The sequence below is a fragment of the Rhinoraja longicauda genome, chromosome 15, assembly GCF_053455715.1.
Source record: "Rhinoraja longicauda isolate Sanriku21f chromosome 15, sRhiLon1.1, whole genome shotgun sequence".
Taxonomy (NCBI): domain Eukaryota; kingdom Metazoa; phylum Chordata; class Chondrichthyes; order Rajiformes; family Arhynchobatidae; genus Rhinoraja; species Rhinoraja longicauda.
Window position 1 is genome coordinate 4,985,277 of NC_135967.1, and position 72,089 is coordinate 5,057,365.

General features: G+C 44.4%; 1 protein-coding gene across 1 annotated transcript; it reads right to left on the minus strand.

Annotated features, from left to right (window-relative positions):
• Positions 1-7,133: 7,133 nt before the first annotated feature.
• Positions 7,134-50,167, minus strand: LOC144600322 (retinal guanylyl cyclase 2-like). The gene is made up of 19 exons (XM_078411889.1): positions 49,546-50,167; positions 46,310-46,611; positions 44,741-45,095; positions 42,122-42,206; positions 38,341-38,437; positions 38,040-38,183; positions 36,643-36,723; positions 34,073-34,249; positions 33,225-33,381; positions 28,323-28,472; positions 27,396-27,544; positions 26,731-26,894; positions 25,122-25,314; positions 22,049-22,223; positions 15,282-15,380; positions 14,351-14,445; positions 14,162-14,247; positions 12,010-12,094; positions 7,134-7,338 (listed from the first exon to the last, which is right to left on the minus strand). Exons 1-19 carry the CDS (start codon positions 50,165-50,167, stop codon positions 7,333-7,335), a joined length of 3,222 nt encoding a protein of 1,073 aa, XP_078268015.1. The 3' UTR covers positions 7,134-7,332.
• Between the last annotated feature and the right edge of the window lie 21,922 nt (positions 50,168-72,089).

Here is a 72,089-nt window from a genome sequence, read left to right on the forward strand (position 1 = left end):
GGTATCAAAACAATCCTAAAATTAAATATTTCCAATTCTTAATCCTAGTTTTAAAGTGAATGGGTTCCAAAGTTTCAAAAAGAAATCATATTTATTTCTCAGATTATAAGTAGCTTTTTCTAATGGGATACAACTACGCATTTCTGCATACCATCTTGCAATTCTTATTTCATTGTGATCTTTCCAAGTGACCGCCACACATTTTTTTGCTATTGCTATTGCTATTTTGAGACATCTTTCCTGATATTTATCTAAAATTAATCTTGGTAATATTCCTTTAGTATCTCCCAATAAAAACAACCTTGAATCCAGTGGTATGGTCTTATTCATCAATTGTTCCAAAAAGTTTTTTAGGTCTTTCCAAAAAGGAGTTACCTTAGGACATGCCCATGTGGAGTGTAAAAAAGTACTCACATCCTGGTTGCATCTAAAACAAATTTCAGGTAAATTTGGATTTAAATTGTTTAATTTTTTCGGAGTTAAATATAGTTGATGTAAAAAATTGTATTGTACTAAACTATATCTCACATTAATAGTATTTTTCATACTTTCTAAACACAAAGGATGACAGAAGCAAAATATATAGTTGGAAATACGGAGACATGGCTCCAGGGTGACCAAGGCTGGGAGCTAAACATGCAGGGGTATTCGATATTCAGGAAGGATAGACAGAAAGGAAGAGGAGGTGGGGTGGCATTGCTGGTTAAAGAGGAGATTAATGCAATAGCAAGGAGAGACATTAGCTTGAATGCTGTAGAATCGGTATGGGTAGAACTGCGAAAGAGCCAAGTGCAGAAAACGCTTGTTGGAGTGGTATACAGACCACCAAACAGCAGTAGGGAGGATGGGGATAGCATCAAGCAGGAAATTAGGGATGCGTGTAGCAAAAGTACAGCAGTTATCATGGGTGACTTTAATCTACGTATAGATTGGACCAACCAACTCGGTAACAGTGCTGAGGAGGAGGATTTCCTGGAATGTATATGGGATGGGTTTTTAAACCAATATGTAGAGGAACTGACTAGAGGGCAGGCCATCCTAGACTGGATATTGTGTAATGAGGAAGGATTGGTAAGCGATCTTGTTGTGCAAGGCCCCTTGGGCAACAGTGACCATTATATGGTAGAATTCTGCATTAGGATGGAGAGTGACACGGTTAATTCAGAGACTAGGGTCCTGAACTTGAATAAAGGAGACTTTGAAGGTATGAGACGGGAATTGGCTAGGATAGACTGGCAAATTATACTTAAAGGGTTGACAGTGGAGATGCAATGGTGAAGATTTAAAGACCGCATGGATGAACTCCAGAAATTGTTCATCCCTGTCTGGCGAAAAGATAAAACTGGGAAGGCGACTCAACTGTGGCTGACGAGGGAAGTCAAGGACAGTGTTAAAGCCAAGGAAGAGGCATATAAATTGGCCAGAAGAAGCGGCAAACCAGAGGACTGGGAGAAATTTAGAACTCAACAGAGGAGGACAAAGGGGTTAATTAAGAGGGGGAAAAAAGAGCATGAAAGAAAGCTTGTGGGAAATATAAAAACTGACTGTAAAAGTTTCTTTAGGTATGTGAAAAGGAAAAGTTTAGTGAAGACGAATGTAGGTCCCTTACAGTCAGAGACAGGTGAATTTATAATGGGAAAGAAGGAAAAATCCCCGGGATGGCGGGACTATCATATGAGGAAAGATTGGAAAAACTGGCCTTGTATTCACTGGAATTTAGAAGGATGAGAGGGGATCTTATAGAAACATATAAAATTATAAAAGGACTGGACAAATGTTCCCAATGTTGGGGGAGTCCAGAACCAGGGGCCACAGTTTAAGAATAAAGGGGAGGCCATTTAAAACTTAGATGAGAAAAAACTTTTTCACCCGGAGGGTTGTGAATTTGTGGAATTCTCTGCCTCAGAAGGCAGTAGAGACCATTCACTGGATGAATTTAAAAGAGAGTTAGATAGAGCTCTAGGGGCTAGCGGAATCAAGGGATACGGGGAGAAGGCAGGCATGGGTTACTGATTGTGGTGATCAGCCATGATCACAATGAAAAGCGGTGCTGGCTTGAAGGGCCAAATTGCCTCCTCCTGCACCTATTTTCTATGTTTCTATGAAATAGATTTGATTAAATTAGATTAGTTTATTGTCATATGCACCAGGATACAATAAAATGCCTTGTCCACATGAAGTTTACAGTAAACAGTATACATACTGTAATGAAAAATATAACAATATACACGATGAGTGATGTACTTTCTTTGTAAGTGGCATCACAGGTAGATAGATTGGTTAAGAAGGTTTTCAGCACTTGGCCTTCATCAGTCAGAGTAGTTGTCAGAGCAGATAGAGTAGGTATAGATGTTGGGATGTGTTGCACTCATGGAGTCACTGTACAAAATAGCAGAATAGTACAGTAACATAATAACCTAATGAGACAGAGTGAAGAGTAAATGGCGGCACGGTGGTGCAGCGGTAAAGTTGCTGCCTTACGGTGCCAGATACCCGGGTTCGATCCTATGAGTGCTTGTCTCTACGGGATTTTTCCGTTTTCCCCTTGACCTGCGTGGCTTTTCTCCAGGAGCTTGTTTCCTCCCGCACTCCAAAGACATACAGGTTTGTAGGCTAATTGGCTTGGTGTAATTGTAAATTGTCCCCAGTGTGTTTAAGATAGTGTTAGTGTACAGGAATTGCTGGTCGGCGCGGACTTGGTGGGCCGAAGGGCCTGTTTCCGTGCTGTATCTCTAATCTAAACTAAAAAATCTTATTTAGATTGAGATACAGCGCGGAAACATTGCAGATCCAGGCATCTCTGGAGAGAAGGAATGGGTGACGTTTCGGGTCGAGACCCTTCTTCAGACTGAGAGTACTATACATGAGTACAATGAAGCCACGCACAAGTGCAACAGGTAGTGCAAAGAGAAAAATACCAGTGGGTGGAATATACACTGATGAGCCAAAACATTATGACCTGACGAGCCAAAACATTATGACCACCTGCCTAATATGCTGTTGGTCCTCCATGTGCAGCTCCATACACAGCAGGGTGCGATGCACTGTGTATTGTGACACATTCCTCCCCTGACCACCATTAAAATTTTCTGTGACTTGTGACCTTCTGTAGGTTTGCACCAGATGGGATAGCCTTCGTTGCCCTCACGCATCGATGAGCCTTGGGCGCCCGACACCCTGTCACCGGTTTGTGGTTTGTCCCTCCTCGGACCACTGTCGGTAGGTACTCACCACTGCTGACCGGGAGCACCCCACAAGCCTTGCCGTTTCAGAGATGCTCTGACCCAGTCGTCTGGCCATAACAAGTTGGCCCTTGTCAAAGTCGCTCAGGTCTTTACTCCTGCCCATTTCTCCTACATCCAACATGTCAACTTCAAGAACTGACTGTTCACTGGCTGCCTAATATATCCCACCCCTTGACAGGTGCCATTGTAACAAGATAATCAATGTTATTCACTTCGCCTGTCAGTGGCCATAATGTTTTGGCTGATCCGTGTAGTGTTACAGTGTAATAGGAGTATATTTTCAGAGAAAGTGCAGTTTAAAAAAAGTGCAAGGGTTGGAAGTTGAGATGTGATCAGTCCAGTCAGGTACTGGAATCACCTGAAAGGCCTTTAAGGTGAGCATGGGCGAGTGAGAGAACAGCCCTGCCAAGGAGTGAGAGCGCAGAGGCTGCTTTAATGATGACCATCTCATGGTCGTTGAACCGTAACTATGGCAACATGAGCAGTAGACTGAAACATGGCCTTAATGGAATTGAGAAGAAAATCCTGAGGCAGCACCATCTGTGTTTCTATCATGAGATTGTCTTTACTTTAGGTAGCTAGGCTTTGCCTCAAGCAACAAAGCTCTTGTGTTATGATGCACTGCATTTTGGCAGAGGTAGTGAGCACATGGCCTCTACAGCTCTGTGACTTCTCCACAGCACCTCATATCAACAAGGCACACAGCAGAGCTGACGGCCATTAGACAAAATGTGTAGGAAGGAACTGCAGATGCTGGTTTAAAACGAACTGACTCCCCTGACTCTCAGTCTGAAGGTCTCGACCCAAAACATCACCTATTCCTTTTTCTCCAGAGATGCTGTCTGACCCGCTGAGATACTCCAGCTTTTTGTGTCTATCTGATGGATATTAGAAGTTGGGATCAGCAATGGTGAACCAACGGCAATTAGTGCTGTATTACATAGAAACATAGAAAACAGGTGCAGGGGTAGGCCATTCGGCCCTTCGAGCCAGCACTGCCATTCAACATGATCACGGCTGATCAGTATTCAATCTGCCTCAGAGTGGCCTTATTCTGCAGTGAAGTAATGTGCAGAATATTAAGTGGATAAAAGGTGTGTCTGGTTTATTTTGGTTTGCTACACAGATTGTGCACATGTGCACAACTGTTACACGTGATCAGATGAGTGTTGCCACAGCTATTCACATATTTGACTGGAGCAATACTGTCAGTGTTAACAACAACCATTACTACAACTACCCTTTAAAAGAAATTCTGGAGAATAACCATTGTTGTTCATGATAGAGAAGATAAAATGACATCTATTTCTTAAATAAAATTATTGCCTTTTAGTTGTATTAATTCATTGTATCCCTGAGAGGCAATTATTTGAAGAATTGGAGTTTGTACGTTTTCCCCGTGACCTGTTTGGGCTTTCTCCGAGATTTTTTTAAGATTTTTTAGATTTAGAGATGCAGCGCAGAAACAGGCCCTTCGGCCCACCGGGTCCGCGCCGCCCAGCGATCCCCACACATTAACACTATCCTACACACACTAGGGACAATTTTTACATTTGCCCAGTCAATTGACCTACATACCTGTACGTCTTTGGAGTGTGGGAGGAAACCGAAGATCTCGGAGAAAACCCATGCAGGTCACGGGGAGAACGTACAAACTCCGTACAGACGGCGCCCGTAGTCAGGATCGAACCTGAGTCTCCGGCGCTGCATTCGCTATAAGGCAGCAACTCTACCGCTGCGCCACCGAGATCTGCGGTTTCCTCCCACACTTCAAAGACGTACAGGTTTGTAGGTTAATTGGCTTGGTATAATTGTAAATTGCCCCTAGAGTGTGTAGATAGTGTTAGTGTGAGGGGATCACTGGTCAGTGCGAACTCAGTGGGCCAAAGGGCCTCTCGCTACGCTGCATCTCAAAACTAAACTGAACTTCTCACACAAACTTTTATGAAGAACATCAAGATTATGGTTTGAGACAAAGACTCAGTTGTTCAGAGACATAGTCTGCCTTAAACCTCACTGGACCACTCTTGCTTAAAAGACCTGGTGACATGATGTGTAAGAGGTTCATGTATTGTTTCACAATACTACTATTCATGTTATTTTACTAACTTTTCCAGTGCAGACGCAAAAACACATTGTAATACTTTATTGAGTATACATTCAACAAGAACAGCATTCAGAAAGGAGAATAAAACTGGTTTCCACACTAAAACATAGCATTAGAAATGGTGTGATGAATAGCAAACCAAGTACTGTATTTGCATTGAATGGATTGAGATACAACCCCGAAAACAAATCTTCTCCCCACCATCATTGATATTCTTAATTCCCCCCTTTTAAACTCCTACTTTCCACCCATATTATACTTTGCATCCTTAAATGGTGCCTCTGCCAAGTCTATTGCTTTTTTGCTTAAGTCAGGCTGGATTTCCCTGCAAGATTCTTAATGATTAAAACAAGCGGAGTTCACTGTTAAGGTGTATTTTTATTCTTTAATATTATTTAATATTTCTGTGGAATAAATATAATTTGTGGAAATTCTCTGTATTTTGTATCCATGTGTGTTATAAGGTGGGATAGTTTTAGGAACTACCTTTGCTGCTTGTTTTGATTCTGTTCCCAAAATATATTGTGTTGGATAAAGCAGGGTAGAGCTGTTGAACACTACATCGTAGCCATCTGAGCACCTACTCTGCTACTGTGCCATTATCTGGCTATAGATGCCTGAGAATACACTTCACAATGTTTAATATCAGGTCATATTAAGTATAAAAATAACCTGAATCGCTAACTATAACTCTTCTCCAATGTACTGTATACTAAAGGAGGTTTCCTTCTATATACTCCCTGCAATAAAATAGTAAATGCTGGTCTTAACACTAAAGGCAATGGAAGGAAGTTGGACACCATTTTAAATAGGATTGCAGGGAAATCTGACAACTTGCCATTGCATTTGTGTAATTTGGTGTATTGTTAGAGATTGCTGCTCCAACATGGATTATAATTTGGAGACACAAGAGCCTGCAGATGCTGGGATCTAAAGGGAAAACTGACGCTGGAGGATATTAACAGGTCAGGCAGCAGCTGTGGAGGCAAAGAGATGATCAACGTTTATAGAATCTGATAAGAAAGGAAGGTAGTGAGTGGAATGAGGTAAGGGAGAGATGCTGGACAAAGGGGAACCTGTGAGGGGGGGGGGAGGGAGGGGAAGGAGGGGAAGGATGACCAATTGGGTAGAATGTGGGTGAAAGACAGAGAGAACCAGGTGGAGAACAGGAGAGAACCTGGAAAACAGGGGGTTGGAATGGGTTGAAAAGGAAGGCGAATGGAGAGGATCTGGATCGAGCAGGAGGAGGGAGCAAGGGGCAGAGGAGGTGCAGATTACCTGAAATCAGAGGGTTATAATTTTATTTGTCAGTGTTGCTGCCATTCCTGTATACAATGCAAAGACCTGAAGGAAACAACATGCCACTTTTGTCTGAAGATAGACACAAAAAGCTGGAGTAAATCAGCAGGTCAGACAGCATCTCTGGAGAGAAGGAATAGGTGACGTTTCGGGTCGAGACCCTCAGAAACGTCACCTATTCCTTTTCTCCTGAGATGCTGCCTGTCCCGCTGAGTTACTCCAGCTTTTTATGTCTATCTTCGGTTTAAAACAGCATCTGCAGTTCCTTCCTGCCATTTTTGTTTGGGAAAACTTTCCAATAGGTAGAACTTGGTCTTGTGGACCATTGGACGCTTTGAATCTTTTGAAGACTAGATATTCAGACTCGAGATGTCAGTGTCACATATTGGATGCCTTTTGTTAACTGGCGAGATCACACTTTTTATTCTAGCAATAATTAGCAGCATATTTTGTTATATTTTGTTATTTCTATGGAAGATGTGTTTTAAACTTTCCTCCAAGATTACTTCAGAGATCTAGCCCCTGGTTTATCAATGACTCTAATGCCATTAAGAATAACCTTTTGCAATGCCCTTCTTAATCAGCTGATAAGCTCACAATAAGACGATGAAGATTAAGGTTGCCATCTGTAAAGCTTTCACTGTTCTGTGGGAGCATGGGTTGTGTTTGTCCTTCAGAATCTCACAACTGCAAGAAAGGACAAAAAGAGTTAAACCTGTTGTCCACCACTTTAGTATTTAACTGTCGCACAAAATTTTTATTGTCGTCCAATGTGCTATTATTCACATAACAAATAGATACGGGAGCAATTAGCTGATGGTTTGTATAACTACAGCATTCACTGTTGTCACACACCAAACACAGCAACTCGATTTTGTGTGCAGTAAGATTCTATAAACAGCAGTAACATAAATAATCAGAGGATCTGCTCAAGGTTTTTGGCTAGAGGTTAAATATTAGGCAAAACACAGAGAGAACATCCTTTCTATTCTTTGAATTATGTTGTGGGATCACTTCGAGTCGTCGAGTCAGTGGTCTTCATTGTAAGAAGGAACTGCAGATGCTGGTTTAAACCGAAGATAGACACAAAAAGCTGGAGTAACTCAGCGGGTCAGGCAGCATCTCTGGAGAAAAGGAATGGGTGACGGCCTCGACCCGAAATATCACCCATTCTTTCTCTCCAGAGATGCTGCCGATCCCGCTGAGTTACTCCAGCATTCTGTGTCTACCTTCGATCTTACTTGTAAGTCGACCTCACCATACTTGTGCATTTGACAATTAACTGAACCTGACTTGACATGGGATGGAAACAGGCCCTTCAACTCAACTCATCAGGATACTGACCTGAGCTCATCCCACTTGCCTACATTTGGCCCATATCCCTCTAAACCCTTGCTATCCACACACATGTCTATATGTGTTTTAAACACTGCAGTTGTGCCTGGCTCTGGCAGCTTGCTCTGGCAGCTTGTTTTGTACACCCACTGCCCTTATATCCACCTGGTTGTGATTTTTCAAGAATCACTAGAGTTCCAGATGATTGGAGAATTTCAAATATTACTTCACTGTTCAAAAAGGGAGCGAGCCAGAAGAGTTGAAACTATAGGCCGGTTAGCTTGGTAAGATTTTAGAGTCCAGTATAAAAGGTTTCTGAGTACGTAGAAGCACACGATAAAATAGGTCGAAGTTAACATGGTTTTGTGAAAGGGAGATCATGCCTGATGAACCTGTTGGAATTCTTTAAGGAAGTAAATAGCAGGATAGACAAAGTATAGACAAAGGAGAGATGTGGTTTACCTGAATTTTCAGAAGGCCTTTGATAAGGTGCTAAAGATGATGATAGCCCATGCCTTCAAAGAGCAGATACTAGCACGTAGAGCAGGTTGGCTGGATGGCAGAAGGCAGAGAGTGGCAATAAAGGGGGCTTTTTATGGTTGGGTGCCAGTGACTAGCGGAGTTCCACAGGGGTCGGTGCTGGGGCCGCTGCTCCTCACGTTGTATATTAATGATTTGGACGAGGGAATTGAAAGCTTTGTGGCCAAGTTTGCAGATGATACGAAGATAGGTGGAGGGGCAGGTAGTGTGGAGAAAGCAGGGACTCTGCAGAAGGTCTTGGACAGGTTGGGAGAGTGGGCAAAGAAGTGGCAGATGGAATACAGCGTAGCAAAGTGTGGACTCCTGCATTTTGGTAGTAGGACCAAAGATGTAGACTATTTTTCTAAATGGGAATTCAGAAATCAGAAGTGCAAAGGGATTTGGGAGTGCTGGTGCAGGATTCCCAAAAAGTTAATTTGCAAGTCAAATCAGTGGTAAGGAAGGCGAATATTTCAAGGTGGCCAGAATACAAAAACAGGGATGTAAGTAATGCTGAGGCTTTATAAGGCACTCGTCAGACGGCATTTGGAGTACGATGAGCGGTGTTCAGTGCCATATCTGAGGAAGGATGTGCTGGCATTGGAGAGAGTCTAGAAAAGGTTTATGAGAATGATCCCAGGAATGAGTGGGTTAACGTATGATGAGTGTTTGAAGGCATTGGGCCTGCACACGCTGGGGTTCAGAAGAATGAGGAGAAACCTCCTTGAAACTTACCGAATAGTGAATTAGCCTGGATAGAGTGAATGTGGAGAGGATGTTTCCACTAGTGGGAGAATCTAGGACCAGAGGCGATAGCCTCAGAATAAAAGGACGTACCTTTAGAAAGGAGACGAGAAGGAATTTATTTAGTCAGAGGGTGGTGAATTTGTGGAATTCATTGCCCCAGACGGCTGTGGAGGCCAAGTCAATGGATATTTTTAAGGTGGAGATTGACAGATTCTTGATTAGTAAGGGTGTCAGGGGTTATGGGGAGAAGGCAGGAGAATGGGGTTGAGAGGGAAAAAAGATCAGCCATGATTGAATGGCGGAGTAGACTTGATGGGCCAAATGGCCTAATGCTACTCCTAGAAATTATGAACTTATGAATTAATGAAGTTAAGCGAGAAGCAAAGGCATTTATTCGAACATCTGTCTGTAAGACTGAGCAATGCTGTCACTACTCCAAGGTATCAGCTGGGATTTTGTTCATACGTGGGTTTTTTAATATTCCTAACCAAAGACAAAAGTTCCACCAGAAAGCTAAACTTGATGGAACTAAAGAACAACCCTTTGGATTTAAAATGGACCTTCTGTCTCCTGTTCTTCTCATGTATTCCAAATATGATGAGGGTTGGTTTAGAGGAAAAGACGTCACACACCCAATAAACTCATCTGATTCAGGTCATCCTAGATAGACACAAATGCTGGAGTAACTCAGCAGGACAGGCAGCATCTTTGGAAAGAAGGAATGGGTGACGTTTCGGGTCGAGACCCTTTCCCCTGACTAGCCTGAGGAAGGGTCTCGACCCGAAACATCACCCATTCCTGCTCTCCAGAGATGCTGCCTGTCCTGCTGACTTACTCCAGCATTTTGTGTCTATTCACACGTTCACAAGTTATAGCAGTAGAGTTAGGCCATTTGGCCCATTGAGTCCACTCCGCCATTCAATCATGGCTGATCTCTGCCTTCTAATCCCATTTTCCTGCCTTCTCCCCTTAACCCTTGACACCCATTCTAATCAAGAATCTGTCTATCTCTGCCCTAAAAATATCCACTGACTTGGCCTCCACAGCCCTCTGTGGCAATGAGTTCCACAGATTAACTATCTTCGGTGTAAACCAGCATCTGCAGTTCCTTCCTGCACATTCAGGTCAACCTGCTTCTCCCTGGGCCCCTTACACATATTAAAAACGGAAAAATCTGACAAATCTGCCTGAGCAGCTCAGGCAGCATTGAGAAAAGAGATACAGAGTTAGCATTTAAGGTTAAAGACCATTCAGCAGAATCAGCCAAGAAAAAGAGTTTAAAGCTGCAGAGAGGGTGGGGGAGGAATAGATTGGGGAAAGTAATATCTCTGATAGAATGAGGCAGGGTTGCCATAGGGACAAGCTGCAATTGTGATTGTCTGGTTGACAAGTTTTTTGAGGCTCATCAACCTGGTAAGTTAACTCAGTTTCTCCTTCCACAGTTGCTGCCCGACCTGCTTAATGTTTCCAATCTTTTCTGTTTGTATTTCAGGTTTCCAGCAGCTGCATTAAAAAAAATATATCCCTTACACACAATGCCTCCTTAGTACTCCGTCATTAGGGTTGCCAACCGCCCTTGTCCCGTATTAGGCACGGGAGGGGCGCTGTAGGCCCGAACACTGTAGGCCCAGACACTGTATGCCCGGACACTGTATGCCCGGACACTGGATGCCCGGACACTGGATGCCCGGACACTGTAGGCCCGGACACTGTAGGCCCGGACACTGTAGGCCCGGACACTGTAGGCCCGGACACTGTAGGCCCGGACACTGTAGGCCCGGACACTGTATGCCCGGACACTGTAGGCCCGGACACTGTAGCCCGGGGACCGCTGTAAGCCCAGACAGTGTAGGCCTGGAGGCCAGGGCGCCGCCTAACGGAGGTTGCGTAGCAACCCACCTCCAGGCCCAAGTGGCCGCCATTGGTGGAGAGGAAGCACGTGGCCATTGGCTGGGTGAGGTCACAAGGGGCGCGGGGCGGTGATGTCACCCTTTGTCCCTTATTTGGGAGTGAGGAAATTGGCAACCCTATCCGTCATACAGAAATGATTATTACAGAGGGAAAGCTAGGTCTCTCTGGTCAGGATTCTTAAATTGATCCTTACAAAGCACAAACAGGGATGGACAATAAATGTATTACTTGGCACGGATGTCAATGTCTCTGGCCTGCCCACTGGCCCTGGCTACTCCCTCTTGTCCCCACTCCCATCGGGCAAATGGTCCAGAAGTGTGAAAACGCACAGCTCCAGATTCAGGGACAGTTTCTTCCCAGCTGTTATCAGGAAACTGAACCATCCAAACAAAACTTGAGAGCAGTCCTGAGCTACTATCTAACTCATTGGAGATGCTCTGACTATCTTTGATTGGACTGTACTGGCTTTATCTTGCACTAAACATTATTCACATTATTCCCTTTATTGTGCATCTGTACACTGTGAATGGCTTGATTGTAAACATGTATTGTCTTTCCTCTGACTGGTTAGCACACAACAAAAGCTTTTCACTGTACACATCACAATAAGCTAAACTCAAACTCAAAATCGCATCTAGAGAAATTTTTAAATAAACCCAGGACACAAATTACTGATGGAGGAATCGGAACTCTTAAGACCTGTAACCATTTCCCAGTTCAAGACTCCCTATTCTCCATAATAATTTCAACCAAATCCAAACAATTGAAATGGATGGGATAGCTCTTTTGTTATGTACCAAAATATACACAAAGTATTGAAGCTCTTACATTTGTAGAAAAAATTACCTGGACTTGGTCCTTTTGCCGTTTTAATGCTTTCATCTTTTTGTATCGGGCCATTTCTTCCATCTGCAAACCGTGTGTATTTTGCCTAAATAAAACCATTTTTAGTTGAGATGAGTTGTTGCAGGTCTGAGAGTTGTGAAATGATAGCAATTTGTAGCCCAGAAATTAACAGCAGGGAAGGAGGCCAATGACCCATCATGTTCATTTAGAACACAGGAGTCTTTCCTTCTTCACTGTAAACCACTCAGTCAATTTTATATCATCTGCAAATAGCTAAATAATGTTTTCATATTGAAATTCCAGTCTTTGATAACTTCGGACTTATCATCGGCGGAGCCGGCCGTCTTCGGAGGCTGCGGGAGCGGCTGCGACGCGACGCGCCTTGGGCTTGGCCCGATGTGGACCGTCCGGTGCGGCCTGCAACCACAACAACCTGACTGCGGGCGAGGACAGCAGGAGAAGGGAAAGACATTGTGGCCTTCCATCACAGTGAGGAGAGAGAGGACTGGAGGAGACTCACTGTGATGGATGTTTCTTTGATGGATGTTTCTTTTTTGTGTGTTTTTGGGGTTGGGTGGTTTGAGTGCCTATTTAATGCTTTTATTGTTGGACTGTGTTTTTGGGGGTTTTGGGGTGTGTGATTTGAATGCCTATTTAATGCTTTTATTGTTGGACTGTGTTTTGGGGGGTTTTTGGGGTTGGGTAATTTGGGTGCCTGTTTAGTGCTTTTATTGTTGGACTGTGGGTGATTGAATTAACATTTTGTTCAAGATGGCCGCGCCGTTGTGTTTGGCTGCCTGCCACTGTATGTTTCCTTTTTTTTCCTAGTCAGATGTGCAGCACTTTGGTCAACGTGGGTTGTTTTTAAATGTGCTATACAAATAAATTGACTTGACTTGACAACAAAAAGCAAGCAAATCAGCACTGAGCTCTGAGGAATCCCATTGAGCAGCTAAAAGCCAACAGAACACCATCACAAAACCAATTTTAGATTCAACTCATTACTCTCCTTTGCTTTGCATTCCAGAAGATGTTTTTTCCTAATTAGTCTGCCGTGATGACTTTGTCAAGCTGTCCTTGCTGAAATATCTGCAAAGTGCATCAAACACCTTTGTTCAGTCTGCCTGGGCCTACCTGAACTCCCAGCTTCCAAACACTTTAATTCCCCTTCCCATTCCCACTCTGACCTTTCTGTCCTGGGCCTCCTCCATTGTCAGAGTGAGGCTAAATGCAAATTGGAGGAACAGCACCTCATATTTCACTTGGGCAGCTTACAGCACAGCGGTATGAGTAATGATTTCTCTAAATTCAAGTAGCTCTTGCAACCCTCGCTCTCTGTCCCTCCCCCACCCAAGTCATTGTACGAGCTTCAAAGTCATTGAGTCTCATTGTCTGTATTTCGTATTCACCTAGCCCACAGCTAACAATGGCCTGTTTCCTTTCTCATCGTTAATTTTTTGCATATCTTTCATTCATTTGTTCTATATCACTCCATATCACCATCTATATCTCTCATTTCCCTTTCCCCTGACTCTCAGACTGAAGAAAGGTCTCGATCTGAAACGTCTCCTATTCCTTTCCTGCAGACATGCTGTCTGACCCGCTGAGTTACTCCAACTTTTTGTGTCTATCTTCAGTTAACACCACTAACTGCAGTTCCTTCCTACAAATAAAACACCCTCATCAACTCTCCTTGTTATCTCCTTCAAAATCTAAATCCAGTTAGGCAGACATTACCTCTCAGACAAGTCCATGCTGACTGTCGGTAGCCATGTCTCTTTAAACAATGACTTGTAGGATCCTTCAGGTATTTTCCCCAATTATTTCCCCAACCAACTACGACTAGATCTTTAATTCATCAGTCTATTTCTTTCTCACTTTTTAAATAGCAAGATCACAACAGCTATTTTCCTGTCCTTTGGCAACATGATGGTAGTTAAAGAGGATTGTGAAACGATGATCAGAACCTCGTCTCGACCCAAAACATCACCCATTCTTTCCCTCCAGAGACGCTGCCTGTCCCGCTGAATTACTCCAGCATTTTGTGTCTATCTTCGGTGTAAACCAGCGCCTGCCATTCCTTCCTATACATCAGAACTTTCACTATTGCTCACGACATTTTAGCTGTGAAGGTGCTCTAAAAATGACTTACCCGGGCTTCAGTTCTGGAGGCTTTGGTAAAGGCTTGGTAAAGCCAACTTTTCCCACCAGCCAGTAGGTGTCGTCAAACCCCGTGCCCTTTCGGGAAAGGAGAATGAAACTCTCTGTTATATTTTCAGTCCCAATGACTCCAAAGTGAGGGAAACGTACTGGGAGGTAGAGGTGGGAACTTAGTGCGTACCTTCAGATCCGTCTTCTTCCTCGCTTCCACCATATAACCCTCATTCAGACTTAAAAGAATTTTAACGGTCGTATGGTTGACATGAATGCGATAAGCTGTGGGAAAAAAAAGAAAGTCATGCAACAACATTTTTTGAATGCATTGTATTCAGCTGTGGTTTCCTTACACCGAGCATACTTCACCACACCCCTGTCCTTCACACATTCTCTTTGTTGGAACTACATTCAATCACGAGAGGGAAAGCAAGGCCATGTTGGGGTCAAGGACGGGCCACGTGGGTGCCGGAGACGGACGCGCCACCGAGAACAAAGGAGGACCCAGCGTGGAGGAACCGCCGTGTGGGAGAGGGTTGAACAAAGGAGGACATGGCGTGGGATAAATTGTGACTTTGTCGGCACCCTTTATGTGGTGACTGTTTGCATACCTTGGCTGTGCAAAACAAAGAATCTCACTGTGACTCGGCACTTGTGACAATAAAGTATCATCATCATCTTCATCTCTACCCAGTCTCTGAATAACAGTTTGTATGGGAACACAGTGATTACTCCCATTCCCAGCTGATTAAGACAGAATCAATGACAGAATCTTTCGGCTGACAGCAGAAACAAAGTGTATTAGTGTGTGAAGCTCAAGCTTCTTACAGACTCGTCATTTATTCGCTATCCAATGTGTCAAAGATCACTGCATGCAATTAAAACAAGTTCACATCGGGCAATAATTATGCAGCCCAGGCAGCAAGATGGAATCCTCTGATAACCTTCTTTCATCTGCACTTTTCCTCCCTGAAACTTGAAATGTTAATACAAACCTGAATGTCAAAGCAAGTTCTATATCCACCATTCTGGAACAGTCCTAACATATGTTGTAAATCAGCACATGAAACCAGCAATTTCTTGCTCTGTTAATCAGTCATTCAAATGTGGCCACTCACGTTGCCCTGTAGATTCCATTTGTGAGGCTGTTGTGACGGTATCTCCAAAAAGACAATAGCGGGGCATGGTGAGACCAACGACGCCTGCAACTGATGAACCTGCAACAGTGAACATCTGATCATATCTCCAGTAGATGCAATGGAGGTGAAGTTCACATTTTGAAGGTTGTTTCATATAAATGGTCAGGACAATAAACAGGATCTTGAGGATACAATGCCTCATCCGTCTCCCAATGTTCTTCCTCTGATTCTTACTCTGGAATAATACCAACATGCTAGCACCCCTCCGCCTCCCTATGCAAGTGGGCTATCTGCAGAAATGAAAATGGCAGCTAGTCAATCATGCAACGTTTCACAGTGGATCTGAATCCCTGACCAAGAATTCATGCACATGCATTTTTCAGCTGATCAGCAGGGTAGCAGAGTGGTGCAGTGGGAGAACTGCTGCCTTACAGCGCCAGAGACCCGGGTTCGATCCTGACTACGGGTGCAGTCTGTGTGGAGTTTGTACGTTCTCTCCATGACCGCGTGGGCTTTCTCCGAGATCTCCAGTTTCCTCCCACACTCCAAAGACATGCAGAGTATGGGTTAATTGGCCTCTGTAAATTGTCCATAGTGTGTAGGGTACTGTCAGTGTAGAGAGTGATCGCAGGTCGGTGCGGCCCGGTGGACCGAAAGGCATGTTTCCGCGCTCTATCTCTAAACTAAACAAAGATTACTGCTGACAATCAAAGGTGGGAACTCTGGCTAAATCCCTTTACTCACCTTGCTCCTACCTTTCATCTCCTTCAGATCCCCAAATATAATTGTCTCCACTCTGAAGAAGGGTCTCGACCTGAAACGTCACCTGTCTATTTTCCCCAGAGATGCTGCCTGCCCTGCTGAGTTACTCCAGCATTTTGTGTATATCATTGGTATATGCCAGCATCTGCAGTCCCTTTTAATACATGAAACCATTACTTGAAGGTGCTTTTACCAACACGAACTGTAGAATTTCAAGCTTGTAAACTTTATGGAATTCATAAAAACACAGTTTTGAAAAAGCATTTTTATGAAGAAGGGTTTGCACTGTTTTATTATAGTTATATCCTGGGCTTTTACAAGATCATATCAAGGATGCCACATCAAAATATCACAACACTATTCCAAGTATCATGCTGACAAAAATGTTAAGGTCAATGTACTATATTACAGTCCAGGTCTATTTCTACTATTGCAGGGGGCTCCAAACTTTTCAGCATGAGGGCCACTTTATATATTTGGCTCATTTTTGCTGGCCGTAGGAAAAAATAAAGAAATGTCAGTTTTATAAATTTAATGAGGTTTATATGGCAACAAATAAATAATATTCAATTTTTAAAAAGAGCTTGAAATACTGCAATATGTATATATATACCGTAGGTATACAATTATTTATAAAAAAGAAAAAATACAGAGACCACCAGTGGGCATGCAGACAGTATGGAAATATCATTTCCATGGCAGTGCTGGCTCGAAGGGCCGAATGGCCTCCTCCTGTACCAATTGTCTATTGTCTATCACATATAACGGCGGAGTGACCACATGTGTGTGACCGTCGCAGTGACTCACGGATGGGCACTCCGCTAATCTATATTCTAAAACTCTCGTTTGTTATCTTGTTTGTGACTGAACTTCAACCAAAACGGTACACGATAGCGCGACAATTTTAGGCCCACCTTACTCACCATTGTTACTTTAGTGATAATGCAAGTAGTTTTATTGAAATCAGTGTTATATTTTTAAAGTTATTCACATTTTAATGTTTAAAAGGAGGGGAGAGGAAGGGGAGGAGGGAGGGAGGGGGAAGGAGGGAGTGGAGGAGAAGGGAGAGGGGAGCGGGGGGTTGAGGAGAGAGGGGAGGGGGGGAGGACAGGGTGCTGCACCAATGCACGACCAATGCAGGAGACGTTTGGGCCTAGTAAACATTAAAATTTTTAATTATTATTAAGTCGGCAGCTGCATACAAGCCCTCAACTTCATCGCCTACCTGACGTGTAAGTTTGGAAACTGCCGCCGAGATCGTCCCTGAAGACGGGAGAACCGAGGAGGAGGGAGCCGCTGGCGATGACGGGCACGGTGAGTGGGCCAGTAGGTGAGGGGTAATGCCTCCAGCGCCTGCAATGTCGGCTGTCGAAGGCGTTTCCCCCGGGACACACAGGCAGACGGTCGGGCGAGGAGAGGGACGTCGATCGATGGGCCGAGCCAGTCAAGGGCGACGGAGGAGGCCCTGCAGCAGCCTGGGGATCGCCTGGATCAGGAGCCGTTCCAGTACATCCAGCGCGCGGACCTGACTTTGGACTTCTGTAAACGGTGCCAAAATATGGTGGTGACTCGTGCACGTGTGATCTGCGCTAAAATAATTCCACTGTGCAGTGCACACGTGACAATAAACCACCATTCATATTGGCCGCTAAAAAAAAGTTCCCATGCTACCACAGAACCCGCAGCACGGAACGTGCTTCCTGCGGCCCGGATAAAATCTCGTGGCGGGCGGGATGTGGCCCGCGGGCCACAGTTTGGAGACCGCTGTACTATTGCCTTACAAGGCACAGGGGCAGCACGGTGGTGCAACGGTAGAGTTGCTGCCTTACAGCACCAGAGACTCGGCTTCGATCCTGACTATGGGTACTGTCAATACGGAGTTTGAATGTTCTTCCTGTGACTTGGGTGGGTTTTCCCCAGCTGCTTCAGTTTCCTCCCACGCTCCAAACATTGTACAGGTTTGTAGGTTAATTGACTTCAGTAAAAAATGTAAATGATCTCTGGTGTATAGGATTGTGTTAGTGTACGGGGATCGCTGGTCGGCGCAGACATGGTGGGCCAAGGAGCTTGTTTCCATGCTGTGTCTCAAAACTAAACTAAATTAAACAGACTATAAACAATGTCTGTTTTTGTGCTGTCGTGAAACAGCATGGATTTGAGGAAGTGCAGCAAATGGAAAGCCTGTTATATGAAAAATGGTAAAAAATGAATTAACTTCCTCATTTACTTTGCAGTAATGGGAGGCATCTAAACTGCACGGACCAATTAGCTGGAGTTTTGCCGATATCTTCAACCTCTCATTACTGAAGTCTGAGGTACCCACCTGCTTTAAAAGGGCTTCAATAATACAATACCCAAGAAGAGTTTGGTGCCTCAAAGGCTACTGACCGGTGGTGTGAATGTCCCTGGTGATGAAATGCTTTGAAAGGTTGGTTATGGCGTATATCAACTCCCACCTCAGCAAGAACCTGGACACGGCAATATGAGCTGGCCACTGCCACAATAGACCAACAGGGAATGCGATCTCGCTGGCTCTCCATTCTGCTCTGGACCACTTAGATAATAAAAATACATCGGGCTTGGGTTCATATACAACAGCTCAGCGTTTAACACCATCATCTCCTCCAAACTTGTTACCAAGCTCAGGAACAGAGTCTGTACATCTCTCTGCAACTGGATCCTCGACTTCCTCATCAACAGAACACAATCGGCACAAATTGGCAACAATTCCTTCTCTGTGACCATCAGCACAGCGGCATCTCAAGGCTGTAATCTCAGACCCATGCTCTACTCACTCTATACTCCTGACTGTGCAGCAGGACACAGTTCCAACTTCATTTGTAAATTTGCTGACGACACCGCTGTTGTTGGATGGATTATGGATAATTATGAGTCAGGATGCAGGAGGGAGATAGATCGTCTGAATGAATGGTGCCAGAACAACAACCTTGCTCGCAACAACAGTATAACCAAGGAACTGATTGTTGGCTTTAGAAGAGGAAGGGCGACGATCCACAAATCAGTCATCATCAACGGATCGCGATGGAGAGAGTCAACAACGTTGGGCTCCTGGCGTGCATATCACTGTAAATCTCTCCTGGACCCAGCACATTGATGCAATCATCAAGAAAGCATATCAACACCTCCCTGAGAAGATTGAGGAGATTCAGTAGTCGACAATAGACAATAGACAATAGACAATAGGTGCAGGAGGAGGCCATTCAGCCCTTCGAGCCAGCACCGCCATTCAATGTGATCATGGCTGATCATTCTCAATCAGTATCCCGTTCCTGCCTTCTCCCCATACCCCCTGACTCCGCTATCCTTAAAAGCTCTATCTAGCTCTCTCTTGAGTGCATTCAGAGAATTGGCCTCCACTACCTTCTGAGGCAGAGAATTCCACAGATTCACAATTCTCTGACTGAAAAAGTTTTTCCTCATCTCAGTTCTAAATGGCCTACCCCTTATTCTTAAACTGTGGCTCCTTGTTCTGGACTCCCCCAACATTGGGAACAAATACTTTCTTGAACTTCCACATCGAAGAGCTTAATGACCGGTTACATCGCGGTCTGGTTTGGCAACTCGAATGCCCAGGAATGAAGGAGATTACAAAAAGTGGCGGACACTGCCCGGTCCATCACGGCTACAGACCCTCCCACCATCAAAGGGATCTACAGGAGGCGTTGTCTCAAAAAGGCAGCCAACATCATCAAGGTCCACACCACACTGATCACATACACATTTCACTCCTGCCATCAGGAAGAAGTTTTAGGAGTCTGAAAACTCTAATGTCCAGGCTCATGAACAGCTTCTTCCCAAAGACCCTCTGTTTTTCTGTTTTTGTTTTGTACATATTTTTCATTCCGAATGTAGTTTCCATTCTTGAAATAAAATCAATGTCTTTTAAATGCCACAATTGCACCCGCTTTTCCACTTCCTCTGGCACCTCGTTCGATAGACCCACCACCCTCTATTTTCAAAAGGTTGCCCCACAGATCCATTTTAAATCATTCCCCTCACACCTTAAACCTATGCCCTCATGTTAGACTCCCCCATCCCCAGGAAAATACCTTATTTATGTTCCTCGTGGTTCTACAAACCTAGATAAAGTAACATTTAGCCTCCCATGCTCTACGGAAAAGCCCCTAGCCTACCCAGCCTCTCCTGACAACTTAACCTCTCCAGTCCCAGTAAGATCCTCGAAAATCGTTTTTACACTCTTTCCAGTTTAATGGCATTCTTCCCGTAGCAGGACAACCAGAACTGTGGGCATGACTCCAAAGGTGGTCTCCCCAACGTCTTGTACAGCAGTAAAATGATGTCCCAACTCCTTATGAATATGCCGATCTATGAAGGTAAGCCTGTCAAATGCCTTCTTCACCACACCTATCATCATTTTCATGAAAATATGTACCATGTTCCCTACATCTCTCTGTTCTCTACCAATTATCAGGGCCCGACCATTAACTAGTCAAATCCTGCTCTGCTTAGTCCTACCAAATTGCAACGTCTCATGTTTATTTGATTTGAACTCCATCTGCTATTCCTAGCCCTCTGGCCCAGTTAACCAGGATCCCATTATAATCTTAGATAACCTCCTCATTGTCCACTATAGCTGCAAACTTACTGAAACATGCTGCCTCTATCCTCATCCAAATTAGTAAAACAAATGAGGTACGAGAGTGGGCCTAGCACCAATCCCAGCGACACACCACATGTCACTGGCCTCCACCTACTGCAACCCTCTACCACCACCTCTATCTTCTGCTGTTGGCAATGTTGTATCCAATTGACAAGCTCGCCCAAGATCCCATGTAATCTAACCTTCCAACGTATCATGTGGTACCTTGTCAAAGGCCTTGCTAACGTCCATGTTGACAACGTCTACTGTACTACCTTCATTTGTCTTCTTTGGACACCTCTTCAAGATTGTTTGTTTATTTTCAATTTTGTGTTATCACTTTTGATTATTCTGCATCGTAGGGACAATTTAGCAAGGATTAAAATCTCACTAAGAGTGTACATAGTGCAGAACATTGGAGCAATTACAGAATGGTTCTACATTCATCTATATGTTTAGAGAGAATAAAGTAGGTGGCGCAGCGGTAGAGTTGCTGCCTTACAGCCCTTGCAGCGCCGGAGACCCAGGTTCGATCCCGACTATGGGTGCTGTCTGTATGGAGTTTGTACGTTCTCCCCGTGACCTGCGTGAGTTTTCTCCAAAATCTTCGGTTTCCACCCACACTCCAAAGACGCACAGGTTTGTAGTTTAATTGGCTTGGGTTTGTATACTTGGTATAAGTGTAAAATTGTCCCTCGTGGGTGTAGGCTTGTGTTAATGTGTGGGGATCGCTGGTTGGTGCGGACTCGGTGGGCCGAAGGGTACTGTTTCTGCGCTGTATCTCTAAAAAAACTAAAAGTTAATGAAATGAGAACCAGGCAGGAAGTGGAGCTTGCAAAGTTTTCCCCGGCATTTCATCCTCAAATGCTAATCGTTACTCTATACCAGTCATTCTTGTCATATTTTTACAATATCTTTTGCTATTGCTATCTTCCAAACTTCCAAATTCCATATTAGGGCAGCACAGTGGCGCGACGGTTGAGTTGCTGCCTCACAGCGACAGAGACCCGGGTTCGATCCTGACTACAGGTGCTGTCTGTACGGAGATTGTACGTTCTCCCCGTGACCTGCATGGGTTTTCTCCAAGTACTTCGGTTTCCTCCCACACTCCAAAGATGTACAGGTTTGTAGGTTAATTAGCTTGGCATAAATGTCCCTCGTGTAGGATAGTGCCAATGTGCGGGGTCGCTGGTCGGTGCAGACCTGTTGGGCCAAAGGGCCTGTTTCCGCGCTGTATATCTAAACTAAACTAAACCTAAACTGCTGCTTGCAAAAGTGGATTTGCAACATGCACACGGACATCGTGGAGTGTTTATTTCAGGTCTTTCCCAATCATAATATGCCCCAGCAGTGGATGGCTTACCTGAATGCAGTCCTATCCTTATTCTGACTGGCACGTCTGGCATGTGCCTCATTTTAAAGGTGCCGACTGCACTGAGGATATCCAGAGACATATTTGCAATTTCAGCTGCATGCCTGTTACCATTCTGCTTTGGAATGCCAGAGACAACCATGTATGCATCCCCAATCGTTTCCACCTGCCGGCCAGATGCAAAGATGTCAGCATTTTAATATTGATCCCTGAAATCATTCTATCCTGGCCTTCATAATACTGTAAGTAATAACCAAGTTGAACAGATATTTGACCAATCTATTAATAATCCAATCCAACTTTTTAAAATTTCCCATGTTTACTGATCCTGATTTTGCAGCAAAGAGCCGACGGTAGAAGCAGAGGTGATTTTCTTCACCTTTGCAATGTTTTGGCTGATGTCCTGGCTAATATGTAATTAACTGGAGATCACATTGCAAGCACACTCTGCCACTTCCTGCTCTTTCAATCTAACAGTACTATAACAACATTTAAAAGACATTTGGACAGGTACATAGATAGAAAAGGGTTAGGCAGATATGGGCCAAATATGGGCAGGTGGGACTAGTGTAGATGGGGCATTTTGGTTGTCATAGACAAGTTGGGCCGAAGGGCCTGTGTCCATATCAGTCTCAGGTAGAAAATTAATCTGCTTCTATGGATCTCGTAACCTATCCAACTCCACAATGGTTCTATTATTTATCAATCAGGTACACCATCTGAAAGATTGGAAAATAACATTACTGGGGAGAGATGTTCATCCATAAGTTAATGCTCTCTGTCCCTGCATGCTCTCCATTATTGCACCATTCTTTAAATTGCTCATGTCATTCGGTCTGTTTTTTCATCTCATGCAACTTCCAGCGATTGGAAAAGATGGGTTCAGGGAAATAAAGGATTTTGTTTCTATTGCACTGTACATTAATCTGAAGTTTGGTCATGCTGTTTCTCCCTATTAACTGGCTCTTTTGTAATTGTGCAGAGTTCCATTATTGTCATTGTTTTCTGTTCCATTAGAAACACGGGAATGGGAATAGGATTTCTGATCACTCAATCCCGAGTTATTAGATCAAAGATTATGTCCCATCCTTGCTTTGCTTTACTCAAGATTGAGGGTGAGCAGTCACAGTGGTGCACCTCCACAACTGCTACTTCACAACTCTAATGAGCTGGATTCAATGCTGACCTCAGTGCTGCCTGCGTGGAGTTTGCATGTTCTCTCTGTGACTGCATGGGTTTCCCTTGGCGTTCCGGTTTCCTCTCAAATCACAAAGACATGAGGATTGGTAGGTTACTTGGCATCTGTAAATTGCCCCTAGTGTGGGGTTAGAATCTGAGGAGGGTTGATGGGAATGTGGGACAAATAAAACTGTATGAATGAAGAATTAATGGACATGGGTGTTTCAAAGTTGTCTTGGGCTTAGTGGGCTGAAGGGCCTGCTTCTGTGCTCCATGAATCTGTATCAATAGACAATAGACAATAGACAATAGGTGCAGGAGTAGGCCATTCAGCCCTTCGAGCCAGCACCGCCATTCAATGCGATCATGGCTGATCACTCTCAATCAGTACCCCGTTCCTGCCTTCTCTCCATACCCCCTCACTCCGCTATCCTTAAGAGCTCTATCCAGCTCTCTCTTGAAAGCATCCAACGAACTGGCCTCCACTGCCTTCTGAGGCAGAGAATTCCACACCTTCACCACTCTCTGACTGAAAAAGTTCTTCCTCATCTCCGTTCTAAATGGCCTACCCCTTATTCTTACACTGTGGCCCCTTGTTCTGGACTCCCCCAACATTGGGAACATGTTTCCTGCCTCTAATGTGTCCAATCCCCTAATTATCTTATATGTTTCAATAAGACCCCCCCTCATCCTTCTAAATTCCAGTGTATACAAGCCCAATCGCTCCAGCCTTTCAACATACGACAGTCCCGCCATTCCGGGAATTAACCTAGTGTTATATTACTACCGCAGCAAAATGTCAGTCTCAAAAATTTTGATTAGCTTAGCAAACATGGCCTATTTGGAGCACAAGGAACTGTGGGGTGAAGAAGGGAAGGAACCCAGTTGAATAGTTCAGACTTCTCAATAGTTTCTTTATTGTGGGGGGGCACAAGAGGATGCAGATGCTGGAATCTGGAGTGAAAACAAACTGCTGGAGGAGCTCATGGGCTCAGGCAGAATCTGTGGAGGCAAATAGACAGACGACGTATCAGATTGGGACCCACAGTGCCTTTCAATACGAGACGGAAGCTCATCGAAGGTGGAGAACTACTGCCTCACAGCGCCAGAGACCTGGGTTTGATCCTGACTACGGGTGCTTGTCTGTACGGAGTTTGTACGTTCTCCCCGTGACCTGCATGGGTTTTCTCCGAAATCTTCGGTTTCCTCCCACACTCCAAAGACCTACAGGTTTGTTGGTTAATAGGCCTGGTATAAAATGTAAAAAATTGTCCCAAGTGTGTGTAGGATAGTGGTAATGTGCCGGGATCGCCGGTCAGTACAGACTCGTGGGCTGAAGGGCCTGTTTCCGTGCTGTATCTCTAAACTAAACTAAGCTAGATCTCTTTCAGATGAACACTGATTCTGGCAATGAGTCCACCATTGTTATGATGTCATGATGTGTCGTGTAGCAACCAGACGTGAGCTACATTCTTGTTTTTAAGTGTTTCCTCATTGATGGTTGCTCAACACATTTACACTTGCCTGACCTCCTTACAAAAGACAGGGTTTTTGCAATAGGGTTTGAGAAAGGTCAATTTTAAGATCCTTATCTCCCAGTGGTTCGCAACAAATCAACATTAGGTGGAGTCTTCACTTCTGGTGAACCAACACAAATCAGAATGTGTAGATCTTGCTCGAGATTGTGCAGATTCATGTAAAACCACATCTTCTCAACAATTTCTATGCTCACAATCTGACTATTCCTGGCACACTTGGTACAAAACCGCATGACAAATGGAATGGCAATGATAGCTGGAGACAGATCGACAGTACCACTGGAGAGGTGGTTAATCGATAGCTAAACCACACTCTTAATTGATAACTGCTGCTCCCATTTACTTGCCTTATAGACGTCATGATTTTCCAGAACTGCGTCAAAAAGCGTGTAGAGGTCATTCAGTAGGTCGACCACTTCGATGGGCTCACTCATTGCTGATATTGTCGTAAAACCTACAATGTCACTGAAATACAGGGTCGCCTCGTCGAAGTATTCAGGCTCCACAGTACAGCCTGTCTTCAGGGACTCTGAAACGGACCTAACATTGAAGTGCCATCTTGTTACAAAGCTTCTTTCCAGAGATGCAAAACTGACAATGTTTGAACACAGGTAGTTGGCATGTTGACTTACAACGTAGGGAGTCTGGATCTACTGGACTTTATCATGCTGTGAAACTTTCAAAGAAAAAAACAACTTTAATCATGTAAGATAGACCATTTAAAAAATATTGGTGGCTTCCTCTGATAAAATTGATAAGATCACATAAGCAATTATAAGTAAACACCAAGGCCACATTGGGGAAATAAAACAAACATTTCTCAGCTCACTACAATACTGTAAATAACGTTGTGCCATCAGAGTTAGACAGGTACATGGACAGTGCAGGATGTAGGGATATGGAGCAAACGCGAGCAGTTAGGGCTAGTGTAACTGTTACATGTTGGTCCATGTGGGCCAGTTGGGGCAAAGGCCTGTTTCCACACTGTATCACTCTATGACTCGCTGAGAGACGACATTATATAGATGAGCATGTGAGAGCACGTGCAGGCAAGGGAAATATATATGCAGCATGTCTAAGGAGTGCATGCTCTGATTTATGCGTTACTTGGATGTATTTTAATGTTCACCAATGCAAAATAATCCAAATGTTAGACACTGAATATGAGTGTCAACCTTCCCGAGGACAGAGTGACCAGATGCAGGGTGACTCTGCCTATGTTCTCCTCCACCAGTGTGCATCAGGCATCCTGTGCACAGTGGTGCAGCGGTGAGCTGCTGCCTTACAGCACCAGAGTCCCGGGTTTGATCCTGACCACGGGTGCTGTCTGTACGGAGTTGTTTGTATGTTCTCCCTGTGACTGTGTCGGTTTTCCCCGGGTGCTCCAGTTTCCTTCAACACTCCAAGGGCGTGCAGGTTTGTAGGTTTAATTGCTGTTTTATAAAATTTCCCCTAGTGTGTGGGATAGAACTAGTGCATGGGTGGTCGCTGGCTGGCGTGGACTTGGTGGGCCGAAGAGCCTGTTTCCACACTGTATCTCTAAAGTCCAAAATAAAGTCCACAGTGAAACCTTTTATTTTTCACACACTGCTCAGTTCATGGGTGTCACTGGTGTGGAAGCTGACCAATTAATCAAGCAGGAGGAAGACAAGGCTGTTCTCGGCCTTTGGCAGCATGCTATAGATCCAGCCTCCACCAGGATTGAATGAAGTGAGAACCTTACCTAATTGTCTCTCCTCCCTGTATGGATTACACTAAAAACAATTATGGTTCCCATACACAAATAGGACTGGTTAACGAAGAGCAGGCCAGGGATCAAGATCATGAAGTCATAATCCTAAGCCATTTCTAGAACTTGTAAAGGAACAATGAGAAGGTAAGTGTAGAAAGCTCCACCAACATTTTCAATGAATGCATAGCAATTTGAAAAGAAGTAAGACCAAAGACTATACTCACTGAGGTAGCATCTGGCTCAGAAGTTTCTCTGTTTTCTGTTTCTCTATCTCCAACTCCTCTGTTCGCTCTGTTATCAAATCTTCTAAATTACTGGAATATTGTTCAAGCATTCTCAGCATAGAGTCAATTATATTCGTCTTCCTGCCTTTGTTCATGTTTCTGAACTGCAGAAGCAAAAATTGGTGTGTGTAGATAGATGATTTAAACATAAGTCATCTAAAGAGGTTAATATCCAAAGAGAAAGAGTAGTGGTAGAATTGAACAGGGTTTGAACTATTGGAATAATTCTAACTTAAAGCAAAACCTGCTACGGTGGCGTAGCAGTAGAGTTGCTACCTTACATTGCCAGAGACCCGGGTTCGATCCTGACTACAGGTGCTGTCTGTACGGAGTTTGTACGTTCTCCCCGTGACCTGCGTGGGTTTTCTCTGAGATCTTCGGTTTCCTCCCACACTCCAAAGACGTAAAGGTTCGTATATTAATTGGCTTGGTATAAATGTAAAATTGTCCCGAGTGTGTGTAAGATAGTGTTAATGTGCGGGGATCACTGGACGGCGCGAACTCGATGGACTGAAGGGCCTGTTTCCGCACTGTATCTCTAAAATATCTCTAAACTAAAATAAACTAAACTAAACCTACAACAAGGTAAATGATTAAAATCTTACATTGTCAAAGACTTCATCAAAGGATGGTCTTCTTTCAGGTAACTCATTCCAGCACTGCCTTATTAAGTGAATACATTCCATGGGAGCTTGGTCCGAGGTGATAATGGGTCTGAGCAGTGGAGGTGGCTTTTTTATAGACTGTATAATTTCTGCAGGGGTTCAGCAAATGAAATTAGTCATTTTATTAAGTTTAATCACATTTTATTATAAAAAGAAAAGCATTTTCTTCTCTTCTGAACTAATTGAATGCCTGAGTAAGAAAGTGTAGGAAAATAACTGCAAATGCTGGTTCAAATCGAAGGTAGACACAAAATGCTATAGTGACTCAGTGGGTCAGGCAGCATCTCTGGAGAGAAGGAATGGGTGACGTTTCAGGTCGAGACCCTTCTTCAGACTGAAGAAGGGTTTCGACCCGTAACGTCACCCAACGTCTTTGGCTGAGTTACTCCAGCCCTTTGTGCCTATCTATGAGTTATACTTTGTTACAGGTGAAGGAAGCTTTTAATAGGTAGGCGGTTGGACAAAGGCCAGAGGCGAAAAGGCAAAAGGTGTGAGACAAGGATAGAAGAGTTGCAAATTGTGAAGCTAGAAGAGGGAATATAGGTGGAAGGGGAGTGAGGGGGGGGGGGGGGGAGGGGGGGAATCTGGGTGCACGTACAGTGGGGCACAGGAAATTAGCGGGAGGTGTAACTATCCACAAGCCTCCCCCCTGCCTTGCTGCCTTATCTGTTGAGTTACTCCAGCCCATTGTGTCTGTCTATTGCAACATGCAACTGACAACTAATGAAGAAGATGTAACTCCGAAGAAGGCAAGGATTAAGCCAAGTATCACATTTCTACTCAACACTGTGCACTAGAAGTGGCAGGAGTTGGGTTTGTAGGTGTGGCTCTCTACATGTTGTTAAACCTCACCACAGGAATACCCACCTTCTGCGGCCATTTCAAACATGCAATACGGAAGCCCCCGTACCACCACCTCCTGCATTATTATAGAAAAACTGTAAATATCTCCTTTGAAGGTGCCATTCATTAAAGGGTTAGGTTTTCGTAGTATCTCGGGAGCAGTCCAAAAGAACTCTGAAATAAAACAAAGGTCTATTATTCTAGAATTAGTATAACATTTTGAAAAATATTTAAAGTACGGTCCACTCTACTTTAAGATTATGGCCTCATTCAGTTTCCTCACTGAGTTTTCGGAGTGTTACAGTGCCTTTTGTGTGAAGGTGGCACTGGTTTAACAAACTGGCACCTCGAACTTGGAATGTAACTTTATTAATCATGCTTAGCGAATGGTTGAGGTAAGTGAATTCAATAGAACATTTTAAATATGTTTAGTTTAGTCTAGTTTACTTTAGAGATACAGCGCAGAAACAGGCCCTTCGGACCACCGAGTTCACGCCAACCAGCGATCCCCGCACACTAACACTTTCCTACACACACTAGGGACAATTGACATTTATGAAGGGTCTCGACCCGAAACGTCACCCATTCCTTCTCTCCAGAGATGCTGCCTGACCCGCTGAGTTATTCCAGCTTTTTGGGTCTACCTTCAATTTAAACCAGCATCTGCAGTCTTTTTTCCTACACTCCTTTATACCAAGCCAATTAACCTACAAACCTGTACATCTTTGGAGTGGGAGGATTCCGAAGATCTCAGAAAAACCCACGCAGGTCACGGGGAGATCGTACAAACTCCGTACAGACAGCACCCGTAGTCGGGATTGAACCCGAGTCTCTGGCGCTGTAAGGCAGCAACTCTACCGCTGCGTCACCGTGCTGCCTTATCTATTAGAATAATACCTCCAGATTCAGGGACAGTTGATAGCAGCTGTTATCAGGCAACTGAACCGTCTTCCCAAACGCCCTCTCAACTCCTGACCTTCCATCTACCTCACGGGAGACCTTCAAACTATCTTAAATCGGACCTTATTGTAGTTTTTCTTGCACTAAATGTCATACCCTTTACACTGCGGATGGCTTGATTGTAATCATGTATATTCTTTTCGCTGACTGGAAAGCACGTAACAAAAAGCTTTTCACTGTACCTCGATACACGTGACAATAGTAAATTAAATAATAAAATTTAAATAAATTAAAATAATTTAAACTAAAATTTAAAACTGCTACTGATATTAATATGCAGGGGCAGTTTGAGAATAAGAAGGAGGTGGGTTTTTGAAGAGCATTATTGAATGTAAGGGATCTTATTGAAACATATAAGATAATTAGGGGATTGGACACATTAGAGGCAGGAAACATGTTCCCAATGTTGGGGGAGTCCAGAACAAGGGGCCACATTTTAAGAATAAGGGGTAGGCCATTTAGAACGGAGATGAGGAAGAACTTTTTCAGTCAGAGAGTGGTGAAGGTGTGGAATTCTCTGCCTCAGAAGGCAGTGGAGGCCAGTTCGTTGGATGCTTTCAAGGGAGAGCTGGATAGAGCTCTTAAGGATAGCGGAGTGAGGGGGTATGGGGAAAAGGCAGGAACAGGGTACTGATTGAGAGTGATCAGCCATGATCGCATTGAATGGCGGTGCTGGCTCGAAGGGCTGAATGGCCTACTCCTGCACCTATTGTCTATTGTCTATTGTCTATCAAGGTGGATAAATTCCCAGGATCTAATGGGATCTACCCCATGCTACTCAAAGATTCAAAGAGGAGATTGAAGGAGCCTTGATGAAGATCTTTGCATCTTCACTGTCCACAGGCAAGTCCAGGAGGACTGGGGAGCAGCTCATGTTGTTCCTTTATTTAAGAAGGGAAGTGGAGTGCAATTTATAGGCCGGTGAGTCTCACATCAGGTGTAAGGAAACTATTGGAGAGGATTCTTCAGGACAGGATTTACTCCCATTTGGAAAAGACTGGGTTAATTAGGGAAGTCAGCATTGTGCACAGCAGGTCATGTCTTACTAACTTGATCAGATTTTTTGAGGAGGTGGTCCAATGGTTTGACAATTATTGTCAAATGTGCGAAGTGCAAATACACAGTGAAATTATTTTCTTACAAACAGTCCAGTAGGTTATTGCCATACCAAAGCACATCACCGATTAGAAATAGCCTGCTGACCCCGCATGCAAGAGACAACAGGATTTGACACAATTTTCAAAGTCTAATCAATGCACTAGTTCGTATGAGCGGTGCCCGGTCCAGGCAAGCCCCAGGCTGCTGCAGGCCTCCAGGTGATCGATGAGGACAGAGGAAGTTGTCGACATGGATTTGATAAAAGCATTTGGTGAAGTCCCCCGTGGTAGGCTGATACAGAATACGAAGATGAATGGGATTAATAGTGACTTGGTCGTATGGATTAGGAACTGGCTTATTGATAGGAGACAGAGGGTGGTGGTGGAAGGAGAATGGTCAGGCTGAAGGTCAGTGGAGTTCCACAGAGATCAGTGCTGGGACCTCTTCTGTTTCTGATACATATAAAGGACTTAGACATAAACGTCCTAATGTCGTTTATGGACATTAGGTTGTCGGTTGGTTGGTTAGTTTGCAGATGTCACCAAGATTGTTGGGGTCGCAGACTGTGGAAAATGCTATCAAAGTACACAGCGAGATATAGATCAGCTACAGAAATGCAGGGAGAAATGGCAGATGGAGTTTAATTTGAGCAAGTGTGATGTGCTGCACTTTGGAAGGTCAAATGTAAAAGGAAAATATACAATTAATAGCATTGTAATTCCTCAACAGCATTGATGTACAGAGTGAGCTTGGGGTCCAAGCTTATAACTCCCTGAATATGGCAACACAACTAAATAGAGTATGGTACGCTTGGTTTCATAGGTCTGGGCATTGAGCAGAAGAATGAGGAAGTCATGATGCAGCTTTGTAGGACTATAGTTAGGCCACATTTGGACAATTGCCCCATTATAGAAAGGATCTGGAGGCTTTGGAAAGGGTGCAGAGAGAATGATGCAGAATGATGTCTGGATTAGGGGGTATTAACTACGGGGAGAGGTTGGGCAGACATAGATTGTTTCCTCTGGAAAGCCAGAGTTTGCAGTGAGATCTGATGGACGTTTATCAAATTATGACAGGGTAGATAGTCGGAATCTTTTTTCCCAGGATGGAAAAATCAAATAATAGAGGGCACAGCTTTAAGGTGAGAGGGAAAAGTTTAAAGAAGATGAGCGGGGCAAGATTTTTACATGGAGGGTGGTGGGTGTCTGGAACACGCTGCTGGGGGTGGTGGTTGATGCAAACACATTAGTGGCATTTAAAAGACTTTTGGATAGGCATATGGACATGCATGGAATGGGCGATATGGGTTATGTATGGGTAGATAAGTGATGGTTTTGGCACCATGTTCGGCACAGACATTGTGAGCTGAAGGGCCTGTTCTTGTGTTGTACTGTTCTACGTTCTAAAATGGATATCCTAATATGCTGCTAAAATAGTCCTAGTTGGCATAACGTCTCCCTAGTACCCAGGGCTCTGACTCCTTGAAACATTCTTGTACCTCTTGTTCGTACTCTTTCCTCCTTCTAAACATCTTTCTCAAAGCAGGGTAACCAAGGCTGAACACAGTACTCCAAGTGTGGCCTCATCGTCGTCTTGTATAATTGCAACACAACGTTCAAACTCCTATACTCAATGCTCTGCCTGATGAAGGCTAGTCTGTCTTCACCACATTGTTTACCTGTACAGCCACCTCAGGGAACTATGTCCAGCAGATGTGTAAGAAAAACAACTGCAGATGCTGGTTTAAATCGAAGGTAGACACAAAATGCTGGAGTAACTCAGCGGGTCAGGCAGCATCTCTGGAAAGAAGGAATGGGTGACGTTTCGGGTCAAGACCCTTCTTCAGAAGAACAGAGGAACTTAGGAATACACGTACAAGTAAGAGTCTGAAGAAGGATCTCGACCCGAAACATCACCCATTCCTTCTCTCCAGAGATGCTGCCTGACCCGCTGAGTTACTCCAGCATTTTGTGTCTAACTATGTACTGCAGATGCTGGTTTTCAAAAAAATAACAAAATGCTGGAGTAACGTAATGAGTCAGGTAGCATCCCTGGAGAAGATAAAGATAACGTTTCTGGTTGGGACCCTTCTTTAGACTCATACAGTAGATATGTAGGTACAGTAGGTACACTCATACACTGTTCGAGCCCCTTCTTCAGACTGGTACTTGGGAGTGTATTCCTAAATTCCTCTGTTCCTCACATTGCTCAGGGATATACTGTTCACGGTGAAAGTCCTGCCTAGGTTTGACTTCCAAATATCCAATACCTTGCATTTATCTGAATTGAAGGCCAGCACAATGGCCCAATTGCTGCCTTGCAGCGCCAGAGACCCGGGTTTGATCCTGACTACGGGCGTTGTCTCTAAGGAGTTTCTATGTTCTCCCTGTGACTGTGTGGATTTTCTCCGGGTGCTCTGGTTTCCTCCCACATTCCTAAGATGTTCATGTTTTAGTTTAATTGGCTTCTGTAAATTTCCCCTAGTATGTAGGATGTGAAACTGGGATAATGTAGAACAAGTGTATGAGTGAACGTAGGTCGGCATGGACACGATGGGCCAAAGGGCCTCTTTCCTCACTGTATCTCTAGACTCTAAACTCTGAACGCCACCCCTCAGCTCACTTGTACAGCTGATCAAGATCCTGCTGTAATCATTGATAATTACAATAATAAACCAATAAACCTTGGAACCAGTCTGAAGAAGGGTCTCGACCCGAAACCTCACCAATCCATGTTCTCCAGAGATTCTTCCTGATCTGCTAAGTTACTCCAGCACTTTGTGGCCTTTTGTGTGTTAACCAGCATGTGCAGTTGTTGGTTTCTAAACGTTGGAACCACACTGTCAGCGATCTCCTCTGATTGCTTTACCTTCCGCTGGGGGCTCCATCAGTGGAATACTCTGGGTTCTTGCTACTTCAACATAACCGTAGTCTGTCACCTTGAGCACAAAGCGGCCATCCACTACACAGTTGCGTGACTTCAGGTGCCCATGTATGTGTTCTCGATGGTGCAGATACCTCATGCCCTGTGGTAATAATTCAAATAAAATCAATATCACTGTTCGACTGGAAGCTGCAAACAATGATCCGACTAAGTGACAATAGAAACATTCTTACTCAACTCCTGTGGAGTGTTCATTGCATCATAAAAATGCGCATTTTCATGGTGTTTGGTTGTCAATTGGACACCACGTTGCAATACGGCTGAATGTGCTGAGATTCCCTTTCATGTCCATCTGTTTAAATACTTTCTTTTGGACCGGGATAGTTTGTAACTTTGTCAGCGCCCTTTACGTGGTGACTATTTGCATACCTTGGGGTACGCCAGCAAAGAATCTCACTGTGACTTTTCACATTTGACAATAAAGTATTCAATCATTCATTAATTTATTCATTCAGTCATTCATTCATTCACTCACTCATTCGATTGGTATTGTTCATGCAAACTCAGTTTTACAAAACACAAAGATGAGATTCCATTGTCATTTAGTTACATGTACCGAGAGACAGTGAAAAGCTTTTGTGGCGTGCTATCCAGTCAGCAGAATGGATTACAATTGAGCCATTTACAGTGTATAGATACATGATAAGGGAATAACGTTGAGTGCAAGTTAAAGTCAGCAAAGTCTGATCATGCTGCTGTCTCCTATTCCAAAGGGTGTTACTGGCAGCATTTCTATACCAAGAAGTAAGGGATCTGGCGTGAATATCATTTACCTTGATCAGGTCGAACAGAAGTGATGATTTGAACATCCAGTCCAATTTTACGTCTTCATTTTTCAGTAGATCTAGCAGGCTCCCTCGAGTGCAGAACTCTGTCACGATCGCAAGCAACCCACAGTCATAGAAGAAGCCAAGGAAAAGGTTTATGTTTTCTTGTCGTAAGTCCTTCATCTGAAATAATAAATGTCTATCAATCAGTGTACCCATAGAAAAGATGGACAAAAATGATAAAACTAATATGAAATAGTCTTCTTATTGTTTGCTATTAAGTATAAACTTGTCAAATGTCTAAATCAGTGTGCTTCATTACTGTTCCTCTAGAGAACTGCTTCTCCACTGCAAAAGGGACATATGTATATTCATTGTGTAGGAAGGAACAGAGATGCTGGTTTAAACTGAAGATAGACACAAAATGCTGGAGTAACCCAGCATCTCTGGAGAAAAGGAATAGGTTACGTTTCGGGTCGAGAGACTTCTTCAGACTGAGAGTCAGGGGAAAGGGAAACGAGAGATATAGACGGTGAAGTAGAGAGATATAGAACAAATGAATGAAGGATATGCAAAAATGTAACGATGGTAATATCTATCAATTGAACATGCCCTCTCTCCGTCCTTCCCCCACCAAAGTTGTTGTACTATTTTCAAAGTCGTCTTGTTGAGTCCCATTGTCTGTAACTTGTTTTCACCTAGCTCACATCTAACGATGGCCTGTTTCCTTTATCATCGTTACATTTTTGCATATCTTTCATTCATTTGTTCTATATCTCTCCACAACACCGTCTATATCTCTTGTTTCCCTTTCCCCTGACTCTCAGTCTGAAGAAGGGTCTCAACCCAAAACGTCACCTATTCCTTTTCTCCAGAGATGCTGCCTGACCCGCTGAGTTACTCCAACTTGTTGTGTATATTTATGTGTATTTATTACTCTACTGTCGTGGGCTGGAGTGATGCTATTCCTGGTCTTCCCATCGGGTCTCAGTAAAGTAAGATGCGTAGAACTATTGAAAGCACTTTCTAAGAATTTTTAAGTTGTGCAGTGTTCTCATAAGCTGCTGCTTTGTCTTTCATCCTTGCATTAAAACATCTCAGTTCAACCTGGGTGAGCTGGTCCAAGACTGGGACGTATCGGTTCTAGAAGTTGCAGGGCAGGTCCATGTAATATTGCTCTTTTGTTGATTTCACTAGATGTCGTGCACTCTAATTGTTTTATCGTCTTTAGCCGATTGGTTTAGGTAAGCTACCACATGGTGAGTTCTCAACGATCTCCTTGTCAACATTTGGAAAGCCAATGACTTAGACTCTCCTGATCCAGTGACATACCTTTTACTGAAGTAGGTCACATCCCATCAATGGGACCTCATCCCTTTCAAACGAAAATAAAATCCGTCAAATATTTTTCAATGAAAACACCTTCCCTTATCAGATTCAAAAAACTGCAAATGACAGAATCTTGATCAAAAGACAAAGTGCTGGAGGGACTCAGGCAACATTCTTGGAGGGAATAGACAGGTGACGTTCCTTGATGGGACCCTTCTTCAGAATGAGTGGAGTAAGGAAGGGGAGGGAGGGAAAGCTGGAAAAGAGAGGTGGGAGTGGGCAAAGCCTGTAAAATCAGACAGGGGAAGCGTGGCAAAGGCTGGAGGGGAAAAGGAGACAAAAGGTGTCACTTAATAAACACTGGTGTTGATGCAAAAGAAAATCTAAAAATATATTCTATTTGATCCTCTGGAATCCTGTGTGTTCCTGAACCTGTGTGTTCCTTTCTCTACAATCATGAACTTGGAAATGGCCACCCATTAAAATGTTAACCGTGATGAATGCTGCAAAATAAAATATTTGTTTATTAACTCTGCTTCAAGCAAGCAAAGGGTTTTGCCTTTAATTTCAAGATTAATGGTCATGAATAAATGGTGAGGCATTGGATATGGTGGGTCAGGAGGCTTACAGCAGGTTGAAAGAGACTTGACATCTGAGACAACAGGGCAGCTGGAGTCTCAAGGTACCACGCAGGCAGACTTGCCCTGAGACAAGCCTTATAAAACTTGGCCAGAGAAACTCCCCTCTTAAGGTGCACGGGCTGGTTTGGTGAAGGGGGGAGGGGTGCTGAAAAAGGTGGAGCAGGGCGAAGTGCAAGATGAATCTCAACAACATTCATCTTTGTTGAATGACGAATTCAACAATTCATCATTGTTGATGAACAGCAATGCCTCACTTGCTGGAGTCTGAGGCAACGAGGTAGCTGGAGAATGAATATTGGTGGCAACATATCATGGAATGGAATCCATAAATGGCAGCTCGAGCTGCAAGACAATGCTTGGCCTGAGAATTCCACACTTTTTTATTGATATGCAATTTTTCCCCAAAAACATTAATTTGATCATTTGATACAGCTATTTAAAATAAATATTTATATAAATATTTAAAGTAAATCTTCAGTCTGAAGAAGGGTCTCGACCTGAAGCGTCACCCATTCCTTCTCTCCAGAGATGCTGCCTGTCCCACTGAGTTACTCCAGCATTTTGTGTCTAACTTCTATTTAAAATAAATGTTAGTTTTAAACTTACCATTTCAAACACAGCTTTTGTGCTTTGTTTTAACTCGCCAAATTCTTCACAAGGAAACTTCTTCAACCAAACCCAGTCGCCCTGGAAAGATGAAATTACATGGATTATGATGTATGTTTTGCCTTTTTGGGTGGTTTTATTTAGAGGAACAATTGCATTTCGCCAAAGAACCGTATTTCTTTAAAGACCCCCTCTGCAGTGCACCTTAACGTAATATGTGTATGTTTGCTGAGATAGACTAGTGATGGAATGAAGAGCTGTGTACACTTCTGCTTCATTGCCACAAGCAGGTTCATTCCACAACTCCCTGGTTAACTCATCCCTTCCTACCTAAACCACCCCCTCCCCAGGTACCTTCCCCTGCAATCGCAGGAGATGCAACACCTGTCCCTATACCTCCTCCCTCGACTCTGTCCAGGGATAGTCCTTTCAGGTGTGGCAGAGGTTCACTTGCACCTCCTCCAACCTCTTCTACTGTGTCCGTTGTTCAAGGTGTGGACTCTTATACATCCGCGAGACCCAACGTACACTGGGCAATCATTTGCTCTATATCTCTCTATATCACCGTCTATATCTCTTATTTCCCTTTCCCCTGACTCTCAGTCTGAAGAAGGGTCTCGACCTATTCCTTTTCTCCAGAGATGTTGCCTGACCCGCTGAGTTACTCCAGCTTTTTGTGTCTATCTGCGGTTTAAACCAGCATCTGCAGTTTTCTTTCCTATAGATCATTGCCACAAGGAATGTTCTCTAAATAATTACCCATGTGCCTCTCCAAGATACGGCCACAGACTCAAACATCATCATAATAGAAACAGAAAATGGAGGAAGTCCTGAGTAGGACAGGCCTCATCTGTGACAAGAGACTCAGAATCAAGGCCCTATGTCGGAACTGGGAAGGGGACAAAGGAGGCATTTTAAACTATGGGAAGGTGAGGGAGGATATCTGGTCGGTGGGTGATTGGGAGCGTTTAGAGAGTGCCAACAAAGATTAAAAAACACAGACCAAAGAATCTATGACTTGCAAAATGCAGAGCAAGAAGTAACGGCTGGTGGGTCAGTCTGAGCAAGTCCTCCACTCTGAGACAAATAATAGGGGGAAACAACAAACCAGCTGAGCCAATGTCAACTCAATCACCAGACTCAATAATCAATAACCGGTCTGAAGAAGGGTCTCGACCCGAAACGCCACCCTTCTCTCCACAGATGCTGCCTGTCCGGCTGAATTACTCCAGAGTTTTGTGTCTACCTTCAATGATCAATACGGAGGATTTCTTACACAAATGTTGTGAGGAATCAGGTGGATCAATATCAACCCTCCAGACATCAGGGATATTTACATTAGAGCATTGGAACTGCCTACATTAAAATTAGAACGCCATAGGTGTACAAATGATTACCTCATAAACTGCGACGTTTGAGTTTTCATAGGTGGCTGGTGTCAGGCTCCTTACTGAGTATGACCGGATGGGAGATTTCCTACTCCTTGTATCAGAAAGACATTGTGCTCCTTCGCTGAGTTGACTGTCCTCAGCATTGATTTTCTTAAAATTAGACATGAGAATTTTAGGACAGGGAAGATTTATGAAGACGGCTAATTCGATTCATTCTTTTAAGATTCATTTTAGAACGTCATATACTAAACTGTAATATAAAGAAATATAATTGGTAACACAAGAGATTAGCAGTCAAATTACAAACCTTTTTACTAAACTGCGGATTTATAAATGTCACATCATTGAATGTCAGTAAAATCCTATCAGGGCCTTTCATTAATTTTATTTGGATTATTTGGCGCCTGGAAATTAAAAAAAACAACAGAATTCAGACAGAAACATGTGAAATAATAATCTACAGCAAAACAATCATGCCACTTAGATATTGGAGCTCCACTCTGTTTCATTTTTAATCATACGTTGCCTTATTTCATCCAGAATATAAAAGAGAGAGCATTTGCTGGAATCTGGATCAAAAGCAGAATGCTGGAAGAACTCAGCAGGTCAAGCAGCATCTGCGGAGGCAGAAGATGGAAGTCAATGCTTCAGTTTCACTTACCAGCCGCTATCCTATCCCCTTATTGCTGTTACAATCTGACAGTCTGTTCCTTCTGTGTTGGAAGGAACTGCGGATGCTGGTTTAAATCGACGATAGACACAAAATGGTGGAGTAACTCAGCGGGACAGGCAGCATCTCTGAAGAGAAGGAATGGGTGACATTTTGGGTCGAGACTCTTCTTCAGGCTGATGTCAGGGGGGTAGGAGGTACATAGATAAGGAATAGTATAGATAAGGAAGTGTGTAAACAGGACAAAGGGAATAGAGGTCAAGGAAAATGTAGAATAGGTCATTGTTAGTTGGGAGAAGGTAACAACAAAGCAAACAGATAAAATGTAGTCGGAGACAGTAAGACTAGTCGGAGAACTGGGAAGGGGGAGGGGATGGAGAGAGAGGGAGAGCAAGGGTTACTGGAAGTTAGAGAAGTCAATGTTCATACCGCTGGGGTGTAAACTGCCCAAGCAAAATTTGACGTGCTGTTCCTCCAATTTGCATTGGGCCTCACTCTGACAATGGAGGAGGTCCAGGACAGAAATGTCAGTGTGGGAATGGGAGGGGCAATTAAAGTGTTTAGCAACCGGGAGATCAGGTAGGTTTAGGCGGACTGTGTGGAGGTGTTCAAAGAAACGATCGCTGAGCCTGTGCTTGGACTCACCGATATATAGAAGTTGACACCTGGAACCGCGGATACAGTGGATGAAGTTGGAGGAGGTGCAAGCGAACCTCTGACTCGCCTGAAAAGACTGTTGGGATCCTTGGATGGAGTCAAGGGGAGAAGGTGTTGCATCTCCTGTGGTTGCAGGGGAAAGTACTTGGGGAGGGGGTGGTTTGGGTGGGAAGGGGCGAGTTGACCTGGGAGATGCGGAGGGAACGGTCTCTGCAGAAAGCAGAAAGGGGTGGAGATGGGAAGATGTGGCCAGTAGTGGGATCCCAATGGAGGAGACGAAAATGTCGGAGGATTATGTGCTGTATGCGACGGCTGATGGGGTGGAAGGTGAGGACAAGGGGGGCTCTGTCCCTGTTATGAATGGGGGGAGGGGGTGCAAGAGCGGAGCTGTGCGATATCGAGGAGAGCCCAGTGAAGGCCTCATCTATAATGGAAGAGGGGAAACCCCATTCCCTGATGAAAGAGGACATCTCAGATGTCCTGGTATGGAACACCTCATCTTGGGCGCAGATGCGGCATATACGGAGGAATTGGGAGTAGAGGATAGAGTCTTTACAGGAAGCAAGGTGGGAAGAGGTGTAGTGTAGATACCTGTGGGAGTCTGTTCCTTCTTATTCCTGATGCAGGGTCTTTACCTGAAATGTCAGGTTACAGCTTTTGCCTCCATAGATGCTGCTTCACCTGCTGAGTTCTTCTGGCTTACCGTTTCTTGTAACCTCTCCTCATGATGCTATCCTTGCCTTGTAACCTCTCCTCATGATGCTATCCTTGCCTTGTAACCTCTCCGCATGATGCTATCCTTGCCTTGTAACCTCTCCTCATGATGCTATCCTTGCTCAGACACTCTTGTCCTCTATCCCATCCCTTTCTTGCTGTTAGAATCTGACAATCTGTTCTGTCTTAATCCTGATGCAGTGTCTTTACCTGAAGTGGTGGTAAGTGAAACTAAAGCACTGACTTCCACCTTCCATTCTTGTCCCTGTGTCTGTGCGTCAGTGGAATAGCTTCCAGTCAAGAGGCTTGAGCACAACGCAGGCTGGTATTTCAGCAGAGGACAGGCAGAGTGCTGTCGTTTGGATGAGAGGATGGACCCAAGCCTGGTCTGTCCTCTCAAGTGCTTGTGAATATTCCACTGGTTCATTTCAACAAATGGATGGGTCCTGAGAGCTTTGCAGATGCTTAATCCTCAATCACCGTCACTAAAACAAAGAACTGGTTATTTCTATTCTGTTTCTCTATTAATTCTGCAATATAATAGCACCTTGTTTCATTAAAGTTATTATATTTTTATTTTACAGTTAGAGTCACAGAATCAAAGAGCACAGAAACGGGCCATTCAGCCCAACTTGTCCATGCCAACCAAGATGCCCCATGTACACTGGTCCCATCTCCTCGTGCTTAGACCAAAACCTTTCCTATCCATGTAACCTGTCCAAACGCATTTTCTATGCTGTTATAGTATACTAACTATAAGTTAGTAGAGAAACAGAATACAAATAACCAGTTCTTTGTTTTAGTGATGGTATCTGCCTCAAATACATCTTCGGTCATCTTGTTCCGTACACCCACCACCCTCTGTGTAAAAAAGATGCCCCTCAAGTTCCTATTGATTCTTTCCCCTCTCACATTAATCCTATGTCCCCTGGTCTTGGTTCCCCTACACTGGGTACATGACTGTGCATTGAACCCTATCTATTCCCATCATGATCTTATACATCTCTATGAGACCTCCTCCTACCCGCGAAGAAATAAGGTCCTAGCCTGCCCCAACCTCTCCCTGTGTTCAGTTTTGGTCTCCAAATTTGAGGAAGGATATTCTTGTTATTGAGGGCGTGCAGCGTAGGTTTGCTAGGTTAATTCCCGAAATGGCGGGACTGTCATATGTTGAAAGACTGGAGCGACTAGGCTTGTATACACTGGAATTTAGAAGGATGAGAGGAGATCTTATCGAAACGTATAAGATTATTAAGGGGTTGAACACGTTAGAGGCAGGAAACATGTTCCCTATGTTGAGGGAGTCCAGAATAAGGGGACAGTTTAAGAATAAGGGGTAGGCCATTTAGAACTGAGATGAGGAAAATGTTTTTCAGTCAGAGAGTTGTGAATCTGTGGAATTCTCTGGCTCAGAAGGCAGTGGAGGCCAATTCTCTGAATGCATTCAAGAGAGAGCTAGATAGAGCTCTTAAGGATAGCAGAGTCAGGGGGTATGGGGTGAAGGCAGGAACGGGGTACTGATTGAGAATGATCAGCCATGATCACATTGAATGGCGGTGCTGGCTCGAAGGGCTGAATGGCCTCCTCCTGCACCTATTGTCTAGTGTCTATTGTCTATTGTTAATAGCTCAGGCCCTTAATTCCTGGCAACATCCTCGTAAATCATCTTTCCAGCTTAACAACATCCTTCCGACAGCAGGGTGACCAAAACCGATTCTGTTCTATTGCACTTTCAACGTCACTGTTTATTGCTAGCTCTTCCACAGAAGAACCAAAGATATGAAGATGAATGTTTCTCATGCTGAGAGAGTATTTGCCGACAGTCAAGTTATAAATTTTCATGTTCAGGCCATGTCCTGTAGTTTATCCTTTGTGAAAAATAACCTGCTTCCTCATCTGAGCCAACTAGTCAGTTCTAACGGTGGAAAAGTGATTCTAATGATAATGCTGCACCAGCCTCCTCACTGCGAGGGCAGAAAAAAAATAATATTTTTAACCACTGGACCTTAAACTTTGACTATTAACGATAGTTCGCCAAGGGCTTTACCTTAAAAAATAAGCCAGACCCACACAGCAAAGCAGAGCGAAGATAATCAGCACTGGCACCATGACAGCATAGAAAGGGTCAATGCCTAAAATATAAATGTGGAAAGGTAAATCAAATAAATAATAAAATATAAATTATTATATATTATTATAAAATATTAAAATATTATAAAAATAAAAGACAAATAAATGTTTTCCACTGATGAAAACCAAAAATATATGCAAGTTAATGTTAACATCGTCCTTTCCATTGGCCAAGCTGTGGATAGCCAACAATTATTCAAAGATATCCCTATATCTGTCTAGGGATTGGATTAAGAGCTTTGTCAACTCATTATATGTTATCACAGATAGTGTCATAGTGAGATATAGCATGGAAACAGGATCTCCAGCCCACTGAATCCATGCTGACTGTCAACCACCTATTAACACTAATCCTGCACTAACTCTTATAGAAACATATAAAATTATAAAAGGACTGGACAAGCTAGATGCAGGAAAAATGTTCCCAATGTTGGGCGAGTCCAGAACCAGTGGACACAGTCTTAGAATAGTCAAGTCAAGTCAAGTCAATTTTATTTGTATAGCACATTTAAAAACAACCCACTAAGAACGAACATACAATGGCACACAAACATAACAGCACATACATAAACAGTTCACAGCGCCCCCTCAGAGGGCCTCAAACGCTAGGGAGTAGAAATAGGTTTTGAGCCTGGACATAAAGGAGTTGATGGAGGGGGGCAGTTCTGATGGGGAGAGGGATGCTGTTCCACAGTCTAGAATAAAGGGGAGGCCATTTAAAACTGAGGTGAGAAGAAACTTTTTCACCCAGGGAGTTGTGAATTTGTGGAATTCTCTGCTACAGAGGGCAGTGGACGATCAGCCATGATCACAATGAATGGCGGTGCTGGCTTGAAGGGCCGAATAGCCTCCTCCTGCACCTATTTGCTATGTTTCCTTGTTATGTTAACTCCATTTTTATTGTACCCACAATCTTATCGACTCCCCAGACTCTCACATGCACTAGGGGCACTCTAGAGTGGCCAATTAACCTACTAACCCGCACATCCTTGGGGAGTAGGATAAAACCTATGAGGCCACAGGGAGACGGTGCAAACTCCACACGGACAAAACCTTGAGGTCCGGATTGAATCCGGGTCTCTGCTGGTGTGAGACAGCAGCTCTACCCTCTGCATCTCTGTGAAACAAAGTACAAGGTAGAGGTGATCGTTACCATTGCACTCGTCAAATATCTAAACTCTAGATAATCAGAGGCTCCTAACAGTACATCTACGGTGCCCAAACCTAATTTAATCATCTTACTAGAGTGTGGATGAAATGTACAGATGCTGAAAAGGGCCTAATAAACCAACAGAGGCTTTTGAAGCCCAATCATGCCCGACAAATGTATCCAAGTTCTCTGAGGAGGTTTCAGCCAGAGCAGATAGAGGAGAAACATTCAGATAATATTTGGATTTTAAAAATATTTCAAATAACAAAAGGTTATTTTGCAAGGTAAGATCTCACTGTGCTGGAGGTAATAAGATTAGTATGAATAGAGAATTGGCTAATTAACAGAGAGAAACGAGAAATGAAAAGAGGGTAATTTTCAAGATGGCAACCTGTAGCCAGTAGTTGCCACAGTAACCAGTACAGGGATCACAACTGGTTATATTAACCATGGAGACACAAGACAGTAGGGGGAACACATCTAATGTGCCAGTTTGGTTTTAGATGTCTTACTTAAGGAGAATGTAACACATTTGACAAGGATAATTCTGGATGTGAACTAAATATCTTATGGGGGAACAGTTGGGCTTATTGGGGTTGAGGAGAACAATTTTTTGAAATAAATAAAATTCTTACAAGCCTTAACCACGTAAAGGCTGGAAGATGTTTTCTCCTGGGAGAAGGTCTAGGATCAGAGGGCAAGGAGGCACCAGTTAAGATTAAGATGAGGAAGAATTTCTTCTCTCAAAGAAAATCATTGGAATTCCTTGTCCCAGATGGCTATGGAAGATGAATCATTGAATAGATAAATACAGAGATAAATAGGTATCTGGCGATGTTATAGAACCCAGAGTAACAAACCTTAGACAATCTTGCAGATCTAAATTGTTTTGGATGACCTAGAATCCATTGATGTTTGCCCAGAAATGTAATGAATATGTTACTGGATATCACTTTCTATTAAAGTGTACACAGTTGGGGGTGGCCACCTCTCCAGTCTGCTTCACTTGGAAGCTATTACCAAGACACACAAAGAGAGTTTGAAGACCTCAATCACCGGCAGACTTTAAAACAATGTCTGAGAAAGTAAGGTCGTCACAAAAAGCTGGAGTAACTCAGCGGGTCAGGCAGCATCTCTGGAGAGAAGGAATGGGTGACGTTTCGGCCCGAGACCCTTCTTCAAACTGAAAAAGTAAAATCATTATATCCAGGAAAAATTAGAGATCCGCCATGACAATTAAAGTCCGCTCCTTAAAATAGACAATAATTCTGGAAGTATTAGAATCTGTAAAATATTTAAGAACATTTGTGAATTTTTTTATTCGTCATTTTTGATAGGAAACTGATTCTTAAATGAAGCTAAAGAATTGTAAACACGGCTCCCTACCTCCAGTGCAGATTTCCCCACGGGTGAACCAGCAGGCAGAGTCGGTCCTTGGCAGGACTCCATTGGGAAAGTGAATTGGCTGCCCGGTTAACCGAATTAGTTCTGCTTCCATATCAATGAGGTACGTGTGGTGCAACTCATTTCCTTTGCCATCAGTGTCCAGGATTACATAATCAGTGAAGCTATCCCCTTTCGCATCTGTCCAGATCCTTTGGTTAAATCCTTCAAACCTGATGTTTTTGGAAAACTTTGCAATGTTGTTCCCGGAGATCCAGGCTCGGTGCTTTCTATTGTTGTGCATGGCTTTTGCAAGGAAGTAGATCGCATTGTAGATTGTTCCAAAAAGAGGTGATACCTGGCGAGCATTAGGAAACTGTCTGAAAGCCTTTTCTATTTAAAAATCCACCATTAGCAGTTTCATGTAATTAACCCACGGGAGGTTTAGCAGTTTCCATTAAGAATAGTGTATAAGGATTTGTAAAGCAAATATTAAATATAGGGACAGAACAAATGAGGATATGGGGAGAAGGCAGGAACAGGGTACTGATTGTGCATGATTAGCCATGATCACGGTGAATGGCGGTGCTGGCTCGAAGGGCCAAATGGCCTACTCCTGCACCTATTGTCTATTGTCTATTGTCTAAATCTTTAAAAAATAATTCAGGAATTATATGTTCGTGGCTAGATACTGTCATCTAATATAGAAATATGAAAACTGAAGACACAGAAGGATGCCATTTGGATGAGCGTTTGTCGGCACTGGGCCTGCACTCGCTGTAGTTTAGAGGAATGAGGGGGGACCTTATTGAAATGTGCAGAATCGTGAAAGGCTTGGATAGACTAGATGTGGAGAGGATGTTTCCACTAATGGGAGAGTCTACGACCAGAGGGCACAGCCTCAGAATTAAAGGACGTTCTTTTAGGAAGGAGATGAGGAGAAATTTCCCAGTCATTGGGTGGTGAATCTGTGGAATTCTTTACCACAGAAAACTGTGGAGGCCAAGTCAATGGATATTTTTAAGGCAGAGATAGATAGATTCTTGATTAGTACAGGTGTTAGAGGTTATGGGGAGAAGGCAGGACAATGGGGTTGGGAGGGAGAGATAGATCAGCCATGATTGAATGGCGGAGTAGACTTGTTAAGCCGAATGGCCTAATTCTACTCCTATTCCTTATGACCTGATGACCTTATGACCGTTAGGGTTTCGTTTTAGTAGGAATGATCAAATTGTGTCTGAAATGTGCGTCAAATAATCCTTGAAGAAAGGATACTTGGGCAAGGAACCTGAGTAAATCCTATCCCCAAAAAGACACAAAATGCTGGAGTAACTCAGCAGGTCAGGCAGCATCTTTAGACAGTATGGATAGGTTATGTTTCAGGTCCTGACCCGAAACATCACCGATCCATGTTCACCAGAGATGCTGCCCGGCACATTTGAGTTCTCCAGCACTGTGTGTCCTTTTGTGTAAACCAGCATCTACAGTTCCTTGTTTCTAGATTCTAAATTCATTTCATAAGTAGAAGTGGTTGTAAAATAGAATAAATAAGTCACAATCCAGGGTACCTACCTGCTCAGGGTTCAAGTGGGTTACAATTTCCTGGTTCTGCACACGCTCTTTAAATGCCTGATGGAATGACATGTTTGTGGAATCCACAGTGATCGTCAGCACCGAGTCGTAAGCCTTTTGCAGCCTGGAGCTGTTCACCAACACTGGGTAGGGTGTGTTTTGGTAAGGGAGGCTGTAGAGAAGTGTATCGTATGGTATAAAGACGTAACTGCCATCGGTCATCTGTAAGTCATGGGCAACTTCCAAAACCTGCTTCTGCACCCTGCCTCCAATGAGAACGGAGTGCATGCACATGATGATCACTGAAAACATACAGGAAAATTGTATTATGATGTTTGAAGATTCATAATCTACCTTGTTGTCAGGAAGTGTAACATATCAACCCAACACCATTATCAGAATAGATAGATACAAAATGCTGGAGCACCTCAACAGGACAGGCAGCACTTTGGATAGAAGGAACCCATTCCTTCTCACCACAGATGCTGCCTGTCCCGCTGAGTTACGCCAGCATTTTCAGTCTATCTTCAGTGTAAACCAGCATCTGTAGTTCCTTCCTACACCATTACCAGAATATATTTATTGGTGAGGTTTGATATAATCTAATACAATTCGATGTTATGCCTAAGCTTTGTCCATATAAAACTAATTTAATTAACAAATCAATTTTAATTTTCCTTGCACTGGGAAATACAGATAAAATGCCAAATGTTCAGGCTCAAAACACTTCTAAAAAGTGATAAGAATATGATGTGACCTGTAGCTCAGTTGGAGCACTCTTTCCTCTGAGTCAAAAGTTTTCAGTTTAAATCTCACTCAGAGCTACGAGCGCACAAAATCACACACAATCACACAAGGTAAAGTACTGACAGCATGCTGCCATCTGGGTGAGATGTTAAATGGGCTTCTCTGGTGGATATAACAGATGCCGTAGCTACTTCATGAAAGACCAGGGGATGTTTCTTGGTAAGCCCCAACAATATTTATCCCTCGATCAAAATGTATAAAATAGTTGATGTGGTTATCACATCTGCTGTTTAAGGCAGCCTGCCTTAACCACAGATTGGTGGTTGCATTTCCTACAATAATTAAGCATTTTATTGACTGTGTTGATGGGATGTGCTGGAAGGCAGCAGAGAGATGCTATATTTCCCTTTGAGAAATAAGAGTTAAGGAAAGTACTTACATTTACACTCCGGCTTATGACAACCTCAAGATGTCTCAATGCATGAACCATTGTACCATAGTCTCTACTGCATTCAAGTCAAGTGTATTGAGTGAACTAAGATAAAATATACCCAAGTTGAAGGTGGATCTGAGTCTTAAATGTAAATCAGTGAGAATGTACTAAAGCTGCAGAGTTCCTGGCAGGCTTTCTTGGACACAGAGGAAGAAAAGAGAACAAGTCTTAAAATCATAGAATTGACCCAACTCATCCAACCTGACCAGGATATCCATCTGAGCTAGTCCCATTGCCTGTGATTTGCCCATTACCCACTAAACCTTCTCTGTCCTTGTACCTGCCCAAATATGTACCTTGTACCTGCCGTGTCTTTTCAACCCTGCTTCTTCTGGCAACTCATACATACACCTACCTTTCTACCTGTGTGAAAAAGGTAGACCACAAGTCCCTTTTAACCATTTCCCCTAACAATCACTGCTACTTAATTGAGTGATACACAGAAAACGTTAGGACGGTCTTCCAAGCATAAGGGAATTGTTGATGCCTTGTGATAAGTCAGCTTCTTAGAAGTTGTTGCTGCCAAACAATTACACAGCATTGAAAACTATCTTTACAAGCATGTTTCATGCCTTTGGAATTCATTTGGAAAAGATTATTTGGGGATATAAGTCGAATGCTGGCAAATGGGACTAGTGTAGCCGGGCATCTTGGTTGGTTTGGTGAAGTTGGGCTGAAGGGCCTGTATCTGTGCTGTACGACTATAACTCTAATTCATTATTGTCTGAATGTTTTTTAAAGTGCTTAACTTTGTTCACTGCTTCGTTCTGTCTCGTTTATTTCTCTCACTCTCTCTAAATCATTTTTTCATTTCCTACTTTCACTTCAGTGTCTGTATATTATTTAACTTTGACTAGACCTGGAAATTTAGAGGGAATTTCCTTTACTGGTTGAGATATATATCAAATGTAAGATTAGGGAGATTCTGTTCCTGCTAAAACAAAATGAAATGGCCTCAGCTGGATTAAGATGTACAGCTCTGCTCACCACATAATGGGAAGGATATGATTACCTTCAGGGAAGTGTAGAGAACATTTACAACTTTGATGCCAAGATAAGACTGTGGGGAAAGTTTGGGCTGGACACTTTTTTCTTTGGAAACTGAGAGTAGATTTAGTTTAAATATTATACAAATCTAAAAAGTGGGATAGGAAGTAATCATAGCATTAACCAGGGGGCATGGAGCTTGGATCAGCACTTAGTTACGGAGAAAGTGCTGAGAATTAAGATTACCCTGGATAGCTTTTCTTTAGAAACCAAAGCGCTGATTTCCATGATTCTTTGATTCTATGTTACATTTAACCTCTGTGAGTCAAAGAGGGACTATCCGACCTAATGCAATTTCCCAGCTCCTGGCCCAGAACCTAGTGCATTCCATGTACAATGGAGATGGTATACATCACGCATAGCCTGAGTAGAATTTGTTGCCCATCCCTAATGTCTTTCAAGAAGGCGCTTAATGTTAAGAGCAGCATAGTAGCACAGCCTTAGAGCACCAGAGTTGCTGCCTTACAGCACCGGAGACCCAGGTTTGATACTGACTACAGGTGCTGTCTGTATGGAGTTTGTACGTTCTCCCTGTGACCACATGGGTTTTCTCCGGGTGCTCTGGTTTCCTACCACATTCCAAATACGTACAGGTTTGTAGGTTAATTTGCTTCGGTAAAATTGTAAAATTGCCCTGAGAGTGTAAGATGGTGTTAGTATGCAGGGTGATCACTGGTCGATACGGACTCGGTGGGCCAATGGGGCTGTTTCTGCACTGTATCTCTGAAGTCTAAAGTCCCATTGTGAATTTGGAAGAGCAATGAAATAGAGGTTATAAGACTGGTTTCATTATTCACCCAATAACCAGGTAAAGGTACACTGAAAAACTGGGTGGGGGTGAACAATCTGCACATCCTGGAGCCCTCTGCAACATCAGGGATTAATCAATAGAGAACACACTATATGTTTATACTGGTTAAATCAACTCCAGATAAAAATTTATACATACTGTGAAGTCTCTCAAGAGATTTTATTTCCTCGAGAACTTTTCTGATACTTCCTGGTTCATTGGCCACTGACAAGACAGAGCGCACTGGCATGCCTTGTTTCCTGAGAGCACTGGCCAAGGTCACAGCTGTATCCACCCAAATGTCGTCAGTCGATGAGATGATGGCCACGTGTGCCCACCGGAAGTACTTCATCACCTTGAACAGGACTTGTGTTGGAGATGGCAAAGTTCTTGCAAATGTTGGGTAATTCATGGCATCATCCAACTCATAATTAACGCAAGCCCATGAAAATATGACCCTGTTCCAATGTTTCCCCAGGAGAGAGGCAGCATCACAGTAGCCTGGGTTGACTGGGCCAATGAATCCAGATGCCATGCCTGAATAGTCATGGAAAGTCACTAATGCTTTGGAGGTTTGACAGTCTTCGTTTAATATCACATAATCTAGGTGCCTGCCAAGACTTAAAGAAGAATCTTGGTTGATTTGATCAATGGCCAATTTAGCAGCAACATCTGGAAGAGCTTTGGCAAAAATAGGGTCACACTCCCAGGGCCCCATGACCCCCACCTTATACGTCACGCAATGTACAGAACGAGGAAGAGTTAGCACCACCAGAGTCATCCAATAAAATTGAAATGGAGACAAGGAACAGGATGCAAACTGTTGGAGATTTTCCTTGTTAATCCAGATTAGATGACTTGATATCTTCGACCTGAAGCTGTGGAGGTAGGAGGAACACGGTAACATGATTCTCCTCTAGCAGTCCAGACTAACGGTCGGAAGATGCAATTAATCCTTAGTCCAAATTCAGTGTCCTGCAAAAGAAAAAAATAGACCTCGGTTTATCCTTCCTGGGAACGTTCACACGTTTTCACTTAACCTTGAATGTATGTTTTGATATTCTGATGGCACTACCCTGCTTTGTCAGAATACTTTCCTATATGTCCTTGCACGACCCAATGCCTTTGTCCTGCTGAAATCAATGAGAAGATCCGAGCGGCTAACTCTCCAGTGAAGAGGAGTAGCAGCAGAGGTACATTAGTTTAGATTTAGTTTAGAGATACAGTTTAGAGAAACAGGCCCTTTCGGCCCACCGGGTCCGCGCCGACCATTGATCCCCGCACATTAACACTATCCTACACCCACTAGGGACAATTTTTACGTTTACCAAGCCATTTAACCTACAAAACTGTACGTCTTTGGAGTGTGGGAGGAAATAGAAGATCTCGGAGAAAACCCACGCAGGTCACGGGGAGAATGTACAAACTCCGTACAGACAGCACCCGCAGTCGGGATCGAACCCGGGTCTCTGGCGCTGTGTTCGCTGTAAGGCAGCAACTCTACCGCTGCGCCACCGCGCCGCTCATGGTCACATTGTGGTGACCGTGCATCACTTATAAAGGGGCAAGAATATTTCTTTGTGCGCCCCCTGATTTCTTTTTGCGGATTATAGACAAGCAAAGCTGCCTGAAGGAAATAGAAATTAGCACTCAATATTCCCTGCAACATCGCTTCAATTTGTTGTTTTCTAACATTGGGTAATTTATGGCATCATCCACTTGAGGACAAGGGATGATCTTATAGAGGTGTATAAGATCATGATGGGAATAGACAGGGTAGATGCACAGTCTTTTACACAGAATCGGGGAATCAACAACCAGAGGACATTGGTTTAAAGTGAGGGGGGAAAGATTTAATAGGAACCTAAGGGGCAACCTTTTCACACAGAGGGTGGTGGGTATATGGAAGAGCTGCCAGAGGAGGTAATTGAGGCAGGTACTATTACAACATTTAAAAAACATTTGGACAGGTACATGGATAGGAAAGGTTTCGAGCAATATGAGCCAATCGTGGGCAGATGGGACTAGTGTAGATGGGCATGCTGTGTGACTATGACATGCTATTGAGGGCGTGCAGCGTAGGTTTACTAGGTTAATTCCTGGAATGGTGGGACTGTCTTATGTTGACAGACTGGAGCGACTAGGCTTGGATACACTGGAATTTAGAAGGATGAGAGGGGATCTTATCGAAACATATAAGATTATTAAGGGGTTGGACACGTTAGAGGCAGGAAACATGTTCCCAATGTTAGGGGAGTCCAGAACCAGGGGCCACAGTTTAAGAATAAGGGGTTGGCCATTTAGAACGGAGATGAGGAAAAACGTTTTCAGTCAGAGAGTTGTAAATCTGTGGAATTCTCTGCCTCAGAAGGCAGTGGAGGCCAGTTCTCTGAATGCATTCAAGAGAGAGCTAGATAGAGCTCTTAAGGATAGCAGAGTCAGGGGGTATGGGGAGAAGGCAGAAACGGGGTTACTGATTGAGAATGATCACCCATGATCACATTGAATGTTGGTGCTGGCTCAAAGGGCCGAATGGCCTACTCCTGCACCTATTGTCTATTGTCTATTGACTATGACATGGATGTGCAGGGAATGGAGGGAAATGGATCTCGTGCAGGAGGAGCAGATGGTATCATATTAGGCACATTGTGGGCTGAAGGGCTGGTTCCTCTGCTGTATTGTTCTATGTGTAGGAAGGAACTGCAGATGGTGGTTTATACTGAAGATAGACACAAAATGCTGGAGTAACTCTAATCAGTCCGCTAACCAGTCAGCAGAAAGACAATACATGATTACAATCAATCCATTTGCAGTAAAGATACATGCAAGGTAAAGCCAGCAAAGTCCGCTCATGGACTTACATCTCAAGGGTCTAACATCGCAAAACTAATAAGATCCATATTTCTTTCTGATTTCAGTCTGTGTTCCTCTTTTAATCTTTCAAGCTCTTAAAAGTCAAATTCGAGAATCATACAAGGATGGCTTCTTTGATCGATCTCATCTTCTTTCCGACATTGTTTAACATGTGGTCTGCTGCCTGTTGTTGACATTCAACAATCCCACACAGCCTATTATATAGAATTTGTGCTTAGTGCAGAGCACTGCATTGTCTTCCAGTACCTCAAATCATTTGTTCCAATGACTTAAATTAGCTGAATAAACCCAAATCTGGCTAACATGGCTGAAATCATAAAGGTCATAGTCATAGAGTCATCATCATACAATGTGCAACATGTCCCATCCACACTAGTCCCACTTACCTGCGTTTGGCCCATATCGCTCTAAACCTGACCTATCCATGCACCTGTCTGAATGTTTCTTAAACGTTGCAATACTACCTGCCTCAACAACCTCCTCCGGCAGCTCGTTCCACATCCCCACCACCCTTTGTGTAAAAAGGTTACCCCTCAGGTTCCTATAAAATCGTTCCCCCGGTGATTTAAACTTATGCCCTCTGGTTCTCGATTCCCCTACTCTGGGCAAGAGACTCTGTGCGTCTACCCGATCTATTCCTCTCATGATTTTGTACACCTGTATAAGATCACTCCTCATCCTCCTGCAGTCCAGGGAATAGAGTCCCAGCCTGCTCAACATCTCCCTAGCAACAGTACCTCTAGCCCTGGCAACATCCTCGTAAATCTTCTCTGCACCCTTTCCAGCTTGACAACATTTCCAGAACTGAACACAACACTCTAAATAACTGCAGCTGCAACATCCAGTAAAGGGATCAGGCGAAATTAATGTTTAGCTAAAAATTCTATGTCAAGATCTATCCAAAATCAACGTGCCAGTTCTTTCACATACTTTGCAGTTGAATTATTTCATACGCAGCTGAATGACCCATGAAAAATACCTCACTCGTTGTATAATTCAATACGCAAAATTAATTATTTGCAGAGTTAGAAGTATAAACAGCAAAAGAAAAAATGCTGGAATTTAAAATGCCAGGTTGAAAATAAACAAGTCAAATATTGTAATTATGTTCATTTACATCCTTATACTTCATTGCAATTGTAATATTAACTACTGATACTAAACGAAAACTGACATCCACAATTTACCGTAACAAAGACAACGCTGGACTGATCCACCAATATCATGATCTAAAATATATTCTTTTTTATTATCTTATGGACAATTTTATCCATGATTTTTAAGCCATTGAATAGGAAGTTAAACTTACCAGTTTTTAAGGTAATGAAATGAGTTTGTCTCATTCTCAGTTTAACAAGGTCTAAGTCTTTAGGTACTGATCTGATTAAATTCGATGACATCAGATTTCTTAACACCTTCTGCCATTTCGCAGTACTGAAACAGGCTCCACACTCTTTAGAACAATTACCTCTGTCATATGTCCCGCCCCCAGTACCAGCTTAGTTGGGTCCCCTGCTAAGTGCGAAGAATTCGCTAAATTTTTCACCAACAAAGTTGAGAATATTAGAATGAACATTTCCCCTCCCACCCGTGACCTAGTTGTCTCACTAGTCTGTTCATCTAAATTGGACTGCTTCCAACCCGTCACTCTATCCTCCCTTGCAAAGCTTGTCTCCACTATGAAACCTGCAACCTGCCCCCTTGATCCTGCCCCCACTGCCCTTCTGAAGGATGTCATTGCAATAGCTGGTCCCAGCATCCTCTCTATTATCAACAGTTCTCTGGCCACTGGCACTGTTCCAACCAGTTTCAAGCACGCGGTGGTCCAGCCCCTACTGAAAAAACCTAACCTAGACCCCACCTTGCCTAGCAACTACAGACCCATTTCCAAACTGCCATTCCTGTCAAAAGTCCTTGAAAAGGCAATCCTTAACCAATTAGTGCCCTACCTACACCAAAACACCATCCTGGAAAGTTTCCAGTCAGGTTTCAGAGCCCACCACAGCACAGAGTCTGCCTTGTTGAAGGTACACAACGACCTGCTTCTCGCCATCGACACCGGCGACTGTGCAATCCTGCTCCTTCTCGACCTCAGCGCAGCATTCGATACAGTGGACCACACCATCCTTATTGACCGTCTCCGGTACGCGGTTGGCATTGATGGCACTGCCCTGAGCTGGTTCGCTTCGTACCTCAAAGATAGGAGTTTCGCCATCAACATAGGCAGTTATTCCTCTGCTCCAGCTAGCCTCTCCTGCGGAGTTCCACAAGGCTCCATCCTAGGCCCCATTCTCTTCTTTCTATACATGCTCCCCCTTGGCCAAATCATTCAAAGGCACGGCATTTCTTTCCACTGCTATGCCGATGATACTCAGCTTTACCTCCCCCTGAAACCCAACAACCAGTCAAATTTAAACAGCCTCTCACACTGCCTTGAGGACATAAAATGTTGGATGGCACAGAACTTCCTCCAATTAAATGAGAGCAAGTCTGAGGTCATCCTATTCGGCCCCCCCGACTCCATCAAATTGATAACAGACAGTCTTGGAAGCCTATCCTGCCTAGTCAAACCGCATGTCAAAAATCTCGGCATGATATTTGACTCTGCATTAAAATTTGATAAGCAAGTCAACGCTGTGGTAAAAGCCAGCTTCTTCCAACTTCGAACCATAGCTAAAATCAAACCTTTCCTCAAATTCGACGACACAGAAAAAATCATTCACGCTTTCATTTCCTCCCGCCTAGACTACTGCAACTCCCTATACACTGGGATCAGCCAATCTTCCCTGTCCCGCCTGCAACTGGTCCAAAACGCCGCAGCGAGACTCCTGACGGGTACCCGTAAAAGGGACCACATCACCCCGATTCTGGCCTCTCTCCACTGGCTCCCTGTACGGTACAGAATCAACTTCAAGCTCCTCCTATTCACGTATAAAGCCCTAAATGGACACTCCCCCCCCTACATCAAAAATCTTCTAATCCCCCTCTCTAACTCCAGGTCCCTCAGATCGGCCGACTTGGGGCTATTCACTATCCCGCGGTCTAGGCTTAAACTCAGGGGTGACCGCGCTTTTGCGGTTGCAGCTCCTAGACTGTGGAACAGCATCCCTCTCCCGATCAGAACTGCCCCCTCCATCGACTCCTTTAAGTCCAGGCTCAAAACATATTTCTACTCGCTAGCGTTTGAGGCTCATTGAGGAGGCGCTGTGAACTGTTTGCGTGCTACTGTATGTTTTCATTTTTTTTCTATTGGAACCTAATCAAATGTACAGCACTTTGGTCAACGTGGGTTGTTTTTAAATGTGCTATACAAATAAAATTGACTTGACTTGACTTGACTCTTCTTTGTATTGTGCCTGTCCTGGACATACATAGTAAAACATTTATCCACAAAATACATTTGTGAGACAAACAACTGCAGAGGACACAAATACCACAATGGATAATACAGATTGCAGCTTATACACTGGCCATGCTTAAAACCAATATGTTGCAAAGCTGTGCCTGTCAATGACCTTGAGATTATGTTTCCGTTGCACAGTAATAGTAAATCTCACAGCAGGACAGGAGAGGATAAATACAACTAACAAACATGTTGCGTCTCAGCATTTCTGCCAGACACTGAAGGTGCCATATCAACTGGATCATACTTGCATTCACTGGCCACTAGATGGGCCTGTCAAATAGGTTTCTGAAATCCACTTCCATCTTGTGCAAATAAATAATCATCAACCTTAGCAGTTGTTTTGATGCTTTGTTGCACCAGGTACTGCTGATTACTGGGAGTTTACTGCCTTCAATAATGAACAAATTGTTCACAGCTCCAACTATGCTACTTGCTCTTTGCAATCAGCGACAGTTAACAGCCCAAAAAAATAACATGGGCAAAGCAGATGGGATGTTGCCACTTAGGGGAGTAGCAGGGCAGTAACTCAGTGCAAAGGGGAGTAGAGAATGGAATTGTCCAAATGGAGTGATGATCACAGCAAGCAATTGGCATGGATAAGTTGCCACAACCAAAACTAGAATAAGTGGAATAAACGTGCCAAAGTCCTAGCTAAAATCAGGAAATACCACCATATGTGAGAAGAGGGGGGTAGTATTGTTATTGGTGATAAACCCAAAGATGTATGTGGGTGAGTGTACATCTCACATGTCAAGTGTGGCGACGCCGTAACGGCTGCGGCTCGCTGGCAGTCTGTTTGTCCTTTTTCCTTTTTTGTTTGTGTGTTGGTGTTGGGGTCTTTTGTTTTTGGCTGTGTATGTGTGGGGGGTGTGGGGGGTGTGGGGGGTGCTGGGGTGGGGTGGGGGAAATCTTTATTTTTTTAGGTCTCTTCCTCGGGGCGAGGCTCGGCCGCGGGGCCTTCCATCGCCCGGCACGACTCGGCCGCGGGGCCTTCCATCGCCCGGTGCGGCTCGGCCGCAGGACTTAACAGCGCCCGGTGCGGCTCGGCCGTGGGACTTAACAGCGCCCGGTGCGGCTCGGCCGTGGGACTTAACAGCGCCCGGTACGGCTCGGCCACAGGGCCTTCCATTGGCGGTACGGCTCGGCCGTGGGGCCTTCCATCGCCCGGTGCGGCTTGGCCGCGGGACTTAACAGCGGCCGGTACGGCTCGGCCGCAGGGCCTTCCATCGCCCGGTATGGCTCGGCCGCGGGGCCTTCCATCGCCCTGTACGGCCGCGGGACTTTCCAGCGCCCGGCGCGGCTCAGCCGCGGGACCTTCCATCTCCTTGCGGGGGCTGTGCGGGTCGGTCGCCTCGGTAGGGGTCGAGCTGTCTGTCCGTGGGACGGGCATGGGGGAAGAGAGTGGAAGTTTTTTTGCCTTCCATCACAGTGAGGGGGTGTTTGGAGTCACTGTGATGGATGTTTGTGTTGGGGTCGTGTGTCTTGTGTTCTTTTTTTTTGCTCTGTGACTGTATTCTGTATTACAACCAAGATCTCATACAAAGATGCAATGAGAAGCTCAAGGGATAATTTAATCTGGCAGAATCAGAGAACGTTAGATCTAAAGGGTCGGCATTTGGAAGGTAAAGAATGCAGTGAACATAAGCAGATCACTCCATGAGATCCAATGTGGTAATCAACATATAGCCAGTGAAGTACTGGCACCACTGGAGATGGGACCTGATAATGGTCCAATTGATGAGAAATGTGAATAATGGGGTGAAAGGAGACTTTAATTAAGTATCAGATCGCCTTGGGAGAAGAGATGAGGGGGTGGGGGGTGGGGGGTGGGAATCTGAAGAGGATAATTGGAGTGTCTAGGACCAGAGGGCACAGACTCAGAATAAAAGGACATACCTTTAGAATGGAGAAGAAGAGGAATTTCTTTAGCCAGAGGGTCATGAATCATTGCGAACAGACAGTGGTGGAGGGCAAATCATTGGGTATTTTGGGAGATCGATAGGTTCTTGATTAGTAATGTTGTCAAAGGTTATGGGAAGGCAGGCAAATGGAGTTGAGAGGAAAAAATAGACCAGTCACAATCGAATGGCGGTGCAGACTCGATGGGCAGAATAGCCCAATTCTGCTCCTGTCTTATGATCTGATGACGATAATCTAGCAATTTGGTGAAAGAAAATAAATGGTGTGTAGTGGGGAGATGGAGAATAGGTTGTGTGATATAGAGCCGAGATGATGTAGCCACATGCTGTGAATGGGAACATACTGTTGCAGAATAGTAGAAAGAATGGACAATATCAACAATAAGTATACTTTCTGTGGTACATAGAAAATGTTCATGGATTCTTCATGGTGCTGACCATTCAGGAGAGTGCCAGGAAGGGCTGAGCCATTTTTCTGTTGGTCAGTAAATGAAACAGATATTGCATCATGATTACAGCAAGACAAGTTAGGGCAGAAGGTGTAGGTTCAAACCGAGTGCCAGTAGAGGTTACACCAAGGGTGAAAAACAGGCAGCAAGAACACAGAGTGACTGGGATTTACCTTGCACTGAACGTTTACCTTGCACTGAAAACGCACACCTCCAGATTCAGGGACAGTTTCTTCCCAGCTGTTATCAGACAACTGGACCATCCTACCACAACTAGAGAGCAGTGCTGAACTACTACTCCTTGGTTCAATCATCCCTTCACCCCCAAACCACCCCCTCCCCAGGTCCTTTCCCCTGCGACCGCAGGAGATGCAACACCTGTCCCGATACCTCCTCCCTCATCTCCACCCAGCAACCTCAGCTGTTCCTCCAGTTCTGCTAACCTCATCTACTGCATCCGCTGTTCCCGATGTGGCGTCCTGTACATCGGTGAGACCAAGCGTAGACTCGGCGACTGTTTCGCCGAACACTTGCCTCGGTCCTCCAAGCCCAGTGGATCTCCCAGCTGCTAACCATTATAACTCCTCGTCCCATCCCACGCTGACCTTTCTGTCCTGGGTCTCCTCCGTTGCCAGGGCGAGGCCACACGCCAACTGGAGGAACACCACCACATATTCCCCTTGGGATCCTTACAACCCAAGGCATGAATTCTCTAATTTTAGGTAACATACCTCCCCCATTTTCCTCTTGTCCCTCTCTTTTTCAGTGCCCCCATCCCCCACCCTGGTGTGCACCCATTTCTCCCACTATCCTGCCCCCCCCCCCCCCCACTTCTCCCAGTTCCCCTCCACCTATATCCGTCCTTCTGGGTTTCTGTCTTCACTCCTCTCTCACTGCTATTCTCTCCTTATGCAACACCGTAGTGTCTCCTCGTTTCATTTTTTATCTTCTTTTCTCCCCCACTGTCACTTTTCCGTCATCTTTTCATCTCTGGCCTTTGTCCGCCAATCTGCCAATGAAACTGCCCTCAGCTGTATCCACCTATCACTTGCCAGGCTTTGTCCCGTCCCCACCTCTTTCCCAGATTTTTCCCCCTACAACAATCAGTCGGAAGAAGAGTCCCATAGCCCATCCATGCCCTCCAGAGATGCTGCCTGACCTGCTGAGTGACTCCAGCATTGTATGTTCCACGCAAGAGTCCAGCATCTGCAGTTTCTTGTGTTTCCACTTCAGTTGATAAACTACACTCAGAAGAGACTCAGATGTCTGAGAGTTGGCCCATGCAGGTAGTAATGGACGCTCAGCTAAAGAAAGAGATGTCTGGTGTGACCAAGTGTTTAGCTGCAATGGTAATGCAGTTGGTTCATAAACACAGTGCAGGCATTGCAAGAGAGAGGGAACGGAGCATTGGAGTTGGGGACTGTGACATTTGATTGTTCAAGGCATAGACGTCGCTGGTGGAATAGAGGCCAGAATCAGAGTTTGGAAATGGAGGGAATGGTTGATGGGAGAGTTGGAGGTTACAGAGATATGGAGAGACCGGAGTTACATCTGTGGACTGGAAATGTACCTTCCAGCTGTTGGGACACTGATCAATGGGTAAACCGTGACTTGGAAAGAGTCGCAGCAGTTTAGACTTTCATTTAGCTGGAAGAAACAGATGTAGGTGGCAAGGTGGTGCAGCGGGTAGAGCTGCTGCTTCACAGCGCCAGAGACCCAGGTTCGATCATCCCCTTGGCTTTTGGCTGCATGGAGTTTGTACGATCTCTCTGTGACCATGTGTGATTCCTCAGGGCACTCTGGTTTCCTTCAGCATCCCAAAGACGTGTGGGTTTGTAAGTTAATCAGCCTCCGTAAACTGACCCTTAGTGTGTAGGAAAGTGGGATAACTCAGAGCTAGTGTGAATGGGTGCTCGATGGTTGGCATGGTCTTAGTGGGCCGAATGGACTGTTTCTGTGATGTATCTCTAAACCCAACTAAACTATACATGGACCTAATGTGAGTGGGTGAAGGATGGTTGGCGTGGACTCGAGAGGCACAAGAACCTGTTTCCATCCAGCTTCTCCAAACTAGAAAGTGCTGGAAACACTCATCAAGTCAGGAAGCATCTGTGAATAGCAAAACAGTTTCGAAGGTCAAAGACTCTTTAGTTGGAAATGAGGCAGGATCGCAAACTGAGGAAACTATAACTCATAAACCTTAACAACCGGAAATCGTGAATGTTTATTCGTGTCTGGCAACTGAAAGCTCAGAAATGATATAATAGACCGCATCAAATTGAAACTGTGCTCGAGAGGATTTGGACCCCAGCAGTTACACCAAGAAAGTGTAGAGTCACAGGCTCTTTTCCCAGAAGATTACAAGGTTGTTAATAATTTAAATATTAAATATTACTTGATAGGAAGGCAGATTGATTATAATATTTATTCAGAAAAGGGCAAAGGCTACTTTGTGTTGCGAACTTCTAAGATGACCCCACCTTGGGCAGGAACTGAGCAATAGCTAACATGTAAACATTTAATACATAGTTTACAAGTAACGTATATTCCTTCAAGCCAAATAAATAATAGCAGGGTAAGTGGTCCACCCGTGGTGATCAGAGCAGTTAACATAGTACATCAAATAAAGCTTACAACTGCCAGTAACATGCCAGAGGTCTGGGGATTAGGAATGCTTCAAAATTCAGCAAAGGTGCACAAAAGCACTGATCAGGGAACATCGAACATAAACAGTACAGATAGACACAAAGTGCTGGAGTAACTCAATGGGCCAGCCAGCATCCCTGGAGAGGAATGGGTGACGTTTCAGGTCAAGACCCTTCTTCAGAGCACCAGAGACCCAGACAGGTGGGACAAACAAGTCCAAAGAACCCTTGGATGTCGAACGATATAGTAGGATTGATTCGAAAAAAAAGGGGGGCTTTTGGAAGGCATAAAGAACTTAAGGCACAGGCATCATTAGAGGAATACAGAAGGTGTAGGGCGGTTCTTAAAAAAGAAATTAGGAGAGCAAAAAGGGGCCATGAGATAGCACTAGCGGGCAAAATAAAAGAGAATCCCAAAGTGTTCTATAAGTATATCAAGGGTAAGAGGATAACGAGGGAAAGAGTGGGCCTATCAGTGACCATAGTGGAAAGCTGTGTGTGGAGCCAGAGGATGTAGGAGATGTTTTAAATGATTTTTTTGCATCTGTTTTTACGAGGGAGGAGGGCGATGCGGACTTAGAAATGGAGCAGGAGGGTTGTGATGTTCTTGAGCATATTGTTGCTATTGACAGGGAGGCAGTGCTGGAGGCTCTGGCAGGCTTAAAAGTGGTTAAGTCTCCGGGCCCTGACGAGATGTATCCCAGGATGCTGAGAGAGGCAAGGGAGGAGATTGCGGGGGCTCTGGCACAAATTTTCAGAGCCTCTCTTGCAACAGGGGATGTACCGGAGGACTGGAGGATAGCTAATGTGGTGCCATTATTTAAAAAGGGCAGTAGGGATAAACCTGGGAACTACAGGCCGGTGAGTCTGACATCAGTGGTGGGGAAGCTGCTGGAAAAGATTCTGAGGGACAGAATCAGTCTTCACTTGGAGGATCGAGGGTTAATTAAGGATAGTCAACATGGCTTTGTTAAGGGAAGGTCGTGTCTGACTAACTTGATTGAATTTTTTGAAGGGGTGACCAAGGAGGTAGATGGGGGTAGTGCAGTGGATGTGGTATACATGGATTTCAGTGAGGCTTTTGACAAGGTCCCACACAGGAGACTAGTCAAGAAGGTGAGAGCCCATTGGATCCAGGGCACCTTGGCAAAATGGATAAAAAACTGGCTTAGTGACAGAAGGCAGAGGGTGATGGTAGAAGGGTGCTTCTGTGACTGGAGGCCGGTTTCCAGTGGGGTGCCACAGGGATCGGTGTTGGGTCCCTTACTGTTTGTAATCTACATTAATGATCTGGATGTCAACGTACAGGGCATGATCAGCAAGTTTGCAGATGACACAAAGGTAGGGGGGGGTGGTGAATAGCGAGGAAGGGATCTGCAAGCTGCAGGAAGATATAGATGAGATGGTCAGATGGGCGGAGCAGTGGCAGATGGAATTTAATCCTGAAAAGTGCGAGGTGATGCACTTTGGCAGAAATAACTTGGAGAGGGAGTACACCATGAATGGAAGGACCCTAGGGAAGACAGGGGTACAGAGGGACCTTGGAGTACAGGTACACAAGTCCTTGAAGGCAACAGGACAGGTGGACAGGGTGCTCAAAAAGGCATATGGGTTACTGGCCTTCATTAGCCGGGGCATCAAATATAAAAGTAGGGGGGTAATGATGGAATTGTACAGAACACTGGTGAGGCCACAGCTGGAGTATTGTGTACAGTTCTGGTCACCACATTATAGAAAGGATGTGATAGCTTTGGAGAGGGTGCAGAGGAGATTCACCAGGATGCTGCCAGGGATGAAGGGCCTCGGCTATGAGGAGAGACTGAGCAGACTGGGGTTGTTTTCCCTGGAGCAGAGAAGGCTGAGAGGGGACATGATCGAGGTGTACAAGATCATGAGGGGCATAGATAAGGTAGATGGCGGGGAACTTCTTCCACTGGTGGAAGGTTCAACAACGAGGGGACATAGATACAGGGTAAGGGGAGGGAGGTTTCGGGGGGATGTGAGAAAGAACTTTTTCACCCAGAGGGTGGTTGGAGTCTGGAACTCACTGCCTGGGGTGGTGGTGGAGGCGGGAACACTCACAACGTTTAAGAGGCATTTGGATGGGCACTTGAAATGCTACAACATTCAGGGCTATGGTCCAAATGCGGGAAAATGGGATTAAAATTAGACTGTGTTTGGTAACGGGTGGCGCGGACACGATGGGCCGAAGGGCCTCTTTCTGTGCTGTAGGACTCTATGACTCTCTGACTCTCTATGAGAATGTTGAAGGGTCTCGACTCGAAACGTCACCCATTCCTTCTCTCGAGATGCTGCCCGTCCCACTGAGTTACTCTAGCATTTTGTGTCTTATCTTCGATTTAAACCAGCATCTGCAATTCCTTCCTACACATTAAACAGTACAGCACATGAATGGGTCCTTCACCCCACAATGTTTGTGTCAAGCATAATGGAAGGACAAATGGCCTGTACATGATCCATGTCCCTCCATTCCCTGCACTTCCCTGTGCTTAACCAAAAGCTCTTAAACGCCACTATTGTATCTACCTCCACCGTGTGCTAACCCTGGCAATGTGTTCCAGGCACCAACCACTCACTCTGTGCAAAAAAACTGCCAAACCACACATCTCCATTAAACGTTCCTCCTCTCACCTGATGGCTGTGCCTCGAGTCTTGGACATTCCCAACTTTGGAAGAAGGTTCTGACTGCCTACCTTATTTATGCCGTAGATGATAGATGAGGAATAGTCCAGCAAGAACTAACCAAAACAAACCACAAAAGGTTCTATGGACATGTAAAAAGGAAACAATTAATTCGAGTTCATGTGGTCTCTTACAATCTGGAATGGTTACATTCAGGTTGAGAATATTTTGTGTTTATCTTGGCAGAAGAAACAGAAAGCCTTACAGAAATAGTGAAGAACTACAAATCTAGAGTGAGTGAGGAATTCAATGAAATACCATGATTTTGTTTTAAAACGTTGAACTGATATGCCAAACATTCCCAGTACCTGATGAAGTAGTAATTGTAAGTGAATGGGAAGAGGTTGTAGCATGAGAGAAGCACATTGTAGAAAAGGATGGAGCTGAGGGTCAAAGTGGTAAAGGTAACTTAAAATCACATTAGCAGAGCCAATAGTTAGTTCAGATTGTACTGTGTAGATTGCAAGGCATAGCTGGCTAATGGAAAGGTAATCAAATTGCTTTTATTGTCATTCAAAAATAAATTTGAACAAAATTGTCGTTACCACGCAGTCACAAACAATAAAGGGCACAAGACACACAACCACACAAGTTTAACACAGACAACCATCACAGTGATTCCTCCAGGCACACCCCCACTGTGATGGAAGGCAAGAAAAGTCTTATCTTATAAGATCATAAGATAAGCAGAGTCACGGCAGAAAGACATGATAATAATTATTACACCCATTTATGATGGATATGGGCAAAGGAAGATGTCCAAGCTGTCAGACAGATAGACAAATAAAACAAGGATTGGGGCGGCACGGTGGCGCAGCGGTAGAGTTGCTGCTTTACAGCGAATGCAGCGCCGGAGACTCAGGTTCCATCCTGACTACGGGTGCTGCACTGTAAGGAGTTTGTACGTTCTCCCCGTGACCTGCGTGGGTTTTCTCCGAGATCTTCGGTTTCCTCCCACACTCCAAAGACGTACAGGTATGTAGGTTAATTGGCTGGGTAAATGTAAAAATTGTCCCTAGTGGGTGTAGGATAGTGTTAATGTACGGGGATCGCTGGGCGGCACGGACTTGGAGGGCCGAAAAGGCCTGTTTCCGGCTGTATATATATGATAAGGATTAACGATTACATATAAAAGAGGGTGACTTGCGAATTATTCCAAAAATGTTAAATCTGCATGTAACCATCTTAACGTGAATGCTATAAATTGCTGGAGGTTTTTAAGTCAGTACAGTCAACGTCTTTAAAAGCACATGAACAGATTGCATCATGACCTAGTTTGGTAACTCGAACACGCAGGAACGGAGGACGTTACACAAAGTGGTGAACACTGGCTGCTCCATCATGAGATGTGACCTCTGCACCATTGAAGGGATCTATGGGATTATCTGCCTCAACATTGCAGGCAACATCATCAAGGATCCACACCGTGTGGACTGTGCTCAAATTACACTCCTGCATTGGGGAGAAGGTAGAGGAGTCTGAATACCATGACTTCCAGGATCAGCAACAGCGTCTTCCCAAAAAGAGAGTTGGTATAAACAGGCTACAAACTCCAACTAACCTCCGTAATATGAAACGTCTTGGCTGCACTAGGGGCCTTGTGTCTTGGCTGCACTAGGGGCTTTGTGTCTTGGCTGCACTAGGGGCCTCGTGTCTTGGCTACACTAGGGGCCCCGTGCCTTGGCTGCACTAGGGGCCTTGTGCCTTGGCTGCACTAGGGGCCTTGTGCCTTGGCTGCACTAGGGACCTCGTGCCTTGGCTGCACTAGGAGCCTTGTGTCTTAGCTGCACTAGGGGCCTCGTGTCTTGGCTGCACTAGGGGCCTTGTGCCTTGGCTGCACTAGGGGCCTTGTGCCTTGGCTGCACTAGGGGCCTTGTGCCTTGGCTGCACTAGGGGCCTTGTGCCTTGGCTGCACTAGGGGCCTTGTGCCTTGGCTGCACTAGGGGCCCCGTGTCTTGGCTGCACTAAGGGCCTTGTGTCTTGGCTGCACTAGTGGCCTTGTGTTTTGTTTTATTTTGCACTACATTACTTTTTTCATTTATTGGACTTTTCTTTTATTTATTAATCACTTTATTGATTTATTATTAATTAATTGTTTATTAATTCATTATTTTGTTTGTGGCCAGCATGGTGGCGCAGGGGTAGAGTTATCATAAAGTCATGTGATAGGAGTAAAATTAGGCCATTCGGCCCATCAAGTCTACTCCACCATTCAATCGTGGCTGATCTATCTCTCCCTCCTAACCCCATTCTCCTGCCTTCTCCCCATAACCTATGACACCTGTACTAATCAAGAATCTATCTATTTCTGCCTAAAATATATCCACTGACTTGGCCTCCACAGCCTTCTGTGGCAAATTCCACAGATTCACCACCATTTGACCAAAGATATTTCTCCTCATCTCCTTCCTAAAAGAACGCCCTTTAATTCTGAGGCTGTGACCTCCAGTCCTAGACTCTCCCACTAGTGGAAACATCCTCTCCACATCCACTTTATCCAAGCCTTTTAATATTCTGTATGTTTCAATGAGGTCCCCCCCCCCCCCTCATTCTTCTAAACTCCAGCAAGTACAGGCCCAGTGCAGACAAACACTCATCATAGGTTGACCCACTCATTCCTGGGATCATTCTTACAAACCTCCTCTGGACCCTCTCCAGAGCCAGCACATCCTTCCTCAGATACGGTGCCCAAAATTGATCACAATATTCCAAATGCTGCCTTACCAGTGCCTCAGCATTACATGCCTGTTATATTACAAAAATAATTCACTATTTAAGTTAGGAAGGAGAGAGAAAATAAGGAACTATGTACTCATTAGCCTGACATCAATAATAGCGCAAATTGCAGAAATCCATTATAAAGGAAGTGGTAATGGTGCACTTAGAATGTTATAATAGGATTGAGCAGTGTTAATGTAGATTTATGAAAGGAAAATATATCTGGCAAATCTTTTTGGAGGTTGTAATCAGTTGTATGGGAAAGGGTGAACCTGTTTATGTATAATGAGATTTTCTGAAGACATTTGATAAGATGATATACAAGGTATTACTAAAACAAAATTACAGATACAGAGAAATGGATTGAGGATTTGCAACAAACAGAAAAGAGAATTGGTATAAACAAGTTATTTTGGGATTGGGAGGCTGGGATCAGTGTTGAGTCTCAAATGATCACAAACTATCAATCAGTTGGATAGGAGAATCTAGCTTTGATTTGTGGATTTAAAAAAATCTGTGGAAATGGGGGCTGCAGGCAATGAAGTAAAGTGACTAAAGGGGTTAATAGATATGTGAATGGATGAGGAAGTGGCAGACGAAATGTAACGGTAAAATGCGAGATCATTCATTTTGATACATGAATGCAGAGCATTCTTTAAATGGTGAAGAGCTGAAAGGCGTTGATGATCAGAAGTACAAGTGTGTCCTCACACATTAATCTGGCGATCCTCGCCTCTTGCCCTGCCGATGATACACCAGGGCCATCAACTCACCTGGATGCCAAAGACAAGCCAGGGCCATCAACTCACCTGGATGCTGATGACAAGCCAGGACCATCAACTCACCTGGATGCCAGGCCCACTTCCCGGACAGGAATTAATTTACATTAATCCCTGAAAGATACCATAAAGGTCCTGCTAGTAATTAGGAATGCAAACAATATGTTTGCTCTCATTACAAGAGGATGTTATTACAAGAGAAGAGATGTCTCCCTTCAATTTTATAGGGTCTTGGTGAGACCGGAGCTACAATATAATGTCTCAGTCTGGTCTTGTTATTTAAGGATGTATGTGCCATAGTGGGAATGCAGTGAATGCAGATTGATTGCTGGGATGGCAAGTTTGTCAAACAAGGAAGATTAAGCAGGCAGGGCCTGTGGTCGTTTGAGTTTGGACGATGGTCTCCTTGAAAAATCCCAATTTCTTTTAAGAGACTGGACATATATTTGGGATGAAGTTTCTCGTGGCTGCAGTGTCTTCCATCAGAGTTCAATGGCTCAAAATCAGGAGTTGGGCATTAAGCACAGAAATAAGAAGACATTTCTCTTGGAGGCTGAGAGATGACAATCAGTCGTACTAGTCGTACTAGATACACCCAAGTCGTACCAGCTTCAAAGTTGTCTTGTTGCGTCTCATTGTCTGTAACTCGTTTGCACCTAGCTCACAGCTAACAATGGCTTGTTTCCTTTATCATCATTACTTTTTTGCACACCTTTCATTCATTTGTTCTATATCTCTCCATGTCACTGTCTATATCTCTCATTACCCTTTCCCTTGACTTTGTCTTGAAGAAGGGTCTCGATCTGAAACGTCTGAGTTACTCCAGCTTTGTGTGTCTATTTTCGGCTTAAACAAGCATCTGCACTTCCTCCTACACTTGAAGTGAGAGTACTATGTTTACATGTACTATGTTTACATGTACTATGTTTACATGTACTATGTTTACATGTACTATGTACTATGTTTACATGTCCTGTTGTGCGGCTGCAAGTAAGAATTTCATTGTTCTATCTGGGAAATATGACAATGAAACACGTTTGACTCTTGAAACACCACACACGATATAAAGGCAATCACCGATGATGAGCTTGTTATATTCTAGTTAACGATGATCTATTCTACATTTTCCTTGATCTCCACCCTCTTTGATGTCTTGTTCTCACACCTAGGGGTTGCCAACTGTCCCGTATTAGCCGGGACATCCCCTATTTTGGGCTAAATTGGTTTGTCCCGTACGGGACCGCCCTTGTCCCGTATTAGTAGGGTTGCCAACTTCCTCACTCCCAAATAAGGGACAAAGGGTGATGTCATCGCCCCACGTGCTCCTGCTTCACCAACGGCGGCCGCCCAGGCCGGGAGGCGGGTTGCTACGCAACCTCCATCAGGTGGCACCCGGGCCTCCGGACCTAGACTGTCCGGAGCTAAAATGTCATAAACCTAGAGTGTCGGGCCCTAAACTGTTGGGAATCTACAGTGTCGAGGCCTACAGTGTCGGGGCCTACAGCGTCCGGGCCTACATCGCCCCCCGGGCCTAATACCGTATTATTATTGCATAGCAACCCACCCTCCAGCCCAGGCAGCCCCCATTGGTGGAGCGGGAGCACGTGGCCACTGGCTGGGTGAGGTCACATGGGGCACGGGGTGGTGAGGTCACCTTGTCCCATATTTGGGAGTGAGGGAGTTGGCTCCCCCTAGTGGGGGTGCAGGGTAAGAGGGGAGTTTCCATCAGTATGCTCACCTCCCTCTCAGAGTCACATATTTCCCTTTTACCCCCTTCACCCCCCCCTGTCCCATTACACCCGTACAACTCCCTCAAGCTTTACATTTCACGTCTCCTCTCCTTCTGACACATTCTCACATCTTCATCCTTTGCCTTTGTCACTCACTCCACAATCACCCCCTCACCTTATCCACCCATCACTTGCTCAGCTTTGCCTCACCCCCCCCCCCCCCCCTCACGTTCCCAGCATCCCCCCACTCCAGTCCACAGAGTTCCAACCGGATACATCTATCCATTTGCTCCACAGTTGCTGCCTGACCCATCAGGTCCCTCCAGCACTGTTGTGGTTGTTCAAGATTCCAGCGCCCTGAATTAAAAGAACCTTGAATTTAAAATAATTTATTTAGTTTAGAAATATAGTGTGGAAACAGGCCCTCTGGCCACTGAGTCTGAACAATCCAGCGATCACCCCGTACACTAGCACTATCCTACACACGAGGGACTGTTTACTAAGACCAATTAACCTACAAATCTGAATGTCTTTGTGTGTTGGAAGAAGCCAGAACACCTGGAGAGAACCCACATGGTCACAGGGAGAACGTACAGACTCTGTACAGACAACACATGTTGTCAGGATTGAACCCAGGTCTCTGGTGCTGTGAGGCAGCAACTCTACCACTGTGCTGCCCAATCTTCCCCCAAACACTGAAACCCAAGAGAGGGTTTGAAACAGTGCCCTTACCTTCCTGTCATCTCCATAGAGACCAGATCCTGATGGAGTTGTCAAAGATGTACAAAAGTCAAATTAATACACCACGAATATTAAACTCTACTTCCCTGTAACAGGAGCCAACGACAATTACTTTAACCAGAGAACATGGCTTTGTCCAAAACAAAGTGCTGGAGGTATTCAGCAGTTCAGGCATCAACTAGCTGACTGCAAGGTGAATGGACAGATGACATTGAGATAGAAACATAGAAAATAGGAGGGGGCCATTTGGCCCTTCGAGCCAGCACTGCCATTCATTGTGATCATGGCTAATCACCCACAATCAGTAACCCGTGCTTGCCTTCTCCCCATATCCCTTGATTCCGCTAGTCTCTAGAGCTCCATCTAATTCTCTTTTAAATTCACCCAGTGAATTGGCCTCTGTGTGGCAGAGAATTCCACAAATTCACAACTCTCTGAGTGAAAAAGTTTTTTCTCACCTCAGTTTTAAATGGCGTCCCCTTTATTCTTAGACTGTGGCCCCTGGTTCTGGATTCCCCCAACATTGGGAACACTTTTCCTGCATCTAGCTTGTCCAGTCCTTTTTATTATTTCATACGTCTCTCTCAGATCCCCTCTCATTCTTCATTTGCCAGGCTTTTCCTCACCTCACCCCCTCTTGCCAACTTTCTCCCCCTACTCCAGTCTGAAGGCTTCTGATCAAATGCTTCTGCCCATTTTCTCCACAGATGCTGCCTGACCCTCTGAGTACTTTTTTTGCTCAACATTCCAGCATCCTGTATTACAAGAACTTTCTCCAAACAATTTAGAAAATCTATCATTAATGTAAAACATTTATCCCATTAAACTAAAGAGGGTTAGAAATCGGTGCCTTGCCCTATGACATCCACAAAGACCAAATCCAGGTAGACTTGAAATTATGCAGAAAAAGCAAATTAACATACCATTTTAATGTTTGAAATGTTCCAACGTCCTTCTCTACCAAGAGACAAACAGCTGGACTAACTCAGCGGGTCAGGCAGCATCTCTGGAGAACATGGAAAGTTGACGTTTCTCAGTGTGCTGGAGTAACTCAGCCGGTCAGGCAGCATCTCTGGCAAGAAGGAGCAGGTGACGTTTCGGGTCGAGACCCTCCTTCAGACCCCGTAACCTTTGGCACCCTTGCTTATCTATCTCCACCTTAAAAATATCCATTGATAGCCTCTACAGTCTTCTGTAGCAATGAATTCCATCGATTCCCCACGCTCTGACTAAAGAAATTCCTCTCACTGTGCGGTATGCGGTGCAATGCAGGCAGTGTGGACAAAAAGACACTCCTGTCTACGTTCTCCAGAGATGCTGCCTGACCATCTGAGTCAAACCAGTACTTTTGTCCACATATCAGATGGGCCTGCAGGGCAACGGATTACCACACGGTGGGAGTGTTGACCACAAATTGGATGGGCCTGCAGTGCAGCGGATCACCACACGGTGGGAGTGTCGACCATAAATTGGACGGGCCTGCAGTGCAGCAGATCACCACACGGTGGGACTGTTGACTACGAATTGGACGGGCCTGCAGTGCCACGGATCACCACATATATTAATTCATTGCACATTGGGAGCACTGTCTACAAATTAAACATAATTGTGCTCTTTACTGAAAAATGGTTCTTTATTGCTCTGCGACCTGTTTCCTTTCCCCGTAATGCATCCATTGCCCAGATGCCAAAGTTTGTAAAAGCCCTGAGACCAGGGAAGATTTGCGATGAAAATCAAGGAACTGCAGATGCTGGTTTACAAAAAATAGACAGTGCTGGAGTAACTCAGCGGATCAGGCAGCATCTCTGGAGAACATGGATAGGTGACGTTTCGGGTCAGGACCCTTCTTCACATTGTACTAAAAGAAATACATTAAGACCAACTAAAATATAGGTGGCACAGTAGTAGAGTTGCTGTCTGACAGTCGCAGAGACCTGGGTTTGATCCTGATCTCTGGTGCTGTCTGTACAGAGTTTGTATGCTCTCTCTGTGACCACAGAGATTTTCTCCGGGTGCTCTGCTTTACTCCCACATTCCAAAGACGTGCAGGTTTGTAAGTTAGTTGCTTCTGTAAATTGTCCCTAGTGTAGGTTAGGGAATGGGTGATTGCTGGTCAGCATTGACTCGGTGGGCCGAAGGGCCCATTTCCATGCTGTCTCTCCAAACTAGAGACTACTGGAATGGGCTGGATTAATAAATTGTAATTGCCTTAAAAAAGGCCATGAATATTAAACTCTAACTTTTGCATTAATTTAACCAGGGAATATAACTAGGTCTAAACAGTGCTGGAGGTACTCAGTGGGTCAGGCACCATCTGTCTGAACACAAAGGGGATGGACAGACATTTTGGGTTAGGAACCCTCTTCAGACTGATGGATTAGGGCAGAGAAAGAGGGGGGAGAGATGGGAGCAGTACAAAGCCTGGTGAGTGATAGGTGGATACAGCTGAGGGGGAGGGGGTCAGATGGATGGAGTAAGTGACAAAAGGCCAGAGATGAAAAGGAAACAAAGGTTGTCAGATAAGGAGATGAAAGCCGGAGGGTTGGATATGGGTGCAAGAGGAAGGAGGAAAATATAGAACTCGGGGATGAGAGGTGAGCGTAGAGGGGGGGAGCCGTGACTGAGGTGTTGGGGAAGTGTGTACACCAGGGGTTAGAGTTGCCAATTGTCCCATATTAGTCGGGACATCCCGTATTTTGGGCTAAATTGGTTTGTCCCGTATGGGACCGCCCTTGTCCC

What these genes read in the sequence shown, in the direction of transcription:
- LOC144600322 (XM_078411889.1), bottom strand. Translation starts at nt 50,167, where the DNA reads ATGACTCTGGTGGTGCTAACTCTTCCTCGTTCTGTACATTGCGTGACG. An exon ending in CCCACTTGAACCCTGAGCAG is followed by an intron (nt 45,096 to 46,309) that starts GTAGGTACCCTG and finishes AATGCTCGCCAG; the next exon opens with GTATCACCTCTTTTTGGAAC. An exon ending in GGAAGAAGACGGATCTGAAG is followed by an intron (nt 14,248 to 14,350) that starts GTACGCACTAAG and finishes CTTTCCCGAAAG; the next exon opens with GGCACGGGGTTTGACGACAC.